Source organism: Rhinatrema bivittatum, chromosome 4 (genome assembly GCF_901001135.1).
Source record: "Rhinatrema bivittatum chromosome 4, aRhiBiv1.1, whole genome shotgun sequence".
Classification (NCBI taxonomy): Eukaryota; Metazoa; Chordata; class Amphibia; order Gymnophiona; family Rhinatrematidae; genus Rhinatrema; species Rhinatrema bivittatum.
Genome location: NC_042618.1, coordinates 463,056,256 through 463,118,121, shown reverse-complemented (window position 1 = coordinate 463,118,121; position 61,866 = coordinate 463,056,256). Strand labels below are relative to the sequence as shown.

Below are 61,866 nucleotides of genomic sequence, written 5' to 3'. Positions count from 1 at the left end.
TACTCTATTGGAATACCTAGTTCATTGTAATTGCTCTCTTCTGAAGCACTGTTACTGTTCAATGTAATTGCTCTCTTCTGAAGCACTGTTACTGTTCAATGTAAACCGAACTGATTTGTAACCTTATACAAGAATTTCGGTATATAAAACTCTTAAATAAAATAAATGTGAGGACTAGCATCCTGCTTGTCCTGGGATAAAGCAAAATTGCTTACCTTGTAATAGGTGTTATCCAAGGACAGGATGATGTAGTCCTCATGAAACCCACCCGCCACCCCGCAGAGTTGGGTCTCATACCTTTTATTATTTTATTTTTTGCTAAAGCTTATTGCTACAATACAAGACTAGAGTGAGACCCCTGTGGCAGAGAATATCATGGCATGCTGGGCCTGCTCAGTGGCCTCACAGTGCCAGTCACAAGTTTCTAGAAACTTTGACAAAAGTTTTCCCGCAATAGGGCTCCGTCAGTGACATCACCCATATGTGAGGACTACATCCTGCTGTCCTGGGATAACACCTATTACAAGGTAAGCAATTTTGCTTTTCTGCCAACTGGGTCAGTGAGTTACACACCTTGTTACATACTCATCCGACCCTGCGTTCCTCAGTGACCGAGTGGTTTTACGTATTCAACTTCATATCCTTCTTAAGGTAGATGTTGTATCTCACCTTACTCAGAATATACTCTGACCATTTTTCCCCAACACCTCTCACCAAAGCGAGATGGTTTTTCCACTTCTTGGACAGTAATAGTGCACTTGCATTCTATCTAGATCGCACTACATTCCATAGGAATTCCACCTCTTTCCTTCTGTGGCAAGAGTCAAGCTGCGAGTTGTAGTGAGCAAACAGACCTATTCCTCCTAATTGACGGTCTGTATCTCTTTTCCAACCAACAAGCAGGCATTTCACTACAACACTGTGTGTAACCACACTCTGTTGCGTCCGTCCCAGCCTTAATAGCTTCCCCTCGGCCGCTGCTGCTTGTATATATTTATCAGGCTGCAACCTGGAGTTCTCTCCATACCTTCACAGCCCATTATTGCTTAAATACGACTAGCCGGCATGATCCATGTTTGGCCAGTCCGTCTACTCTTATTCTTTTTGGTTTAACTACCCATCCTTCCACCAACCCGTTAAGGGTTTCAGGATGCCCTCCGTTCCAAATTCCACCCCCGTCATTGCGCCTTTCGCACATCTTGGGTGCATTTGGTGCACTCTCGGGCATCCTCAGCTCGGTACTCACCCATATGTGAGGACTACCATCCTGCTTGTGCTGTGAGAAAGCAAATGTTGCTTACCTGTAACAGGTGTTCTCACAGGACAGCAGGATGTTAGTCCTCATGAAACTCACCCACCACCCCGTGGAGTTGGGTCTGTATACGTTTTAACATTTATTTTAGTTTCGCTTGCACTTTTAGCTATAAGACGAGACTGAGGGCGACACCTGCGGCTCACAGGGATAATTGCAGGCTGAGCATGCTCAGTGCACTCAGTGTGCCAGTGTCAGTCAAAGCTTTGTAGAAACTTTGACAGAAAGGTCTTCTGTAACAGGGCTCCATCCTGTGATGTCACCTGTATGCGAGGAATAACATCCTGCGGTCCTGTGAGAACACCTGTTATATAAAGCAAAGCAAATGTTGCTTACTGTAAGGTGATTATTTTTCTTCTACCGATCTTGGTTTAAAGATGTGGGTCATATATCCAACACCAACATCACCTTTTCTATCAGTTGAAGTCATTACTTTGGACCAAGGCCTATGTTCCTCCTGGTGATTCCAGATCTGAATAGCACCTGCTCTATACAGTCAAGATGTGAACACCACCAGTGACACAAGATGCTGGAAAACCTACTTGTCGTATATGGATGCCTAGCATTATTTTTACATGTCTTGCTTTAATATTGTTTTTATAATGTTCTTTAACATTTACTGTAATCTTACAAATGATTACAACTGGTCTTTAGCTTTGTCCCTTCCTTCTAAATGTAGTTTAGAAATTTCTTGGAGTAAAAATACATATCTGAACCTCTCAATGACAGGAGCAAAAATCAGTAATGTTTCCAAAAGTATTGTAGGTAGTCTTTTCCCAACAGAAATGGATGAACCTATGTTTCATTGTTCTGTTTTTGCTTCCACTTTGAACAGTTTAATAAAATATTATGGTTCAGATCCTTCTCCTTTATGTGTACTTGGACATCCTAAATCCTAAAGTCCATTACCGCAACTCAAAGGAACTGTTGCCCAACCAATTGCACTATCTTATAATTTGCTTAATTTCATATTCTTTATGTAAATTTGTAAATATGCTTATTTTTGCACATATACTAGATAAAATCATACATAATTCTTATCCTGTAAGCACCCCCTCCTCCTTTTGCCCTTCCCTCCAGTTAGAATTTAACTTAACTTTTAAAAATTTGTTAGAATTTGTTTAACCTATTTTCTCTCTAACAGATCTAGTTCTACATTCCCTGTTATAATGTAACTTTTTGTTGTTGTTTGCTCTGTTAACTGGTTACCCCTTGTTTACTGTAAACCGGTATGATAAGACCTGGTCTTGAGCATCGGTATATTAAAAGAATTTAAATAAAAAATAAATAAATCCATACATTGTCTCCCCACCTCCTTGTCTTTTACAGCCTATTTCCCTCCTGGGAATATATCAACTCTAGTTAGTCACTTCCCTAAGTGGAATGTCTTACCTGTTTTTCACCCTCACAAGAATGTCTAGGCTCTCAAGGATTACATGGAGGGATTCCAGAAGACATAATTCATGCTGGGAGCACCTGTAACCTCATTTCATGTCATTCTTTCTTAATTAGCACATGGCACTGCCATCGCTCCCAGCTGCCCTTGGTCCAGTCTTTGAAATTTTACTGCACTCCCACAACTTGATATAACTAATAGTCCTTGATGTCATGGTAAGTTTCTTTCAGTTACAAGCCTACCACACTAGGGGAGGGGGGGAGGCATGTTAATTCCACCATACCTGTGGCCCTTGCTCTCTTCTATGTGATCTACAACTGATGACCTATACTACACTTCCAAATCTATTTTCAGGAACTTGTGTCATTGCATACATCTATTCCACACTGCCTCTATAGCCCCAGCTATCTTCGCTCAGGCATAAAAGGGAGGCAGACACCACCACTCCCGCATGTGCTGAACAGTATGCTCCTCTTACCCTGACTGAAAGTGACTCTTTCAGCGCAGCCGATGCCCCTGCTCACCTAGCACCTTCTATTTTAAGGGTGCAAGCTATAGCTATTTATTTAAAAAAAAAACAGGCAAGTGTAAATGTCTCCATTCTTATTCAGTTCTGCTGAAAAATCAGCTTAATTTTTTTTAAAAAATGGGAAAAAAGTAGAGCAGTCTGTTATAAAGCATGTTCATTTGTACAAAACAATCGAAAGTTCAAGAATGGAAAAAAATTAACTACACTAAAAATTTTAAACAGTAACATACAATATATTTCAGGAACAGAATAGAAGGTAAATGGGGGTTGCTGTTTTCAATAATTATTTTTATAAAACATCTTTTGTTTTACCTATAATTAAGTTTGTCAGCTTCACCGTCATTTTTAAGCTGCAACTTTTTTTGTTCTTTAAGTTACAATAAATAACTATAAAAAACTTAAGTGTACTACAATATTATATCCATAACTTACAAAATGCAAAACCTTTTCATTTAAAAGAGTTAACAGGGGCAGGGCAGAGTACAGAGATCCTAGTGTATAAAACACACACATGTTCTTGGCATGACATTACATTTACAGCACTCGCAGCAGGTAGTTTACCATACAGTGGGCAGAATGACAGTCCAAACAGTAATTCTCAAAATGTGAGCTTGAAGAATTTAAATGCATGCCTGTGCCTCAATGTTCAAGGATTGATATAAAGGATTGACGCGGAGCAAGCCAGCAGCCCTTCATTCCTGCCTCAGAGGTAAGCTTCAAGCTTAACATTTTTTCTTCTTTTTCTTAGCTGCAGCGATCTTTTGCTTCACTTCTTCTTCAGAAAATGATCCCAACTTTGCTTTCTTTACTTTTTCCTTCAAGGCTTTAATGTTTAGCTTTGTTTCACTTGAAACTACAAGAAAGAAAATATATCAACAATGGTCAGTGACAACTGGCTGAAGTTTTGAACAATCTGTATTTTCCACAACACAGGAAGTTCTAGAATATAAAGTCATTACTGCATTAAACGAGCTAAGAAAATGCAAAAAATTATGCTAACAGCTCATTTATATATACCAGTAGATGTGTATAATAGGGGCCTTTAATATAGTTGATAAATAGTTTAGGGGATTAGGCAATGATGCAGGAAAAGCACACATTTCCCTGGATTTGTTTACATAGCTATCTATAATCTGTTGTGTTATGGAGAGGGCATGTGCCCTAGGGTTTAAATCTTACTTCTACCACTGACACTCCTTGTGACCTTGCTCAAGTCACTTTATCACTCACTGCCTTAGAATGTAAGCTGCCTGGTACAGGGACTTATAGTACCTGTATGTGGCCTGGATTGGCTGTTGGAAACAGGATACCAGGCTTGATGGAGTTTTAGTCTGACCCACTACGGCAAGTCTTATGTTCTTAATTGTTGTACAGTATCCTAGGTTTTTAAATGTATTATTTTAGCATTTATGTATCATTAAACCAAGTGGAGTGCAGTTTCCTGCTTAAGATATAGTAGATTGGGTCAGATGTTAAGAAAAGATCTGCTTGAGCACTGCTGCTTGGCCAATGGTGAGGCATTCAGCCACTTTTTTTAAACGAGATGGCTCTACTAAAACACTGCCTAATGCCACACTCCTACTGCCTGTCAAGTAGCAAGGATACAGGGTGCAATTTTCCTGAGAGAGGGAAAAAAATTCTTTATTGATAAATTTAACAGTAGGTACAAGAGCAAAACAAATTTCTAAGGTAGCTGAAGATAAGGTAGATTCAGGAGTAATCTTAGGAAATATTTCTTTACAAAGAGGGTAGTGGATGTGTGGAACAGCCTCCCTGTAGAGGCAGTGGAAACAAAAACAGCATCTGAATTAAAGAAAGCATGGGATAAATACAGGGGATCTCTAAGGGAGTGATGAGAATTATAAAGCTAAATTAATTGGATGGATGGGCAGACTAGCATTCTCTGAAATGCTCGCTGTTCCACGTGCAGGTCCCCAGAGGCAGGCAGAGCTCTGGAGTCTCAATGCATGGATGAGACGATGGTGCAAGGAAGAGGGATTCAGTTTTGTTAGGAACTGGGGAACCTTTTGGGGAAGGGGGAGTCTCTTCCGAAGGGATGGGCTCCACCTTAACCAGGGTGGAATCAGACTGCTGGCGCTAACCTTTAAAAAGGAGATAGAGCAGCTTTTAAACTAGAACAAAGGGGAAAGCCGACAGTCACTCAGCAGCGCATGGTTCGGAGAGAGGTGTCTTCAAAGGATACTAATGATGCATCAGAATTAGGGCATCCAAACAATGAGGTTCCAATAATAAGAAAAGTAGTCCAAGTGCCTGTAACTAAAAACTCATCTGAGCTAAAAAATTCTAACTTATCCCTATCAATTAAAATACAAACAAAAAACAAACTTTGAAATGTTTGTATGCTAATGCCAGAAGTCTAAGAAGTAAGATGGGAGAATTAGAATGTATAGCAGTGAATGATGACATAGACTTAATTGGCATCTCAGAGACATGGTGGAAGGAGGACAACCAATGGGACAGTGCTATACCGGGGTATAAATTATATCACAATGACAGAGAGGAGCACCTGGGAGGCGGTGTGGTGCTTTATGTCCGGGATGGCATAGAGTCCAACAGGATAAACATCCTGCATAAGACTGAATGCACAATTGAATCTTTATGGGTAGAAATCCCTTGTGTGTCGGGGAAGACTATGGTGATAGTATACTACCATCCACCTGGTCAAGATGGTGAGACGGACAGTGAAATGCTAAGAGAAATTAGGGAAGCTAACCAAATTGGTAGTGCGGTAATAATGGGAGACTTCAATTACCCCAATATTGACTGGGTAAATGTATCATCGGTACATGCTAGAGATATAAAGTTCCTGGATGGAATAAATGATAGCTTTATGGAGCAATTGGTTCAGGAACTGACAAGAGAGGGAGCAATTTTAGATCTAATTCTTAGTGGAGCACAGGACTTGGTGAGAGAGGTAACGATGGTGGGGCCACTTGGCAATAGTGATCATAATATGATCAAATTTGAATTAATGACTGGAAGGGGGACAGTAAGCAAATCCATGGCTCTACTGCTAAACTTTCAAAAGGGAAACTTTGATAAAATAAGAAAAATAGTTAGAAAAAAACTGAAAGGAGCAGCTACAAAGGTAAAAAGTGTGCAAGAGGCGGGGGACACTGTTAAAAAATACCATCCTAGAAGCACAGTCCAGATGTATGCCACACATTAAGATGGAAGGAAGGCAAAACGATTACTGGCATGGTTAAAAGGTGAGGTGAAAGGCTATTTTAGCCTAAAGATCTTCATTCAAAAATTAGGATAAAGCATAAACATCGGCAAGTTAAATGTAAGACATTGATAAGACAGGCTAAGAGAGAATTTGAAAAGAAGTTGGCAGTAGAGGCAAAAACTCACAGTAAGAACTTTTTAAAATATATCCGAAGCAGAAAGCCTTCAAGGGAGTCAGCTGAACCGTTAGATGATCGAGGGGTTAAAGGGGCACTTAGAGAGGATAAGGCCATCATGGAAAGATTAAATGATTTCTTTGCTTCGGTGTATACTGAAGAGGATGTTAGGGAGATACCCGTTCTGGAGGTTTTTCATGGGTAATGATTCAGACAAACTGAACCAAATCACGGTGAACCTAGAAGATGTGGTAGGCCTGATTGACAAACTGAAGAGTAGTAAATCACCTGGACCGGATGGTATACACCCCAGGGTTCTGAAGGAACTAGAAAATGAACTTTCAGACCTATTAGTAAAAATTTGTAACCGATCATTAAAATCATCCATTGTACCTGAAGACTGGAGGGTGGCTAATGTAACCCCAATATTTAAAAAAGGGCTCCAGGGGCGATCCGGGAAACTGTTGACCAGTGAGCCTGACTTCAGTGCCAGGAAAAATAGTGGAAAGTGTTCTAAACATCAAAATCACAGAACATATAGAAAGACATGGTTTAATGGAACAAAGTCAGCATGGCTTTACCCAGGGCAAGTCTTGCCTCACAAATCTGCTTCACTTTTTTGAAGGGGATAATAAACATGTAGATATAGGTGAACTGGTGGATGTAGTGTATTTGGATTTTCAGAAGGTGTTTGACAAAGTTCCTCATGAGAGGCTTCTAACAAAAGTAAAAAAACTCATGGGATAGGTGGCCTTTCGTGGATTACAAACTGATTAAAAGACAGGAAACTGAGAAGAGGATTAAATGGACAATTTTCTCAGTGGAAAGCCTCAGGGATCTGTACTAGGACCCGTGCTTTTCAATATATTTATAAATGATCTTGAAAGGAATAAGACGAGTGAGATAATCAAATTTGCAGAGGATACAAAATTATTCAGAGTGGTTAAATCACAAGCGGATTGTGATAAATTGCAGGACCACCTTGTGAGACTGGAAAATTGGACATCCAAATGGCAGTTGAAATTTAAATGTAGATAAGTGCAAGGAGATGGATATAGGGAAAAATAACCCATGCTAGAGTTACACGATGTTAGGTTCCATATTAGGAGCTACTGCCCAGGAAAGAGATCTAGGCGTCAAAGTGGATAATACTTTGAAATAGTCGGCTCAGTGTGCTGTGGCAGTCAAAAAAAGCTAACAATGTTAGGTATTATTAGGAAGGGAATAGTGAATACAACAGAGGATGTCATAATGCCTCTGTATTGCTCCATGGTGAGACCACACCTTGAATAGTGTGTACAATTCTGGTCGCCGCATCTCAAGAAAGATATAGTTGCGATGGAGAAGGTACAGAGAAGGGCAACCAAAATGATAAAGGGGATGGAACAGCTCCCCTATGAGGAAAGGCTGAAGAGGTTAGGGCTGTTCAGCTTGGAGAAGAGAAGGCTGAGTGGGGATATGATAGAGGTCTTTAAAATCATGAGAGGCCTAGAACGGGTAAATGTGAATTGGTTATTTACTCTTTCAGATAATAGAAGGACTAGGGGGTACTCCATGAAGTTAGCAAGTAGCACATTTAAAACTAATCGGAGAAAGTTCTTTCACTTAACACACAAACTCTTGAATTTGTTGCCAGAGGATGTGGTTAGTGCAGTTAGTATAGCTGTGTTTAAAAAAGGTTTGGATAAGTTCTTGGAGAAGTCCACTACCTGCTATTAAGTTGACTCAGAAAATAGCCACTGCTATTACTAGCAACAGTAACATGGGGCAGACTTCGTTTTTGGGTACTTGTCAAGTACTTGTGACTTGGATTGGCTACTGTTGGAAACAGGATGCTGGGCTCGATGGACCCATGGTCTGACCAGTATGGCATGCTCTTATACAGTCTTTTTCTGCTGTCATGTTTCTGTGTAATGGACAAGTGTGCTTAATCTAAAAGCTATGCTGCATCACTAACTGCAACCATCAGAATGCACTACCTTTTTTAGGTTTCATTACTGGTTTTTCCTTTGGTGGAATGAAAGCTTTGTTTCTTTCTTGCTGCCTCCTACTAACTGCTTCTGCTTGCTTTGCCTACAAAGTGAAAATGAAATAGTTAGAAACTTTGAGATTTCAATTGATTAAACTTCTCACTCTGTAGGATAAACGAGATTTATCTTACCTTTATCTCTTGTAGTTTCTTCTGCCTCTTCTGGCTTTCTTTCAAAAAATATTCACCACTTGCCAATTCTTTATCGGTCTGTTAAAATGTTTATACAAGGACATAAGATTTAAGAGATTATATAACATTTTGAGTCTAAACATAACATAGTAGATGATGGCAAAACGTATCATTTGGCTCATCCGTTTTGCCTGGCTATTCTGTTCACACTGCTAAGAATATATCCCAGCTATCCCCCCACCCAGTGTGTGACCACCTGTAAGATTGATTCTTATCCAGGACAGTCTTTTCCTCTCTTTTGCTCTCTAGCTTGGGTGGAAAACCATATAAGCTCCCCATTTAGTTCCCTTCGGTACCCTCCGTTTCCCTTCCCTAACCAGAAGACACTATAATAATCGAAGTAGCAATACTAGCATGGTAATTGCTCAAAACATGTGGCCTGCCAGACAGACCCAGCTGCTAGTTTGATTCTGATTGAAATAGCCTCCATTACTAGTACACCTTCCTGGTACCCTGCATAGCCCATCAGACAAACCTAGCTACTTGAGCTAGATTTCCATTAGGACTTCTAGTTATTACAAAACTTGGAACCATTCCGTCACTGTAGCCTGCTCACACAACTCTTGCCATATGGTTACCTGTGTTTCTACTTATTGCTGAATCAAACCAGTATGGAAATATTAACATTTAAACATGTTAGTTTGCGCTTTCTTCTCGCTCCACTTTTAGCAACCAAAAAACCTCCATGTTTATTCCATGTCCTTTTAAACTCACTCACTGTTTTGTCCACAGCTACCCACTTCAGGAGGGTGTTCCACACTTCTTCCACACTTTCTGTGAAAATGTATTGTGCTACAACTTCCTTTCCCTTGAAATAGATTTATTTCTTGTGCATTATTAATACCTTTGTATCTTGCATCTCCTGTATTGCCTCTCCTCTAGGGTATACACTTTCAGCTTACTAAGCCTTGTTTCATAGGACCTCTGGAGCAGGTTCTGCACTATTTTGGTAGCCCTTATTTAGATCACCTCAATTCCATTTATATCCTTCCAGCTTTAAGGCCTCCAGAATTGGGGACACAGGTCTCCATGGACAAACAGAATGAGTCTAGCAATCCAAATGGATGATGTCATACCAAGACCACAATCCAGTGAACTGTGCCACATGTGACAGAATGTTACCCAGAGCTTTGTCTTATAGAGAGCTGAAATTGAAGTACTATTTTTCTTCTCCCGAGTAGACTATTTACTACTACTTAGTCCTATAGCATTATTCAACATATGCAGCGCTGTACAAAAAACACATGAGACACAAATCTCTGCTCAGAAGAGCTTACTATTTATTTATTTATTTAGGTTCTTTTAATATACCGATGCTCAAGACAGGTCTTATCGTACCGGTTTACAAATAACAAGGGGAAACCAATAAAAAAACATAGGAAGCGAAAAAGTTACATTAAAACAGGGAGGTCAAACCTGGCTTTAGAAGAAAGGGAGAGATTAACAATTTCTATTCTAAATGTAAAGAAGAGACTATCGGCAAGGGAGCCGTTGCTTTGCAGAAGAACTTAAATACATATATACATTGCAATGTTAATATACAGGGTGGTTCTAGAATAGTGGGTACTTAATGTAGATGTTGTAGGATATCTACTGCGGGGTAGAGTTCCTTACAGGTACCATGGATTTCTTCAGCGATAGGCTTGCGCGAAGAGCCAAGTTTTCAGTTTTTTTCTGAAAGTAAGATGGCAATGTTCCTGGCGTATGTCTGGTGGGAGAGAGTTCCAGTGGTATGGTCCTGCTGTGGATAGCGCTCTTTTATCGATGGAGTTATGTTTAGTTGAGCTGCAGGGAGGAGCTTGTAGGGCGCTTCTATATGCATATCTGGTAGGTCTTGAAGAAGAGTGTAATTTGAGAGGTAAGGTTAGTTGTAGCGAGGATTGATGATATATGGTTTTGTGAATGATGGTCAACGTCTTGAAGAGTATTCTGGCATGTATGGGTAGCCAATGGAGTATTTTTAGTATCGGGGTGATGTGGTCCATCTTGCGTGTGTTAGTGAGGATCCTAGCTGCTGCGTTTTGTAGCATCTGGAGGGGTTTGGTGGAGGAGGCTGGGAGACCAAGCAGTAGAGCGTTGCAGTAATCGATTTTTGAGAATATTATGGCTTGTAGGACCGATCTGTAGTCATGGAAGTGGAGTAGTGGTCTTAATTGTTTTAGGACCTGAAGTTTATAAAAGCCCTCTTTTGTGGTGTTATTAATGAATTTTTTGAGGTTCATTCTGGTGTCTAGGATGGTTCCAAGGTCTCTAACTTGATTTACTAATGGTATGTTAGTGATGTTGGCTGGTGGGTTGTTGTCGTTAGGGGCGATGACCAGAAGCTCGGTTTTGGACGTATTGAGGACCAGGCTGAGGCTCATGAGGAGGGTATTAATGGCGTGGAGGCAGCTGTTCCAGTAGTTTAGATGTCGGACATGGGGTCCTTGATGGGGATAATGATTTAATGAAGACAAACAGTGTAAGAGGGAATTTAATTTAAGAAAGTGGTTAAAAATTACTGTAATTGAGACAATCGGGGGTTAAGATTTAAAAGCAGCCTGAAAAAGGTAGGTTTTCAGACAAGATTTAAATAAGGAAAGAGGCGGCATGACACCAGATCAGGAAGTCTATTCCAAGCATATGGTACAGCCAGGTGGAAAGCACGAGTCAGGCATTAACAGTAAGGGAGAAGGGCACAGACAGGAGGGACTTATCTCATAAGCAAAATGCACAAGGGTGTGTAGAGAGATAGAGTAAAGGTGAAAAGAATAAGAGGAGCTTGAATTGTATGGGGGAAAAATATGGAGCCAATGTAATGACTTGTGAGGAGAGATTTATATGGGTGTAGCGACTTTGGTGAAACAAGTCAAACAGCTGAATTTTGGATGGATTGTAGTGGAGAGAGATGGCTCACTGGGAGACCTGTAAGGAGCAAGTTGTATTAATATAAATGGGAGGGGATAATGGGGGTAGATTTTCAAAGGGTTATGCGCGTAACCCCCGAAAACCTACCCCAAACCCGCCCTGCGCGCACCGAGCCTATTTTGCATAGGCTCGGCGGCGTGTGTAAGTCCCAGGGCTTTCCTGGGGGGGGGGGGGGGGGGGGGTGTCGGGGTCGGCGCGGTGTTCGTGTCGGGGTCGGCGCGGTGTTCGGGGCGTGGCCGGGGCATGGCCGAGGCCCGGCCGGGGCGTGGCCGAGGCCCAGGTCGTTTCGGGGGCGTGGCAGAGGCCTCCAAAACAGCTCCCAGGCCAGGGAATCGCAGGCGTAACTTTGCCAACAAAGGTGGGGGGGGGGGGGGGGGGGGGGGGGTTAGGTAGGGGAAGGTGGGGGGGAGGCGGAAGAAAAGTTCCGAAATCGGTGCAGCCTCGGAGGGAACGGGCAGCGCGTGCAGGGCTCGGCACGTGCAAGGTGCACAAAATACGCGCCGACCCCGGATTTTATAAGATACGCGTGTATCTTATAAAATCCTGCGTACTTTTGTTTGCGCCTGGTGCGCGAACAAAAGTACGCGCTCGCGCATTTTTATCTACCCCGAAGTGCGGAGCATGTGGATAAGGGTTCTGGGTGCATGTTCAGAAAGGAAGTGATGGATTTTGGTGATGTGTTAGAGAAAGAAACAGCGCATTTTAGCAGTGTAAAGAGAGGAGTTGAAAATGATGCCAAGGGAACTGGTAGGATTACAGTTATCCACAGAAATAAAGGATGAGAGAAAGTAGGTTTGGGGGAAAAGATAAGAAGCTCTATCTTGTCCATGTTGAGTTTAAAGGGGTGGTAGGATATCCAGGTAGGAATGTCAGACAAGCAGACTGAGATCTGGGACTGGATTCCTGAAGATATTTCTGGTGTTGAGAAGTAAATCTGAAAGTCATCAGGATAAAGATGGTATTGAAATCCATGAACGGAAATCAGAGCAGCAAGAGAATTAGTTTATAGAAACAAGAGAAGCAGGTCCAGGAGAGAACCCGTGAGGCATGCAAATTGGTAGTGGGATGGCAGAGTAGGATCTGCCAGAGGAAGAGGTGCGATGGGAATGGTAAGACGAGAACCAAGTGAGGTCAGAGTATTAAGGAATAGGTGGTGATCAAGCATCAAAGGCAGCAAATAGATCAACGAGGAAGAGAACTGAATAAAGGCCTTTGGTTTTACCCATAAAACGGGTCATTGGAGACTTTGGCAAGGGCTGTTTCTGTGGAATGAAGAAAACCAGACTAGAGTGGATCAAGAATGGCTTGAGATGAAAACATCAAGACAGCGGCAGTGAACAGCATGTTCAAGTAATTTGGAAGCAAAAGGGAGGAAGATGAAAAAATAGTTGGCAGGGCAGGTAAGGTCCAGTGAAGTTGTTTTGAGGAGTGCTGTGATCACAGCATGTTTCAAGGCAGCAGGAACAATTGCAGTGGAAAGTGATAGATTGAGGATGTGATAGATGGAAAGGAACACAGGAACAAGGAGTGAGTCTGGAGGAGGAGGAGAGAAGATGGGCAGTTTTGTCCATTGTGATTTCAGAAAAGGAGGACAGAATGGCAGAGATCAGGAAAGGGTAGAGGAATGAATTGGGGAAGAGGGAGATAAGGGTGACCTGGTTGAGAACGCAAGACTAATTTTGTGAATCTTGTCATGAAGTAATCAGCTGTTGTCTAGACAGAGTGCGAAGGTATGATGGGGGGTGGGGAGAGAAAGTGAGGTGAAAATTTTGAGGAGGGCATGGAGTATGGCAAAGACGGTGAATGGTGGATACAAGAGTTTATCAGATGGACATAGTAGTTTTGCTTGCAAGTGTAATAGCAGACTGGAAGGAGGAAAGCATGAATTTTAAATATATGAAGTGGGCATGGGATTTTAGGCAGAGACATTCTGCAGAGCAGGCACAAGAATGCAGGAAGCAAATTCTAGGGGTAAGCCATGGCTGGGGTGTGATGCACATTACAGGACAGGTAAGGAGAGAGCCAAAAGCATCTAAAGCAGGGCTTCCCAAACTTTGGATCGGGATCCCAAATGGAGTTACAAAACCTTCAACTGGGGTTTCAAGTGCCTCAAATGAGAGAGATCTTATTGGACTAAGTTTGCCATATTGTGGGTTCCCTCTGCAATATGCTTTCATTTAAGTAATGCTACTGGACCATGGTGGTAGTTTGCTGCTGTTATATATTTGATCTGCTAATTTTAATAAATAGTTTAAGAAAAAAATACCATCCTGGACACCCAATCAAAATGTATTCCATGCTTTTAAAAAAGTGGAAGGCAGTAACTGTGAAGATGGAGTCGATAGGGGAAGATAATGGGAAAAATTGTTTTCTGTATCACTGTTTTCATATGAGTATATTGTTTATTTGAATACATTTATTTTTAAAGTAAAAAGAATGCCAAACAATAGCTGGCATGGTTAAAAAGTGAGGTGAAAGCTTTTTTGGGCTAAAATAACCTTTTTTCAAAAATTGGAGTCATCTGAAGAAAATAGGAAAAACATAAGCGTTGGCAAGTTAGATATTAAACACTGATAAGGTGTGCTAAAAAAGAATTTGGAAAAAAAAAAAAAAAAAAAAAGTCAGCCGTAAAGGCAAAACCTCAAAAGCTTTTAGAAATATATCCAAAGCAGAATACCTGTCAGGGAGTTAGTTGGATCGTTATATGATCGAGGGATTAAAGGCGCATTTAAGGAAGAGAAGGTCATTGCGGAAAGACTAATTCTTTGCTGTGCATTTACTGAAGATGATGTTGGGAGATACCCATGCTGAAAACCGTATTCAATGGTGGTGATTCTGAACAACAAACAAATCATGGAAGCTGGAAGATGTAATCGGGCAGACCGATAAACTAAAGAGTAGCAAAATCGACTGGACCAGATGATTTACACATTAGAGTTCTCGAAAATGAAATTACAGATCTATTACCAGTAATTTGTAACCTATCATTAGAATTGTCCATTGTACCCGAAGAATGTAGAGGAGCAAATGTAACCCTGATCTTTAAAAAAGGCTCTAAAAAAGTTATCCAGGAAACTATAGACCAGTGAGTCCGATTTCAGTGCTGGGAAAAATTGTGGAAGCTATTCTAAAGAACAAAATCACAGAACTTATGGAAAGACCTGATTTAATGTGGCACAGCCAGCATGGATTTACACAAGGGAAATCTTGCCTCAATCTGCTACATTTTTTTTGAAGGGGTTAATAATGGTGATCGGGTTGATATAGTGTATATGGATTTTCAAAAAGCGTTTGACAATGTACCCCATTAGAGACTCCTGAGAAATTTAAAAATAGGATAGGAGGCAATGTCTTATGGATTGCAAACTGGTTAAGAAACAGAGAGTGGGACTAAATGATCAGTTTTCTCAGTGGAGAAGGCTAAATAGTGGAGTACCTCAGTGATCTCTATTGGAACCAGTGCTTTTTAATATACCGTATTTTTCGCTCCATAAGACGCACTTTTTTTCCCCCAAAGGTGGGGGGAAAATGTATGTGCGTCTTATGGAGCGAATATAAAAAAAAAACCAAACAAAAATCTAACAAACACCCCCCAGACTCCCCCAAGACCTGCCGACTTAATTTCGTACAACCCCCCCCGCCCCCCCCCAAGACCTGACAAATTAATTTCCTGCAACCCCCCACCCTCCTGACCCCCCAAGACCTGCCAAACGTCCCTGGTGGTCCAGCGGGGGTCCGGGAATGATCTCCTGGGCGTGGGCCGTCGGCTGCCAGTAAACAAAATGGCGCCGACGGCCCTATGCCCTCACTATGTCACTGAGACCGACCGCTGCTATTGGTCGGTCTCAGTGACATAGTTAGGGCATAGGGCCGTCGGCGCCATTTTGTTTACTGGCAGCCGACAGCCCTATGCCCTCACTATGTCACTGAGACCGATCGCTGCTATTGGTCGGTCTCAGTGACATAGTGAGGGCATAGGGCCGTCGGCTGCCAGTAAACAAAATGGCGCCGACGGCCCTATGCCCTCACTATGTCACTGAGACCGACCGCTGCTATTGGTCGGTCTCAGTGACATAGTGAGGGCATAGGGCCGTCGGCGCCATTTTGTTTACTGGCAGCCGACGGCTCACGCCCAGGAGATCGTTCCCGGACCCCTCCTGGACCCCCGCTGGACCACCAGGGACGTTTGGCAGGTCTTGGGGGGGTCAGGAGGGTGGGGGGTTGCAGGAAATTAATTCGGCAGGTCTTGGGGGGGTCAGGGGGGTGGAGGTTGTTAATTTAAAGGGTTGGGATGGGGGGGGGGGTTTGGGGGTTCTCACAGAAAGAAAAATTTTCTGATCTGGGGAGTGGACCGAAATGGCCCTCCCCAGACCCGAAAACAAAATGGGGAGAAAAAAAACAAAACTATGCACTCCCCTAATTTGCTCCATAAGACGCCCAGACGCAGAGCCGGTTTAGCACAATTTTTTTTTTTTAAATTTTCCCCCTCTGAATCCTAGGTGCGTCTTATGGTCAGGTGCGTCTTATGGAGCGAAAAATACGGTAAATAATCTGGAAAGGGGAACAACGCGTGAGGTGATCAAATTTGCAGACAGAAAATTGTTCAGAGTAGTTAAATCACAAGCAGATTGTGAAAAATTGCAGGAGGACCTTGCGAGACAGGAAGATTGGGCATCCAAATGGCAGATGAAATTTAATGTGGACAAGTGAAAGTGATGCACATAAGGAAAAGTAACATATTTACACAATTTTAAGTTCCATATTAGAAGTTACCACCCAGGAAAAGGATCTGGGCATCATAGTCGGCAATACTTTAAAATCCTTGGCTCAATGTGCAGCGGTGGTCAAAAGAGCAAACATTAGGAATTGTTAAGAAAAAAATGGAGAATAATTAATGCCTCTATCGCACCTGAACTACCATGTGCCGTTCTGGTCACCTCATCTCTAAACAGATATAGTTGCATTGGAAAAGATAACAGAGAAGGGTGGCCAAAATGATAAAGACGTTGGCATAGCTCCCCTATGACGAAAGGCTAAAGAGGTTAGGGCTGTTCAGCTTGGAGAAGAGACAGTTAAAGGGGGATATGGTTGAGGTCTATAAAATATGGAGTGGAATAGAACAAGTAAATATAAATTGGTTATTTATGAGATAAAGACTAGGGGACACTTCATGAAGTTATAGCACATTCAACTCAAATCAGAGAAAATCCTCAATGCACAATTAAGCTCTGGTATTGATTGCCATTGGATATGGTTAAGGCAGTTAGTATAACTGGGTTTAAAAAAAAAACTTTTGGACAAGTTCCTAGAGAAGTCCACAAACTATAAACCAAGTAGACTTAAGGCCTGATTTTCAAAAGCATTTGCATGCTTAAAAATGGGTTTTACACGTGTAAATGCACTTTATCTGCCTAAGTGGGCTTTTGATAATTGCTACAATATATGCCATTGAATTGTTCATAGAATTTACCCATATTAAGTGCGCTTAGTGCAGGTAAATGGCTTTTGAAAATTAATACACTATATAAAATTCATAAACTGCAAGTTACAAGTATATTGTTTTAAGTGGTGTACAAGCGCAGAAATTTCAATTTTTAATTTTTTTTACATCTGTAACTCCTTTGAAAATTCACCTGTTAGGGAATAGCCACTACTTATCACTACGTGACCGCAGCATGAGATCTAGTTAATGTTTGGGATCTTGCCTGGATTGTGATCTGGATTGGCCATTATGGGTAACAGGATACTGGGCTTGATGGACTGTCGGCAGGACCCAGTATGGCAATTCTTATGTTCTATAGTTTTAAATTGTTTTGTAATTGCTTACAAGCCATCACCTGTCTTTGTAAGAGCAACCTCAACTTCCACAGCTCACCCTCCAGGCCGCTTCAATAACATCTGTAAAGGAGCAACCTGGTCTTCCATTCACAACTTTACAATACATTATTTTCTAGCGGAAGAATCTAGAGAGACAGTATCTTTGGACAGGAATAATGCTTAACTCTCCCCTCCAGATTCTAATATCGAACTGCAATCACTTCTTATCCAGAACAACCTCAACAATTTCACTGCAATCCTGGGCTCGGGAGTCCCCATTTGTGTGGCTGGATTCATCCTGCTTGTCCGTGCAGAAAGTACACTTGCTTACCTATAACAAACCAGCCACACAATCCCACCCGCCTCATCTTACAGCCAGGTATAGTGCAGAAGGCTCCTATGCATGCTCAGAAAGATTTCAAGGTCTTTCTGTGCTCCGACAGCATACTCCGACTTAGCACCATGCAGTGATGTTACCCTCTTGGTGTGGCTGGTTTGTCCTACTGTCCACAAAGAAAAGCTGTTATTCCATCTTATCTCACACTAATAACCTGTACCATGGCACAATTGTCTAGCTTACGGAACTGAATGACTTAGCCACCATTCACCCACCACTGTACTGCTTAATGTCAATTTTGTGGTTGTCCCAGTAGTTAAGCTTTCTATATTACTGGCCTAGAATATGGAATTTTTCACACAATGAAGGAAATTTCTGAACACAGAGCAGTTATGATAAGAGTACACATCTTATTCAAGAAAGCACAGGCAACAGCCCAATCGAAAGGAATAAAGCCAAAACTAGGTTAGTTTATATTTTGCAAACTATATACAGTATTTCTATAGCAAAAGACTTCATTATCGAGATAAGGCAAAATCTATGCAAGTACTCCAGGGAACCTGAGGTGTCAAATTAGGTTTTCCTGATAGCAAAGATATTTGTAGGGAATCGTGCATACAAGTGATTTAAATGGAGTGCCCTAAAATTGCTTGTACTATCCAGTATCCGAAGACTGACGTGGCTTACACCTCTTAACAGACCTTGCCCCTCAACCGTCCTCAAATCATTTCCCCTAAAACAACCAATGGTTATTTAAATACTCTTGGGGTTAAGGTTTCACACCCATCATTCCTATTTTTTAAAAAGGAAGCACTGCAAGTAAAGGTGTGATATGGAGCAGGAGTTTAACAAAATAAGACAAGTCCAATGTATCCCTCCCTACTTTGTGGGGCAGGTGCTTGGGAGGGGAAAGGCATAACTGTAAATAACCGAAGATAACATGGTTTAAAAAACTGGAAACATTTAAAGCAATGATGCCAAGTAAGACTGCATAAGTAAGATTGACCGAGCATGGATTCAGCCCTCAAGAATCCTGCTCCCAAGCTTGCTAATGAGAAGAGCCTTAGCAGCTTTGCAGGCTGGATCCCCCAAGAAAGAGGCAGTTATAATTTCAGCAGGTAGCCTCCTTGCTGGTAGCAGGAGGCTACCAGCAAGGAGATCTGCTGGGGCAGCTTCCTGCCACAAACAGGAAGGAGAAGCAATAAAACAGAGCTAATGAGCAAAACAAACCATGGGGGCAGGAGAGGGATGCACGCTGGCACCTCATGCTAGTAAACTTTGAACTGTCACTAGCAGGTTTTTGGTGGAATTCTTCGGTAATCCAATCAATTCTATTTGCATGGCTGTCAAGGTGGTTTCACAGAAAAACACTTTATAAAATAATAGAGAAGGACCAGTTCTGTGGATTTTGCCATAGTGCTGCAGTGCAGTAGACCACAGCTCAAATATGTCGAACTGGATGATGTGCACAAGATCCAGAAATGAGGAGAGATTACTGCTACCACTGACAGCCAAAAAGCCATATTGCTAGGATAGTCAAGGAAGACTTCTGCAGCTCTAGAGGCTTGTATGCTGCATAATCATGTCATCCGGAGTGAGGCGGAGATAAACAGAAGAACTTATCTATAGCTGTGCCCTTCCTGTACTGTAGCACATGAAAGAGCCAAGACCTGAAAGATGGTGCGCATCAGAAATAGGAAACAAGCACGTCTGTCCCAAATCCAACTATAGAACAAAAGGTATCGCCACAACAATATCAAAATAGCTCTTCACCAACAGAAAATAAATATTAGGTAGAACGGAACAGCATCAGCAAGCCTTAGACGACGTGCTTAGTGATTAGCTAAGTCGTCCGGTCTTTTCAATCATTTGCAGCCAGAGGAGGATTTTTTTTAAATGTATACCGTCCGGTGCTGATGATGTCAATATAGTTTAAATATGCCCATCCAATACACCTTATGGTTGTTAAAAGTTCTTTTGTAACTCCAAGGTCTTAGACTCAAATCCAAAACAGGAAGTGGCTGTTGCATTTAGTGCAGCAAAAAAAGGTATCACCTACGACTTGTTCGTTGACAACTGCCACAATGAAAGCTCAAAGGCAAGAAAAACGAATTTGGTTTACTAAGGATGTTTTCCTTATGCTCCTGTATAATTATATGGTACTGCTGCTTTAAAATCTAAAGCATTCTAAATGTACAATGTGTAATCTGCTCCTATGTTTAAGGATTCAGCTTTCATATTTAATACATTATACCAGCAAAAGAACATACAAATTCAACTATGAATCCCTCCCCAAAAGGTGACATGGGATGTATGTGTGTGTTTTCTTTCAAGCTCAATATTTAACACAGACATAGCAAATGATGGCTGAAACAGACCACACGGCCCATCCAGTTTGTCCTACTGTACAATGTGACCAACTGTGAGATCCTTTTCCCAGATGGTTTTCTTCTTCATTTGTAATCACCAGTTTGGGCATGATATAGCATGGTTTTGCACAGTGCCTCATTCTCTGCTGTATTCTATGATGGATTACAAAATGCAAGCTGGAGCTTGTCTTTCTGAATACTGTAAGTGAATGTGTCCAGATTACTTACCTGGCTTTCTGGTTGAGGTGGTGGGAATGGTGTATATTCTTTTTTAATATTTTTCTTCTTGGGTTCCTTACGTTTGTTCAGGTTCTTGTGTTTAAACTTTGGTAAAAATCTCTCCCAGTTCTGCGATCTTAATTCAGGGTCTTTTGACAATTCACGCTTAATCATCAAAGTCTGAAAGCATACCAAAATAACAAAAGGAATAACAGAATAATGTGTGCTGAATCAGAATAAGCAATAAACTTGAAATGTTAAAAAAAACCAAACAAAGACTGGAACTGTGCACAGTTCCAGTCTAAGTATTCTTTACCTAGCCTGCTTAACTCCTTCAGAGACCATGTTTTGTTATAGGAATCTAAAAACTGGAAAAGATATTCTAGATCACTCACTGTACGCGACAAATCTATCACCAAATAAAGACAAAAGATTCATGTTAAACCCTTTCACACAGAAATAGTACAAGAACAGGAACGCATATTTAGGAAAGTAAGAACAGAGTTAATCTCAGTCAAGAGGACTTGCTGGGAAGAAGCATTTAAATGTTAAGACAAAAAAAATTCTTGAAGGGTTAAAACCTATTACTGGCTGTTTATATTGTCTGCTAGTTAGTATTTGTATTTCTTTGCCAGTGTTAGAATTAGGAGTTTGCAAAGGTCACTTACTTGATCTAAGAAGGTGAGTACTGGCTCCTAGACACCTAGTTACTAATTTGATTCCCACCCACCTGTCTCATTTTTTGATATATAAATGATCATCCCTACTAGGAGTCTTCAAAATTAGTCAATTGTCACTTAAAATAACATTAAAGTAACCAATTAAGTGATTAATTGTAGTCCTACTGCTGATCATTCACTAACATTAATCAGTTATCAAATTTAAAAGCCTAATAAAAGTAAAAGCCCTAATCACATTTAGCAATACTTGAGATATACTTACTCCTCACCAGCCTTTAAAACTTTTATCAACCAACAAATTAAGATGCAGACACTGAATGCTACATGTATGATTACCTACCCATTGTATGTGTGCACCTGGTACAAGGAGCTCCAAGCTCTCAGAGAACGAGTCTGATCTCTGGAGGCCAAAATGGCAGACCTGGAGGAGCTGAGGCAGACAGAGAGGTATAGAGAGGAGACCTTCAGGGACATAGAGCAGACCCTCAAGTCTCGCAACCTTTGTCTTGCTTTGCAAAATCAAGGTCACCTGGCAGGAGATTATCACCTTGGTGTGGCAGGAACTGATCCTGTAGCTAGGACCTGCCTTCTAAGTGATGCTTTATTTTCTTGCTCCAAGGATGTGTCTCCAAGGGTCCGTGACAAGGACGGAAGGGTTAGGACGGCCATTGTAGTGGGTGTTTCAATCATTAGGAATGGAGAGAGCGCCTCTGTAGAGGCTGACCTTTAAGTTTACTATTTATACCACTATAAGAGGGGGCACTAGTAACTCGGGGTGGGGTAGGTTTGATGGGCAGTTTTATCAGAGGTACAAACAGCTCAGTAGACCATGAAGATTTTCTGTTATTTGGAGTGATGAAAGGTAAAAGTTGATTTGTACAATGTACTCTACCTAGCTCTCTGTCTAGCCAGCAGCCCAAACCTCCAATTGCGATAAAAACCTTTTTGGCCGGAAATGCACGGCTAACGCAGGCACAATGCACAAAAAAAGGCGTAGTAATTTCCAGCATTAAAACCTGCGTTGCTGTGTGTTACTCTATCACATTTGACGTTAGGAGCTGCTCATTACCACTAACTCCTCCCACTTGCATAACAAATGTGACATTTGCATACTAACATGTGATACGGTAAATAATGCATGTGTTATGGCGTTTACCGCATGTGTTATAAGGCCCTAACGCAAAATGATAAATGACCCTCTTAGATAGGAAATTGCAACCAGAACCTCCAGGGTTGCATTCTTAGAAATACTTTCTGTTCCATGCACAGTACTTTAGAGGCAGGCTGAGCTCCAGAGCCTCAAATGCGAGGATAAGTGTGTAGAGAAGAGGGTTTTAGGTTTGTCAGGAACTGGGGAGCCTATTCAGACGGGAAGGGCTCCACAGAGGGGAGCCAGGCTGCTGGCTCTAACCTTTAAAAAGGAGATATAATAGCTTTCAAACTAGATGATTGAGAAAAGCCAGACAGTCACTCAGAAGCACATGGTTCAGAACGATGTATCTTTGAAGGATACTAAGAGAACAGGGAAGTTATGACATCCTGATAGTGAGGGTGCAATAAATGCTAAAGTAGCCCAGGTGCCTTTATGTACTACTGTCCACCTGGCAAGAGTGAACAGATGCTGAAATGCTAACAGAAATTAGGGAAGCTCACGAAATCAGCAGCACAGTAATAATGGGAGATTTCAATTACTCCAGTATAGACTGGGTAAATGTCATCAGGACTTGCCAAGGAGGTAAAGTTTCTAGAAGAAATAAATGACTACTTCAAGGAGCAACTGGTATAAAAACAGACAAGAGGGAGAGCTATGGGAGGGAGACAATGAGGAAAATGAGGAAAATAAAAAATCCAAAAGGAGCAACTGCAAAAGGTTAAGAGTTTACACTGGGTATGGACTTTGTTTAGAACTACCATCTTGGAAGCCCAGAGCAGACATATTCCACTTATTAAAAAAGGTGGAAGGAAGGCCAAATGACTGCCAGCATGGTTGAAAGGTGAGGTGAGAGGCTATTCCTAGCCAAAAAGACATCTTTCAAGAAATGGAAAAGGGATCCAAAAGAAGAAAACAAGAACTAGCATAAGCACTGGCAAGTCATATGCAAAGCACTGATGAAGGCAAAGACAGGATTTGAAAAGAAGCTTGCTGTAGAAGCAAAAACTCATAATAAAGCCATTTTAAGGTTCATGCAAAGCAAAATGCTTGTGAGGGAGTCAGTTGGACCATTAGACTGTTATAACTTCCTCCCTACCGACCCATATAAACATGTAGAACCAATCCAAAGCATGTAATTTAACCTGTACAGTTCAACAACCGATCTTATAACACCTACAATAAATATGTTAACAAGAACGTGAATTTTTATACACCCTGTTAAACATTGAAACTTTGTAAACCGTTGTGATGGCAAAACCGAACGACAGTATATAAAACTCGATAAATAAAATAGATAATCAAGGGGTAAAAGGGGCACTAAGGGACGACAAGGTTATGGTGGAGAGATTACATCTGAGGAAGATGTAAAGCAGATACCATGCCAGAAGTGATATTTAAAGGCGATTCAGAGGAACTGAAACAAATCTCAGAGAACGTGGAAGACGTAAATAGGGCAAATACTGACAGAGTAGCAAATTACCTGTACCAAATGGTAAACATCCCAGAGTTCTGAAAGAACAGAAAAATGAAGATGCAGGTCTACTTAGGGGAAATATTGCCAGCTTTGACGCATACCTCACGATGCTCCATTTTAAAGAAACCATTTAATAATCCTAAAGAATTCAACACTTACTGCCTATTTTATCCCTCTCATTCTCAGCAAAAGTGATAGAAAATGCATTTCTCATACCCTTTTCAGACTTCTTTTGAAGATCACTATATTCTCAATTAACAAATTTAGATTCTGAAAATACCACAGCACTGAAACACTCCTGTCCTGCCTTGCCACAATACATCGTGGCTCCGATTCTGGTAGAAAGTATATGGTATGTCATGCCTACTGAGGTTCCCCAGGGATCCATGCTCTCAGTGGCCTTGTTTAACTTGTGCAAACTACTTGCTGTCCTTTGCATGTCATACAAAATTATATGCAGATATCCACTTTTTTTCCCCAATCAAACATCCTGGTCTGCCACATTCCATTTTGCAATCAATCACTTGTTTCAGAGCCATATAGTGTGCCTATGGCCACTACCAAAAGGTGCGACAGCGCTGCCATCAAAAGCAGTGCCAGCCAGCGGGTCCTTAGCAAGAGAAAAAGCAATGCAGCGCGCGTTGAAAGACAGCATTGGTCAGTGTGACCTTACTAACTGAAAAAGCAGCACAGCTTTTCCACTTACTAAGGCCGAGCTTACCCCACAGTCTATTTTTGGTGAGGCTGCACTGCTTTGAATGAGGAGGAGCAAACCCTGCCTTGCTGGAAAGAGTCCAGTGTTAGAGCTGGGTCGGCCCTGTGGCCGAAAGTCGTTCCCTTGGCCAAGGGGACTAAAGAAGGAGACCGATGTTGCCTACTACTTAAAGGGGGAAATGAGAGAGAGCATGTGGTTGGGAGAGTGTAGGGGAGAGAGAGAGAGAGCGCACACGTGTGTGGGAGAGAGAGAACGCGCATGTGTGTGGGAGAGAGAGAACGCGCATGTGTGTGGGAGAGAGAGAACGCGCACGTGTGTGGGAGAGAGAGCACCATGGGAGTACTTAAAAGTGCTTTTATGGGTCGCTAAAGTAAGTAAACCGTGAGGGAAATATTTCCTGTGTAGAGACAGGAACTGCTGTCCATGTGAAAGCGAGGACAGGAGATTCTGAGGCAACTCCCGCACATGCATAGTACAGCTTAAAGGTCTAGTAGCTTAGAGAGACTGCTCTGTCCAGTGCCGCCCGATGTCACCCACAAGGCAAGGCTAACTCAGCCAGCCTTATTGGCGGAAAACTTATGGTTTTTTTCCTATTTTCTTCAGATGGATCCTTTTTCCAATTTTTGAAAGAGGTTCTTTTGGCTAAAATGCCTCTTTCACCTCTCCTTTTAACTATGCCAGCAGTTGACTGGCCTTCCCTTCCACCTTTTTTTTTTGTGTGAAATACATCTGGACTGGATTTCCAAGATGGTGTTTTTAAAAAGTGACCATGCCTGATGTAAACTTAATCTTTGTGGCTGCATTCTCAGTTTCTTTCCATTTCTCATTTTATCAAAGTCTTCCTTTGAAAGTTTAATGACAGAGTTGTAGATTACCTTAATGCCTTCCCTCCAGTCATTAAGTCAAATTGTGATCGCACTTTGATTGCTGTTGCCGAGCGGCTCCATCACCATTACCAGGTCTAAAACGGCTTCCCCTTTTGTCAGTTCCCGAAGCAGCTGCTCCGTAAAGCAGTCATTTGTTTCACCTGGAAACTTTACTTCCTTAGCATTTACCACAGCTGCCATAATCCAGCCATGAAACTTAAAGCATTTTCTTTTTTCTAATCCTGTTGCCCTGCTCTTTTTTTTCTGCTTTCAGTGTCTTATTCATTTTCCCTTTCCACAGTCTTCCTTCTGACTTCTTTCCCTACATCTGACGTAGATCTTTTCATATGACTCCTTTGCCTCTGTTCACTTTTAGCTACCAGTTCTTTCCCCTTCCAGTTTCTCATCTCCCTAACACTCCCTTTTCATTGCCCCCTCTCAGGTCATCTCCACCTCACCAATCCTCAGATTTCTAGCTCCATTAGTCCTTACCCCAACAACTGCTGCCTCCTTTCTAACTCCCTTACCCCCAACCATCCCATATCCATCTTGCCTTGGCATTTGTCCACATCTTTTGTTTTGCACCCTTCACCTCTTATCCCCATTGTTCTTCCCAATCTCAATTTTCATCTTTTGCCTACGTACTAGAATTGTATTGCCCAAACTCACCTCTTCCTTTCTCTTCCAGTTCTCACTCCTTCCCCAGTCTGTTTCCCCATCTTTCACCCACACTCTAGTCCCATTTAGTACACAAGTACATCAAATTTGCCATCCTGGGTCAGACCAAAGGTTCATCAAGCCCAGCATCCTGTTTCCAAAAGTGGCCAAGCCAGGTCACAAGTACCTGGCAGGATCCCTAGGAGTAGAGAGATCCCAAGCTGCTCACCCCAGGGATAAGAAGTGGATTAGTTGATGTAATTCCTAACCTAAATTTGCACAACCTACTTTAAGAAAATTAGAGGCTTCTTATTTTAAGTCACCCTTTTACTGTGCCTACAGGCAACAAAACTACTCAGGGCGCATGATTTCACGTAATGCATTCAGAATGACTGTGGTTACATAAAAACCAGGAGTCCATATTCAGCTGCTGGGTGGTTTTGCTAGTTAGCCAGATTAACTTATCCGCCTAACAAGTGCTGTATATTCAGCGGTGCAGCTGTGCCGATGAATATTTATTTAACAATTTTTATATACCGACATTAAAATACACATCATGTCGGTTTACATTATAACATTAAAGGAATGGATATGGAAAATTACAAAGAACAGGGGATGGGGAAACCGGGCAGCTAATAATATACCCGTATATCCTAATTAGCTAACTAACTTTAGGACAGGCATTTCTACCCTTTGTACTAACCCCATCCCCAGCCCTCATCTCGTCTTCTGCATCAACTCAAGCTCCTTCCTGTCACTCACCCCCTCCCCTGGCTCCAGTCCTCTCTCTCATCCTTGCATCCATAATCCCCTTTTCAGCTTCTCTGTACCCTTCATCCTCTCCAGTTTGGTCTACCCTCTCTCTGATCCCCCGGACATTCTCAATCTTCCCACCACCCAAGTGGGGCCCGCTCTCCCTCCCTCCTTCCCCATCCTATATCCCTCTAACCTGGATCCTCTCTCTCCCACTTCATATTCACATCTCAAGTTTTCCCTCTCTCCTTACCCTATGTTCTCCTTCTTCCTGTTCCGTCACCCCATATAGGGTTCCCTGCCCCTATGTAAAAAGTCTCCCTCTCCCCATCCCCATCCCACCATATCATGCAGGACTCTTGCTCTGTGCCCCTAATTCCTGGCAATTTCAATCTCACCCCCCACATCCTATGATTGCATCCCCAGCTTTTCTTTGGGAGCCCCCAAAGCCAGCAGAAGCAGCATATCATTTCCCTCTGCTGTATGGACCAGTCTCACTGGCTGAGCCACAAGATCCCATAATCTCTTGGTACATACTGCAAGACTGGCTCAGAGTGATAGAGGAAACTTGTGTGCTATTAAGCATCACTTCTACTGCCATGCAGACTAGAGGCAGACCAGGCCAACTAGGCTTTGGAGAGGCTTAGCCTCCTCAAACCTTATCTTATACTGGCTGCCTAGGACAACCGCTGCTGCCCGGCCCACTGGCTGGCAGTGCCCAAAGTGTCCATTTCTGGGCGACTGCCCAGCTCTCCCCACCCAAAGGCTGATCTTTAAGAGCTCTACCTTACCTGTGAAAGGGGAAATTGTTATGGAATTTGCAGGATTTTTAAACAATATTGCTGTAAAACTCTAGGCTGCAATTTTGAAAGCATTTTTTTTTTTTAGGTTTTTTAGTGCTTTTCAACCAACAGCAGAAAACTGCTTAGATGGTGATTCAATCCATCTATCAGTCCTTCTGTCCAGAGACATAACTATCCTCCAAATGAACCAATCAAGATTACGACTGGGTGAAGGTTTGAAATGTATCTTATTGAAAATGACTTGCGACAAGATGGTGGCTAACAAAAGCTGTGGGTGCCAGACCTCTCTTTTTTTTTTTTCCCTCTTTAATCACGCCTCATACAAAGTGAAAGGGTAAAATCAGGGAGATTTCCCCAGCTTCTCCCTTGGATGACCCCATGCAACAGAAGATCGATGGGTTCCTTACCTCAGCATCACAAACCTTCTCGGTGCTGGATTCAGTGCGGAGGACACCAGTGAGTGAGTGGCGCCATCGCTGGATACTGAGATCTCACTTAGCCCCGGAGTACAGAGACTCTGTTCCCTCTTATTACCACCACCAGTGGGAGAAGCTTTACTGCCATGTAGCCCTGTTGGTTGGCTGGATCAGGCAGCATCTGGGGAGGCCTTTTCTCCGGCTACTGCAAGACCTTTGCAGAGGAATTCAAAGGCTTTGTCTCTGCCCGAAGACTCCAATTCCTCATGGATGGAGAGTTGTGCTAGAAAGTCCCCTGTTTCAGGCCTGAACACCCATGGATGAAGGGGAAGCTGCTGGAATCGGGGCCATTGAGCAGGATCCTAGCAATGGAAATCTAGCGAGAGCAATCCAGCATGTAACTTTAGACAAACTTTCCGTTATTACTGTGGATTCTGTATGGACTGCTTTAGTTTCCTTAGAAATCTATTTCTTCTTTAATTATTACTTCAGATGTTAATTGGCATATTCAGACTACTGAGGTTTTGATTGCTTCTCACAAAGAAAAGTTGGAGGACTTGGACAAGTGAATTACTAAAATTCAGATTACTCAATTTAACTTAGTCCAAAGTAAAACTAGACATACTTAAAAATAGGAAAACATGGACAATTCTCTCAAATCTTTGGTTTCTAAACTTTCCTATTTTAGACTAACAGCTGTGGATTAAAAAATATATTTCTGAGATTCTGAAAAGTCCTGCTAAGATGATGCCTCCCCTACTGCAAAGGCTTACCTATCCTCCATCAGGAACTAGGAGAATCGCTGGAGATCAAGGGCAGAATGCCAGTGCCAATTTAACTGATTTTTTGAAACAGGAAAAGTTCATGTAGCTAATCGAAAAACACCCTTGATCTCTTATTTTCTCACAAGACTGTGACTGTTGTGTGACTTTTGTATAATAGATTTACTCTGTTACATGGTCAGAAAATTTGGAATTATCCTGATACTACTAGTTACCCAAGAACAGAGGAAAAGATTTCTGGCTATGCGTCCAGAAATTCTGACTCTAGGTGCACAATTTATTCTTAGTTATCCTCGTATTATGAAACATCTAAATGTGAAGTACTGGAGAAATTACTTACCTGATAATTTGTTTTCCTTAGTGTAGACAGACTCAGGACCAATGGGTTATGCTCCCCTGCCAGCAGATGGAGACTGCGTCAGATTTCAAAGCTGATGTCACCTTACATACACCCCTGCAGTGACCTCAGCCCTCTAAGTATTCTCTTCAAAAGCCACTGTGGACCTACTAGTGAAAAAGCTTGATTAAAAATAGATAACCGTAACTGTACTCAACCAACCGTAAACATAACTTCAGTAAGAATATAGGTGCCCTAATCTAGGTACTGGATGAACACTTACCCCTGATCTTTTGGATTTGAGGATCCATGGTGCAGTTCTTGGGCAGCTGAGGACAGGATGCTGAGTTTATCTGTCTACACTAAGGAAAACAAAATTATCAGGTAAGTAATTACTCCATTTCCTAGCATGTAGCCAGATGGACTCAGGACCAATGGGATGTACAAAAGCTAATCCCGATCGGGGTGGGAGGCTGCCCACGGTCCAGTCAACATCACCCATGCAAAAACTGCGTCCTCTCAGGCTTATATAGCCAGGTGATAAAACCTGGAGAAGGTGTGTAAGGAGGACCACGTTGCCACTCAGCAGATCTCAACTGCAGACAGCAGTCTAACTTCAGCCCATGAGCCTGCCTGAACCCTAGTGGAATGTCCTCTCATCTGAGAAGGTAATGGCTTTCCAGCCTTCACATAGGCTCCCATGACCACCTCCTTAATCCAGCTTGCTATGGTAGCTTGTGAAGCTGGTTTGCTCTGTTTCTTTCCGCCGTGAAGGACAAAAAGGCGGTCCGTCTTTCAGACTGGTTCTTCCAGCTACCGCACTAAAAGTCTCTTGACAACCAAATGACGGAGGAGACCATATTCCTCCGCGTCCTTGGGCTTATCTAAGGATGGCAACGAAATGGACTGATTAAAATGAAACTCCAAGACTACCTTGGGCAAGAAGGATGGAATGGTATGAAGCTGTAACGTTCCTGGAGTCATCTAAAAGAATGGTTCCCGGCACGACAATGCCTGCTGTTCAGAGATGCAATGCGCCAAGAATATAGCCACCAGGAACACCATTTAAGGAAAGACTGTGTAGCGGCCAAAAGGAGGGCCCTACCAAAAATTCCAATACTAGAATAGGATACCACAAGAGAACCGGCCACTGCAGGGGTGGCCGAAGGTGCTTCACTCCTTTCAGAAAATGGGCCACGTCCGGATAAGCCGCAGGGGGTTCCATTCACCTCACCCCTAAAACAGGAGAGAACTGCTACCTGCACCTTCAAGGAGTTAAGGGCCAAACTTTTATTCAAGCCGTCTTGCAAAAATTCCAGAATAAGTAGGGTTTTGACTGCCCGAGGGGGGACACTGCGTTCCTCGCACCAAGCCTCAAATACTCTCCAGACCCGCACATACGCTAGAGATGAAAAGAACTTCTTAGCGCGGAGTAAGGTGGCAATTACTGCTGCAGAATATTCTTGCTTCATCAGGCGAGCCCTCTCAAGGGCCAACCCATAAGACAGAATTGAGGCACGGGGGGGGTCTCCACCAGGAATCTCCACATGTCCACATACCACGGACACCTAAGCCAATCTGGAGCTACTAGTAAGACTAATCCCCTGAGTTGCTCAATTCTGCGAATGGCCCTGCCCAGCAGGGACCGCAGAGGAAAGGCATATAGGAACTCTTCTTCCAGCCAGGTCTGATTGAGAGCATCGAGACCAAGGACCACGGATCTCTTCTGCGACTGAAGAATCGGGGAACCTTCGCATTGTGAGATGCAGTCAGCAGGTCAATGGATGGGAGGCCCCAGCGATCTACTATCAGTTGAAAGGCTTTGGCTGACATCACCCACTCTCCTGGATCCAGACTCTCCCTGCTTAGAAAGTCTGCTCTAACCTAGTCTTTTCTTGCGATGTGGGAGGCTGAAATCATCTGTAGATATGTTTCTGCCCATTCCATAAGGAGGTCCATCTCCTGTGACACTTGCTGTCTCTTGATTCCACCCTGGCGGTTGATGTGGGCTACTGTTCTTGCATTGTACGACATCACAAGGACGGCGCGACCCTGTCGTCTGTGGCTTAATTATAGACATGCCAATCTGATTGCCCAGGCTTCCAGGTAGTTGATGTTCTAGAGGGCCTTTTTTCGGTCCAACGTTCCGGGCGGACAGTTCCTGACAGTGAGCTCCCCGGCACTGGAGACTTGAATCTGTCATGAGGACCAGCCAGTTCAGTGAGGTCAGGGGCACACCCCTGCTCAGATGAGCTTCCTGCAGCCACCACTGGAGCAGAGAGCAGACACCCATCGGCAAGTGGAGGAGAATCGAATAGTCCTGAGACTGCGGGTTCCAATGTGACAGCAGTAAGTATTGAAGTGGTTGCATGTGTGCCCTCGCCCACAGTAGCATTTCCAGGATTGCCACCATCAAGCCAAGAACTTGGAGATAGCTCCACACTGTCTGGCATATCGTACACATCAACTGACGCACCTGGGACATCAACTTCCTTATCCGCATGGTCGAAAGGAATACCTTGCCCTGCTTGGTGTTGAACCGGACTCCCAGATATTCCAAGGACTGGGAAGGTTTGACACTGCTCTTCTCCAGGTTTACTACCCAACCAAGTTCCTGAAGCAAGGATGTCACCCTGTTTGTCACCTGGAGACTCTCTTCCATGGATTTTGCCCGGATCAACCAGTCATCCAAATATGGGCGCATCAGGATTCCCTCTTTTCTCAATGCTACTGCTACGACCACTATAATCTTGGAAAATGTTCTGGGGGCGGTGGCTAGCCAAAGGGCAGTGCCCGGAACTGATAATGGCAACCCAGTACCGCAATACATAGGAAACACTGGTTTTCTTGACGGACTGTAATATGTAGGTAGGCCTCAGATAGGTCCAGGAAGGTTCAGAACTCTCACATTTGTATCGCCATTATCACGGAGTGTAATTTTTCCATGCAGAAATGATTCACTCGTAGATGTCTGTTGACACTCAAGGTCCAGGATGGGGCGAAAGGAACCTTCCTTCTTGGGTATGATGAAACAGATGGAATAATGCCCCATATTTTCCTGGGGTGCAGATACTGGGATTATAGCCCTCATCCTGAGGAGCCTTAAAAGAGTAATCTCCACTATCTGCTTCTTGTGCTGGGAGTGACAAGGAGACAAATACATTCAGAGGAGCGCTGTGAAATTCCAGCACATATCCTTCTCGTATAATTTCCAATACCCATTTGTCCGAAGTGATCGACTCACCACTGGTAGAAGAGGAACAGTCAACCTCCTATCTCCTCATTCCAAAGGGTGGATCGGCAAAATTTCATTGGGGGGTTCGGGACGAACTTGAACCCGAGCCTGCCCCTCTCTTGGGCTGTCAACTACAAAAGGACTGACACCTCCCAAAGGGAGATCAAAAAGGGATTCTTCTTTGGTTCAGTCATAGAATTGGTCCCAGGGTCTCCCAGCGTCTTCAAGGTCTGGGAAACCAAGGCCAGCAATTCGTCTCTATGAAAAATCCGCAACAGTTCAATAGGGTTCCAACCCAGGGGGAATTTCCCCTTCTTCCAAGGGGGTCCCAATTGTCCTCTTCGTCGAAAGCCATCTGGGTCCCTTACCAGGGATGCCCTTGGTAAGGCAAGGCATCCCTCGAGATCTGCAGATAGGACTGGGATGGGGAGGGCTTACTGGCTGAGATTCCACCTGGACAGGAGCAAGCAAGGTAGTAGACTGTGTCTGTAAAAAGGCTTGCAAACCCTGGAAAAATTCCACCCAAGAGGAGGCAGCCATGTCCATGCCAAGCCCAGAAGGCACTGGGGTAGGATCCACTGAATTTCCCTCTCCCATGGAAGACCCAGTCAAGGGACTACTCATATCCGGGGTACTTCCAGTTAAGGCTATGGCTAACCCATCCTCTGAATGGGAGGAACCGGGCTTAGCAAAGTCCGGAGAGGCCAGCTCTCCTTGGGCTTCCTCACAGTGTTGACATAAGTTGGAATCCAGGTCAGACTGTAAAGCCCTAATATGACAAGTAGCGGAGAGAGAAAGCTGCTTATGTTTTTTTGGCTGCCAGCGCCATTGGCAGTGGTAACTGTGTTCTATTGGCTTGACTTAAAATTTATGTGTACAGATTTTGAGCGCTTAGGTGGGGCCTGGCGAGGTGCACGCACAGCCCATGTGCCCGGCTGTTCCTGGTTCTGCGCTTAGAAGCTGCACGTGTATGTATGTGCGCGACATTCTGCGAGTGGCACGTGCGTGGAGCCAACGCACTGCGCGTACCGACATTCTATGTAGGCAATATGGCACGCACAAAGACGCGTGCAAGATGGCACCACCACAGCCTACCACACGGTGCGCTAACCAAGCCCACCAGGGGCCGCTGAACCCACCGAAAAGCCCACTTCCCCTTACTCCTATCGAAATGGCAACTACCTCGGTACGGAGCAAGGAGACTGGAGAAAGTCTTACCGAAACCCCTTCAAACGTCTTTGAATCATGAGGTAAAATGTATTTTTGTTGTTTTTCACTTACCTGGGCTCAGCACTTACTGGCTGAGTACAGAGACAGTCTCCGGCTGCAGAGGGAAAGGGCTTTGGCTGTCACCACCGTGCTCAGCTTCTTGAACCCGCTGCCTTTTAGCTGCTTAAGCAGCAAAGTCTACCCAGGAACCAGCTACCAGACCAAGGCTCACCTCTGAGGGATCTCAGAAATCGCCTCAGGAATTTTCAAATGGGGGAGGGACCTTTAGGTATCACTGCAGGAGGGCAGGGCTCAATATTCCTTCAGTTTAGAAAGTAGAATTTCCTCCTTCCAAAACGTACAGCAATCCCATAGGAAGAGGTACGTCCACCATCTGCTGGAGACAGAGAATACTGAAGGGCTGAGGTCGCGGCACGGGAGGGTGACGTCAGCTTTGAAATCTGACTGTCTCCATCTGCTGGCAGGGGACATAACCTATTGGTCCTGAGTCCATTTGGCTACACGCTAGGAAAGAATATTTTGAACCTTTTCAATTAAGATTCTGTTTAGATTCTCAGGTAAATAATGGTGAGCTCGCCCTTAGATACTGGCATTATAAATGTATAAGCAACACTCTTCCTCTCAGCTTTTTCTTTCCTTTGTTTTGTGTCTTGTACTCCCTTTTTTTTCCTGAATACAAGAAATGTACTTTTAAATTCTCTTTACTTTGTATGATCAGTTTTTTTTTTTAATTTTATACCCTCAGCTTTTCTGTAGCAAGGTTTGTGTTATAATATATAAAATTTCAATAAAAATGAAGTAAAAAAGACTTAACCGGTTGAGATCATTTTCAAGAGGGTCACATAATTTTCATGTCCTTTGTGTTATCTTTTTCAAAGTACTATTTCATGACCGTGGGACCTTGAATTTTTCAAGTTACTGCAGGCATAAATCAATTAATTATACAAGCATTCCCACAGTAGCAGCACAATCCCAGTACCAGCTGTCACAACAAGAAACAGATTTACTAGGTACTTGTGACCCAAGCTGCCAGGCTCAATGGACCTTGTTCTGACCCAGCATGGCATCTCCTATGTTCTTAGCACTGCTGGGATCAATTATAAGCAGCATGGTAAAACAGGAAGGATTCTTTTTTTAAAACGCGTGTTATTTCTAAAACTACTGCCCCTGTGGGACATGTTTAGAGAGTTCATTTACATAGTAGCTGCTTGAAAATTAAAGCTAAAATAAAAACACATAGTGGCCTCCCTTTGAAATGCTTGTTTAACCATCACACGCTGTATGATCTCAAATGTAATCCCCGTACTCACTTTAATGTTATATATAGGATGAATGTTTTTCATAGTATCCATAACTACTTTTCGAACCTGAAATGCACGAAAGAAAGTCTTAAACAAAATCTAGCTACAATTTCAACATGGTTTCTTCATCATAATCCAAAGAGTAAAGGATTCTGACCCAGATATATTAAGAATTTTCTCCAATTTTGTGTATTCTGTTATCCAAAAAATGGTATTTATGGAAAAAATGCTTTATACATATAATCCATACAGCGAATCAAAACTAGCCAAATGAAGTATCTTATGCTTTCTGTGAAAACTCCTGCCTAATATTTCACTGAAGCTTTCTAGATATTTAAATATTCCTCTCCTACCTTCTCTGTCCCAGAGAGAAAGCTTTACCTTAAGCCTCTCCATGTAAGGCCTCATTGTAATGTTTATCCTTTGCACTGCCCATTTATCAATGTCTCTTTCTAGATGTGCTCTCTGTGCTTTGCCACCCTGACTGGCTACTTTGAGATGATAAAAACCCCAGGTCTCCTGTTTGGCAACTGCTACTTTTTTCCTTTCAAAATGGTATTTGGTCCTAGATTTCCACATCCCAAATGATTTTACAATTTTTTTGGATTAAATTGTAGTTGTCAAACCATTGTCTTACTCTTTCAACATTTTTTTTTTTTTAGTTACCTTCCCCTCAAAAAAAGTGACCTATGTGATCTTGTAAGCTCATGTGCTAAAACATCCTTTAGCTTCATACATAGTTTAAAAAAAGCAAAAGACATTAGCAGCAATAATTCAGGATGTGTGTCACTAGCGGAATATAAATCTAAATAAATAAATTAATAAATCATGGCTGCTAGACAGCATCCCCGCCAGCAGAGCTCTTCACAGAGCCACCCTCTCTCCTGTGCTAGCCACCTCCTTGATACTCCCATGATGCAGTAGGGCCAGCCCTGCCTCTCCCACAACTCGGTGCCTCTGAGTCACCTTGGCTCTTTGCATTGGCCCACTTTGCCTTGCTACTGTGTGGCCCCCTTGATTCAACTTGCTTGTAAGCCTCCCTACCCTGTCCTGCAGCCTCACTGCCTTGCGGCCTTTAGGTCCCCTAGTCTCGCTCTGCCTTGCTTTGTAGCCTGTTTAGTTCTCCTTGACTGTTTTTCATTCATCTTGTCTTGTATGCACCTTGCTTTGCATTAGTTCCCTGTCAGCTTGTGTTTATTCTTTGTGCTGTTCTCATGGCCCTGTACAGTCCTTGTCTTCTTCCTGGTCCTCCTTATGGCCCCTCGGTTCCAGCCATTGCTCCCATCATGCCAGTCCCCTGTTCCCACCTGGTTCCCCTGTCAGTATCCCTTGGACTGATCTTGTTGCTGTTTCGGACTGATTCTGGCCTTGACTTCATCTGAACACACTGCCTGCCCAGACCTCTGCCAGCCATGTACTGCTCCCAGAAAGCCCTGATGGCCACCAGAACCTGTGGGCTCAACCAAAGGGAGAGATGGCTGGTCAGCGAAAGATCCTCTTTGGCTCTGCCCAAGTGTCTGGCCCTTCTCCTATTGGGGGAAACCCCATCCAGCTGATTCCCCCCTCTGTAGCAGTACATTATTGCAAGTCATAGAAAATCCAGACACACTAAACTAAAATGACCCAGGCTGAAGGCCCCTTACAGATTAATAGATTTCTTAAGGCATAAGATTTCAAGGACAAGAGCCCAGTTTGTCAGATGCACACATACTACAACCAAAACGTAAAAAGAATTGTTTTGTATTTTCCTTGCTGTTCTTGTTAGTCAGTTTTGAAACTGAATTTCTAATTAGAACTGTAGCTATGTCATAAGGGCAGAGAGCATAAGAAAACTTCAAACAGGTCTCTAAACTAATTTAAATGTCAATTTAAACAAATAGCTTCAAAACATCGACTATAGTATAGACTATTTATAGAAATTTATTTTCTGCCTAATTACCAATAATCATGTTTTAATTTAATAATTCATTTCTAAGACTGAGTTCTGTAGTTATAAGGGTTGCCTCTACAATATAAACAAAATTCAGTTTTATTGTGAGCCAGTAATTTACATTTCAAGTACTACAAGACTGCTGAACTTTATTTTGCTTAAAATGCATCTTCTTACCTCCTTTAGGCCATTGAAAGGTCCCACAGCTGAAACTGTGTTCCCCTGAACCATGATGTAACAATCTGTTAAAAGTTCCAGAGCCTAAAACACAAAAGATTATTTTGGGCTTGGCCTGAATTTATGCAGCAAAACTTGGGTAAAATCTTAACGATTGCTACATTAGGGCATTTACCTTCAGAGTAGAGCCTTTAGGGCCAAGAAGCCTCTGTCTTCTTTTTATAAATCTCTCTCGGTTTCTCACCAAAGTTCCTATTTTAATAATATCGCATGCCTTGTCATCTTGAAGAATTCGCACTGCCTAACAAAATCAGAAACATGAAACTATGAAGGCTAAAAAGAAAACCTTTGGAGGCAAAAAGCTGGACTACGGTCAGTAGGACCAGATGTACTAAAAGGTTTGTCCTCATTTGGGTCTACAGGGAAAATAGCCCCGAGGACATCATCTCTGCAGGACTAACCACTTTAATGCTACTAATTGGAAGGAAATTTTTGTCAGAGGATATGGTCAAGGCATCTAACATAGCTGGGTTTAAAAGATGTTTGGACAAGTTCCTGGAGGAAAAAAAAAGTCAACAATTTTTAACCAGGGTGGACTTGGGTAAAGCCACAAAGAATAGCATCTGCTGGGTACCTCCTAATGACCAGGACTGACTATCGGAGACAGATGTTGGACCTTTCTCTGATCCAGTCTGGCACATCTTATGTTAGGGAGAAATAATTGTACCTTTTTCTGATTCTACCAAATATTTCAGTATAGAACTATACCATGTCTCAGCAACATTTAATTTCATAGTAATTTGTATGGATAATTTCTGTAGTCTGTCAGTACTGGGCCTTTTCTGGCTCTTATCTCTCCACTATCATGCTTCTAACATTTATGGGTCACAGATATAAATTTGGTGTTCTGTATGTTTGCAGTTACAATTGGATAGAAAAATACCACTTTACCTTGGCCCTCCCTCGCTGCTTCACCTTGATTCTTATTTTTCGAAGAACTTCAAAAGAAAAGCTGATTTCAGGTTTAAAAGATCTGTTCAAATGCAATAAAAAGTCCCAACAAGGATAGAAAGTGTACTCCCATGAAGAACAGAAGTGTGGGAATTGTATTCTTGTATCCGCTTTCACTTTTCCAGCACATTAACATGTTTTATTTACAAACATTTGATATTCTGCCTTTTTCCAAGAATGACTTCAAAGCAGATTACATCAAATTAAATAAGGGTCATGTGCAGTAATCATTGAATCAATGTCCAGACACAGTAGACGTTAATTCTTTACTAATGATCAGGCTGGGGGAAGGCCTGGTTGAACAGCTATGCATTTGCGTTTTGCCAGAATGTGCAATAGCACAGTTCAAGGCAAAGGGGTAGTGGTACCTCATTCCACATTTTGGGTCCATAGCAGATGAAAGCCCACAGGACAGTCTTATGAAGTCAGATGGGAAGGAGAGGAGGGCCTTTTGGGAGGATTGGAGTTCTCTAGCGGGGGTGGACTGGAGGCTTGCTAATGTAATGTCTATCTTTAAAAAGGGCTCAATGGGTGATCCAGGAAACGTCTGACATCTGTGCCAGGCAAAATGGTAGAAACTATCATAAAGAACAAAACTGCTGAACATATAGATAGGCAGAGTTTAATGGGACAAAGTCAGCATGGCTTTACCCAAGGCAAGTCTTGACTCACATCTGCTTCACTTTTTTGAAGGAGTTAATAAACATGTGGATAAAGGTGAACCGGTAGATGTAGTGTACTTGGATTTTCAGAAGGCATCTGACAAAGTTCCTCATGAGAGGCTTCTATGAAAAGTAAAAGGTCATGGGATAGGAGGTGATGTCCTTTCGTGGATTACAAACTGGCTAAAAGACAGGAAACAAGAGAGTAGGATTAAATGGACAATTTTCTCAGTGGAAGGGAGTGGACAGTGGAGTGCCTCAGGGATCTGGATTGGGACCCCTACTTTTCAATATATTTATAAATGATCTGGAAAGAAATACGGCGAGTGAGGTAATCAAATTTGCAGATAATACAAAATTGTTCAGAGTAGTTAAATCACAAGCAGATTGTGATAAATTGCAGGAAGACCTTGTGAGACTGGAAAATCGGGCATCGAAATAGCAGATGAAATTTAATGTAGACAAGTGCAAGGTGTTGTATATAGGGAAAAATAACCCATGCTATAATTACACAGTGTTGGGTTCCATATTAGGTGCTACAACCCAAGAAAGAGATCTAGGCGTCATAGTGGATAACACATTGAAATCGTCAGTTCAGTGTGCTGCAGCAGTCAAAAAAGCTAACAGAATGTTGGGAATTATTAGAAAAGGAATGATGAATAAAACGGAAAATGTCATAATGCCTCTGTATCGCTCCATGGTGAGACCGCACCTTGAATACTGTGTACAATTCTGGTCGCCACATCTCAAAAGACGTGGTTGTTTAAACAAGCCTTTCCAGACCCTAATTAAATCTCATTTCAATGACATCCAGTCAGACATTTTTAGAACATTGTAAATAATTGATCTGTTAAATTCCTTTAGACTTTCCTCCACCCAGTTTGAACATCCTTGTTTTATTGTAACTTCAGATTTCTCTTTTCACAGTTTTTATTTTTATTTTCCTTTACACCCCCCTGTTAAATGTAAACCAGCATGATGTGATTATCTTGAATGCCAGTATAGAAAAAAGCTAAATAAAATAACTAAATAAAAAAAGATATAGTTGCGATGGAGAAGGTACAGAGAAGGGCGACCAAAATGATAAGGGGAATGGAACAGCTCCCCTATGAGGAAAGGCTGAAGAGGTTAGGGCTGTTCAGCTTGGAGAAGAGACGGCTGAGGGGGGATGTGATAGAGGTCTTTAAGATCATAAGAGGTCTAGAATGGGTAGATGTTAATCGGTTATTTACTCTTTTGGATAATAGAAAGACTAGGGGGCACTCCATGAAGTTAGCATGGGGCACATTTAAAACTAATCGGAGAAAGTTCTTTTTCACTCAATGCACAATTAAACTCTGGAATTTGTTGCCAGAGGATGTGGTTAGTGCAGTTAATATAGCTGTGTTTAAAAAAGGATTGAATAAGTTCTTGGAGGAGAAGTCCATTACCTACTATTAAGTTGTCTTAGAAAATAGTCACTGCTATTACTAGCAACGGTAACATGGAATAGACTTAGTTTTTGGGTACTTGCCAGGTTCTTATGGCCTGGATTGGCCACTGTTGGAAACAGGATGCTGGGCTTGATGGACCCTTGGTCTGACCCAGTATGGCATGTTCTTATGTGGATAAAGGTGAACCAGCTGATATAGTGTATCTGGATTTCCAGAAAGCCACTGACAAAGTTCCTCATGAGAGACTTCTTAGGAAATTAAAATGTCATGGGATAGGGGGCAGTGTCCTATTATGGATGGTCAACTGGTTAAAAGATAGAAAACAGAGAGTAGGGCTAAATGGTAAATTTTCCCAATGGAGAAAGCTGAATAATGCAGTACCCCAGGGATCTATTCTGGGACCACTGCTTTTCAATATATGTATAAATGATATGGAAATGTAGTAGACAAGTGGGATGATGAAATTTGCTAAGGACACCAAATTATTCAAAGTTGTTAAATCACAAGAGGATTGTGAGAAATTGCTAGAGGACCTTGCAAAACTGGGAGACTGGGCATGCAAATGTGGACAAGTGCAAAGTGAGGCACTTTGGGAAGAGTAAAGGAAAATTGGTTGGGGGCAGGGACCGGCCCACCGGTATTCTCCCCCGCCAGGCGCCCTGCAGGGCCACCAACCCCAGCTCCTTAAGCCTGCTACCAGGGAGGATAGTCCTACTAGGACCTGCCAACCCCCTGGGAGGATATGTTTAATTCTGCTTGATCCTCAGCTGTTTGTTTCCTAATAATTTTTTTTTTTTTTGTGAAGAGATTCCTTAACCCCAATAAAAGGGCAAGACCACAGGAGACATAGAAATACTGAACAGATGCAGGTGGCACTCCAGGTTAAGAGGGGGTGCTCTTCAAGTTTTTCTCTGTCTCCATCTGCTGGAAGTGAGGCATAACCCACAATCTGGACTGATCCGGGTACGTACAAGGAACCCAGATTTATAGCTTCACAATGCAAGGTTCCACATTAGGAGTCACCATTCAGGAAAAGGACATATGCATCATCAATTATATGTTGAAATCTTCTGCTGCTGCAGCAGCCAAGAAAGCAAATATAGAATGATAGGAATTATTAGGAAAGGAATGGAGAATAAAACAGAATATCAATTGCCTCTGTATCACTCCATGGTACAGCTCGTCTTGAGCATTGTGTGCAGTTCTGGTTTCCACATCTCAAGAAAGATATAGCAGAATTAGAAAAGGTATCGAGAAGGGTGACCATGATGATAAAGGGGATGAAACAATTCCCCTATGAGGAAAGGCTAAAGAAGTTAGGACTCTTTGGCTTGAGAAGAGATGGCTGAGGGGCAATATGTTAGAGGTCTATAATACGATGGCTGGAGTGGAACAAATAAACCTTAAATCAGTTTACTCTTTCAAAGAGTACAAAGATTAGGGGGCATATAATGAAGTTACTAGGAGATGCATTTAAAACGAATAAGAGAAAATACTTTTTTACTCAACGCGTAATGCAGCTCTGAATTCACTGCCAGAGGATGTCGTGAAAGCTATTAGAGTAACTGCGTTTAATAAACATTTTAGACAAGTTCCTGCAGAAAAAGTGCACAAATAATTAAGGTAGACGGGGAAATCACTGCTTATCACTAGGATAAGCAGCTTGGAATCTATCTACCCCTTGGGATCCTGCCAGGAATTTGTGACCTGGATTGGCTATGGTTGGAAACAGGATACTGGGTTTGATGGCTCTTTGGTCTGATCCAGTATGACAAGTCTTATGTTCTTATAACTGATCTAAATAGCTTATGTATGTTAACTCACCTGTTCAAATGGAACACTTCTTGCTAACAGCTTTATTAAGTCTCTGGCCCGGATGATCACATATGGATCAAAAGTCTTCCTGGTTGTAGTAACTGTCATGCTGCCCTCAATGAGGTCCAATGTTGCACGGATATGCTGTACCATAGAAAATGTGAAATTAAACATCCCACAAGCAAATAATGAAGAAAGACTAATTTATTAATAATATTTAGTACTTATTTCAAAATGCATTGTAATGCTAATCAGATTATTATTATGGTTAAAAACTTAAGCTCTATTTTGATAATTCTGTTGATAAATTTAAAGGATTCTGAAGCAGAAAAAAAAACAAAACAAAAATAGCCCAGAATGAAACCTGAATAAAAGCATTCATCCTTCAACAAATTCAAAGATTATTTGATACTGAAAAGCCCAAAAAAAACCAAACCAGAATCACTTTTGAGCAATGCTTGCCGCTTCATATTTTTATTTTAATTCCCATGAATCAGGCATATATTTTTATAATATAAAACCTGTACACATACAAAATATTTTAAGCTTCCTGTTTAAATTAATGATTTAACACAAAACCTATTTTATTCACAAATAAATAAATGCAGTGGAAGAACTGTGTAGCTAAACAATGCTAACACCTAGAAAATATAAGCTCTTACATGCTCATCTAGGACTTTCTGCAACAATGGCCAACATTCTTTCAAGTAAGCTTCCCTATATTTGGGAAACAAAGTTGCAAAGCTGCTTTCTTCGAGCAAGCCATTAGGATTATCTTCTTTCGTAAAGGCTGCTTCTTTCCATCCATCGGGAACAGTGAGAAGTTCAGTTTCATTTGCTGATACGAAATAAATGCAGTTTATTTAGCTAGTTGTACAGGCTGAAACTTGCGTCTCAACACAATGTCACATGTGCTTAATGTCTAACGGTGGTGGTGGAAATCAGAAGGGGGCAAATTATTTGATAACAGTTAAAGAACTAATCATAAGACAGAAAACATAATCCAAGTACAGTCTGTGCGCATAATGTGGTACATGGAACAAGTATAGCTGCTTTTTATAGTCACCCTTAAGGATTTTATAGTATGGTACGATTAATACAGCAATACTACATAAAAATAAACATATATTGCATGATTCAGATGGCAAGGCAAGATCAATACGCGCTTTTCTCATTATTTCCGTTTCCATAAAATATAAACAGCCAAGACATTTCTTTTTTTTTTTTTTTTCTTCACGCCCGCACATGGGAGGCATAGACCCTAAGAAGCTTAATAAAAGTTTCTCGGCCACTGCTACCTGGGAGTCTCCGCTTTCTTACCCTGCTTGCTCCCGATCCTGAAGCGCGCACCCCCCACCCGCGCCTCGGAGGAAGACGCCGCCATGCTATTCTTCCGCTAGGCGTCACGTGTCTCCTGTGACGTAACACGCCGGCTTGTGCATCAGTACGTAGTTGTCTGCCCGGAAACGCAGCTGCCGCGTTTTCGAGTCCTACTTAGGCCCTGGAATAAGAGCTGCATCTAACTGTCCAGTATGTTTAAGTCTCCCTCAGCTTTGGGAGATATTTACTGGAGCCTGTCTAAAGTCTGCCTTTGGGAGCCTGTAAATGGAGGAGGACATGTACTGGTGCTGAAAGCATTTAGGAGGAAGATGATGAGACAATAGTAACTTTTTTTTGGCGTTGAGCGTGAGCCTTCATCCAGTTTGTAGGGCAGGGGTCAGGAACCTTTTTGGCTGAGAGAGCCATAAATGCCACATATTTTAAAATGTAATTCCATGAGAGCCATACAATATGTTTAAAACTAAATACAAGTAAATGTGTGCATTTTATGTAAGATCCCACTTTTAATGTACAATAAGTCTCTGAAAATATTACACCAGGCCTTAAGACACCAATACATCTCCTATTAGGAAAACGGACCAAGTCAGGCTGCTATAGAGTCCTACACAGAAACAACACGCCAGCAGAAAACCTCACCTGAATCACGTGCTGTCCCTCACCTAACATAGAATAAAGAGACCAAAACGCATAACAAGAAGCATGCAGAAAAAACTGAATTGGAAACTGCAACAAGCCAGAGTCTCTGTATGCAGTGTAACAAAGGAAAAAAGAAACATCACCCATCCTTATAAAACAAATCAAGAAATATAAAATCATCAGCAGTAAAACTGTACTAACAAAAAGAACATATTTCAAAACAGCTGATGAGAGGAATATCCAATAATTAAAACTCATATAAAACATTTCCAGATACCAACAAAATATTTCAAAATAGCAGACACAAAGATCCAGTAATGAAAAATAATAAGGATACAAACATTTTTTTGCTCTGCATACCTGGGAACGTTTGATATCCAGGTGTCCTGAGATTGTTCTGAATTAGCAGGAGGTGGGGTGGTTTGCTTGGAACTTTCTCCTCTCTCAGTCACATACCAGCGCTCTCTCTCACACTGGCTCTCAATGACACACCTATACACACATGCTCTCAGTACTCACATATACACATGTTTTTTCTCACTCACTTATATAGGCTCTTAATTACACATTTACACACATGCTGTCTATCTTTTCACGCTTACACACACACACAGGCTTTCAATCACATAAATACATGCTGTCTTTTTCTCTCACACACAGACTCTCATTCACATGCTTACAAACATGTCCTCTCTTTCTCTCATTTACACACAGGCTCTCAATCACATACTCACATGCTCCCTCACCTAAATCAGCTCTCAATCACACACAGACACACATGATCTCTCTCTTACTTATACACACAGGCTCTTAATCATACATACACATGATTTCTCTCACACACAAAGGATCTCAATCATACACACATACTCTTTCACACAAACAGGTTTTCAATCACAAACTTACACATACAGGTTCCCAATGGTAAACTTACATTCATGCTCTCTCTCTCACAGGCAGGCTCTCAATCACAGACATACTCTCTTTCACATACACAGGCTCTCAATCATTCACATACATGCAATCTCACTCACACACACAGGATCTCAAACACACACGCTTGCTCGCTCATTCACTCTCTCTCTCCCCCACCCCCACCCCAGGAACTCGCGCAGCAGCAGCCTCCTCCCAACACTAACCTTCATTTTCAGCCCTCGCGGAGGCGGAGTCCCATCGGCCGCGGTTGAAACTCTTCATTTTCCTCCGAGCCGCGCTGCAGTCTTCTTCCCACAAGCGTGGCCTCTTCTTTTCGCGCAGGCACCCGATGCTCACCACTTCCTCTTCCGGGCCGCGGGAAGAAGAGAGCACGCCGGTGCTGCGGCACCGGCGTGCTCTCTTCTTCCCGCGGCCCGGAAGAGGAAGTGGTGAGCATCGGGTGCCTGCGCGGGAAGACTCCCGCGCAGGCACCCGATGACTCCAGCGCTGGCACCCGGCTGACTCCAGTCGTGCCGCTGCCGGCGTGCTCTCTCCTCCTCCTCCCCCCCCCCCCCCCCGCGGCCCGGAAGAGGAAGTGGTGAGTATCGGGTGCCTGCGCGGAAGAAGAGACCACGCTAGTGTGGTCTCTTCTTCCCGCGCAGGCACCCGATGCTCTCCACTTCCTCTTCCGGGCCGCGGGGGGGGGGGGAGGAGGAGAAGAGAGCACACCGGTGCCGCTGACTCCAGCTGTCCCGCCGCGTTCCGCCCGGGCTGACAGCATTTTAAGCCCGGGCGGCGGAGGACCGGGGAGCAGCTGGGTCAGCGGGGAACCGCGAAGTGTGGCGACACTTGTCTGCGAGCCAGATGCAGCCCTCAAAAGAGCCATATCTGGCTCGCGAGCCATGGGTTCCCGACCCCTGTTGTAGGGGATATGCTGGGTGTAAACAAAGACTGGAGACTGAATGTCATAATGCCTCTTTATCGCTCAATGTTGAGACCGCACCTTGAGTATTGTGTTCGGTTCTCAGAAAAGATTTAAATATGTACTGGTCAAGGTACAGAGAAGGGTGACCAAAATGATAAAGAGGATGGAACGGCTCCCCTATGAAGAAAGGGAGGAGAAATGGCTGAGGGGGGTGGGGGGATATGATGGAGGGCTCTAACTCGTGAGACTAGAATGGGTAAATGTGAATCGGTTATTTACTCTTTTCAGATGGACTAGGCAACTCCATGAAGTTAGCAAGTAGCACTAAAACAAATCGGAGAAAATTCTTTGTCACTTGACACACAAGCTCTGGAATTTGTTGCCAGAGGATGTGGTTAAAGGAGTTTAGTTTTAAAAGATTTGGACAAGTTCCTGGAGGAGAAGTCCATAAACTGCTATCTTTCTGCTCTCAGTCAGGCTAATCCACACCAGTGGGTTATGCACCTCTACCAGTAGATGGAGACAGCAAAAGGTAACATCAGGGACATATAGCTCTGCCCCAACATCAGCCCACCAGTGTTTTCCATCTCCAGCAAATGGTGGACATGCATTTCCCTTCTGGGACTTGCTCGTGGTAAAAAAATAATAAAGGAGAAGATAGAAGAAATTTCGATCACCACTTGATCTGAGGTGACACCAGTGGGTCCCTCCCTCTGTTGAGCATTTTGAGTCCAGGATCCTGCCCCAGGCCTGGGCTTAAAAAGATAAATGGTTGGAGCCAGAGGGAGGCTCAGCAGTGACGACTTGTACCCTCTACCCCCATAGCTGGAGACTCATTCCTGTTCTCAGTCAGGAGGGCTGAGTTCAGGTACGCAAAAAAGGGGAAAGAGAAGAAAGTTTAGGGCAATTTTTCCCTTCCACCCTTTCCGGGTCTCCTTCCCTCAAACTCGGGTATTCAGTGTCCTTTTCCCCCCTTTTCCCTCTCACTTTCCTCAGAGTTTAGTGAGAGTGGGCGGCGTGGGTTCATCAGGTTGAGCAGTCATTGGCTAGGCCCCGCTTGTAAGGCTCATTTTTTTTTCAGCTGCATGGTGGGCCGTGATGGCGTGTTTTCCCACACCAGCATGTGTGCTTGCTATGCGGCGGTGCACTGAAGGGATCGCACAGTTGCACGTGTACTTGTGTGCTTAAGCCCGCAGCCTATATAGAGCATGGGTGGGGGGGGGGGGGGGGTATGGTTTGCGCACATACTGAGTGCCCACCATTGAGCGCATACTGTCTGAGCACATATTAAACGCACATTATTGGAGCATGTACTGAGCGCACATTATAGGAGCGCATGCTGTCTAAGCTCTACCTGTCTGAGCATCTACAGTCTGGGCACATGATATCTGGGTGCATACCAATTTTCTGGGTGAATTACCAATTTTCGCACAATGAACTAATCGCCAACTGCTTGGACGCCCTCTTAGCACTCATTTATCAACCTCTACATCCTATTTTAAAATTATCTCTTGCTATGATACTTTGCCTTTTCCTCCTGATTAATTATCTCTCTCAACTAACTGACTATTTTGCTATTTCTCCCAGCTAACTGACTAAGTTTTCTTAACCTCCTTTGATTACTTGTATTTTAATATCCTTAATTACTATAACTATCCTACCCTTGGATTAACACATTATTAGTTTATTTAATACCCTTGAGTACCTTAATTGCTAATTTGTTTAATAGCATCTTGTATTCTCTACAATTGCTCTTGTAAAGCACCATTGCTACCTTTCTTGTTGAATGTAAACCGATGTGATGTTTTTCACTAAATGAATGTCGGTATAGAAAAATCCACTAATAAATAAATAATACTAGCTGAGCACATAGCAGCTGAACGTATATTAGCTGAGCACATAATGTTTGGGCATTTAATGTTTAAGTACAACCTGTTTAGGTGCATGCTGGCTGGGCGCATACTATTTGAGCGCATGCTGTATGGGAGTAGACTTCCGTAGACCTTTGCAGGCTTACATTTTCATATGTTCTTCCAGAACATTTACGGTGCCAGGAATGTAGAGATTTCAGCATCTAAACCGGCTAGTCTAGAGGTTAAGATTCCATTCCTCAACCTTGCAGCTGATACCAGTTCAGGCCCCTTTGGGAATCCCTTCCAGACAAGCTTTTTTTTGCATGAGTATGCACGTGCACCTGCTTTAATGAAGTCATATAAAGACAGCACTGTGTGATGGTGTAATTATATTTATGCGGCTTGTCATATAAGGGCAATTGTCTGTCAGCGCTGGTTGGACAAAATGACTTGCCTACTATGGTTTTATTGACGTTGGACCATCCCCTCAAACTGAGGGTAGTGGGGCGGAAGGCGCTACAACTCTTGATTTTCCATGTCCTAGACATCTGCGAGAGATGTGGGTCAGTCCGACAATCTAAAGTCTTGGACCTGTGAGCTCCCAGATGGACCCATCACCCTTTTTTTGGCTGCAATCCTTGGGTCTTCAGGCTTTTTCTGCAGAGTCACTCAGCAGAGACTCTAGGTTTCCATTTTTCTGTCACTGAGTGCCTACACCATGGTGAAGTGGTTTTCGGTGATGTTGAGGAATATGTGTTTGACGATACATCGGAGGGCTCCGACGGGGATTTAGGTTTTTCTCTTCTGGACGAAGGGGAGATTCCTCTGGATTTGGAGCCACATTACACTCTGATCTGAGTTTTTCAGAGAGATGAGTTACCAGGTCTTGTTTCAGACTCTGAAGACGTTCCGAGTAGCTGGGGGTGACTGCTGGTGTGCAGAAGAAGGACCCCTTACTGGCCATCCTACGCAAGGCGTCGTGTTTTCTTTCCCCTCTTGGGTGCGGTTTAAGAGCTCATTGTGGTTGAATGGAGTGCCTTTGAATCTAAATTCATTGGAGGGCGTACTTTAGCGGGATTGTGACCCTTGGTAAACAGGGAGGGTGCAGTTGTGATTTTCAAAGATGGATACCAAGCAATCCACCATTCCGGGGTACGGAGGGGCAGCTCTATATGATGCTCAGGATAGCTTTGAGACTATTCTTAGGCAGGTCTTGCGACCATGGCGATGCATTTACATCTTGTTCCCTGGTAGTCAGTATGGAACCAAAGAGGACCCTCATTCCTAGCCAATGCGAGCTGTGATTTGATGCGGACAGCCGCTAGACAGGGAGCTTCCGTGATTGTGGCTTCATGCCAGCTGTGCCTTCGATCTTCAGGTTCAATCTCTCAAGGTTATTCTTTTAGGGTACATCTATGACACACACTCTGGTAACGGAGCTCCTCCTTTTTCACAGTAAAGTCTGAAGACTCACCTACTGGCTCAGAGGCAGGTCTGGACTATACGGACCGCTGGATCCTAGGCATAAGGGATGACTATGCTGTGGAATTCCTCTGGATGCTTCTATGATCTCTCCATGCAACTGTCTACTGAACAGAATGGCGATAGATACTACCCTAACCAGGCTGTTGGTCTTGAAGGCCATCATACTTATTCCCAGACGGTTTAAAAAAAATTTGTGGACTGCTATTCCCCTTCTGTTGTTGTTAAGAAAGTTTAGCGTCCTTTAGGTTTGACTCCTTTTGAAAAAGAACCTCTCTACATTACAGGATTTTCTCATCTGCATTTCTGACAGAGGTGTATCTACACATTTGCCAGGAACATTAGTGTTTCCTGAGCTTTGCTGGTCTGGGACAACTATCGTTTTCAGACATTATCCCTCGGCCTGGTGGTTGCACTCATGAACTTTCTACAAAGTCATTGTGCTAGTATTGGTGCCTCTGCGCAAAGGAGGCACATATCTTGATAATTTACATTCATCGCTTGTGCTGGAGTATTTTGGCATGTGGTCAGTGTGGCGCTGGGTGGAATAAATCTGCCTGAGAGTCACAGTCAGAGGTTAATTGTTTAATTTCTGGAGTCGATGGCAGCTACTTTGGACATTGTCCCCTGTGAGAAGACACACTTCCATCCTCTTCATTGCATGTTGCTCCCCCAGTGGCATCCGTGGTCACAGGAATGCATACTGTGGTTTCTCTTGCCCCTGAGGGTGAGAGTCCAGGTACAATGGTGACTACAAGCAGATCATCTCAGGGAGAGATTTCCGTGGAGGCACCGGGTTGCTTGGTTCCCATATGTGATGCAAACTGAGTTATAGGACTCACTGTCAGGAGTTGGAGGCATGTGCAGGCCGTCTGGCATATTTGTGCTTTTCCGAGCAGCTGAAAGCTCTTCTGGTCATAGTACTGTCAGACAATGTATAGACAGTGGTCTACATAAATCAAATAGGTGGCTCAGAAACCTTTCAATGACTGTTAGTGCATCGGAGTTGTCTGATATTGCGAAAGTACCTTGATTCTTCAGTTGGCTGTCCGAGAATACAAAATAATGGTGCTTTTGTTCAGGTGTGGCTGCCGAGTAGGATATTATAAACTTTTCCACCAGGAATATATATACGCATCATTTATCTCAAGATTGCTAGTCAGGCTGAAGCTGGTCACTATAGATTGGTCCTGGAGGCCGTGTTTGTTGATCTGCAGTGGCTGCTAGTGGGCAGTTCTCAGCCTGTCGATCATTAACTATTTGGTTGCTTCAGGGACCTGTGCTCATCCAGGTTCTGGGTTGAATGTTTTTTATAGTTTAGCCCTTGAGAGAGTTTGGTTGCTGAAGTGTAGTATTCTTCTACGGTGCTTTCCACTTTGCTCCAGGCCACAAAGTGTTTAAGCTCTCTGGCTTCTTTTAGAGTCAGAGATTTTCCAAGCCTGGTGTGAGGAGCGAGGTTCTCAACCTCTCAAGAAGAAATTCCTTACTCTTGGAATATTTGCTGGAAGATTTGCTTACAGGCTTGGTCTTTACCACTCTGAAGGTTCAGGTAGCAATGCTCGCTTGTTATAGCAGGCGTGTCTTTGGTGGACCATTATCTTCTTATCCAGAGGTGTCCCAGTTCTTGACGGGAGTAAAGCGTTTTTGGCCTTCCATGCAGCTGCCGGTGCTACTGTAGGACTTTCATCACATCTTGATTGATTGTTTTTGGCGAGTTCCACCTTTTGTGTAAGTGCATTTTGAAAGTAAGTGAACCATTTGTAAAAGATGCTGTAAGAAGACCTGTGCATGAAGCTGACCTATCCTAAGGTTAAAACATGTAATGTCAGGGTGCAATTCTGATTAATAAAAGATCCTGTAATTTCTGCTTATCAGGACGTATTGGCAGCTCCACCACTTGCCTTGAATAATGTGAGAATGAAAAAGATTTTGCTTTGTCCTATCACAAATACTCCTATGTTGTTCTTATCAGTAAAGAAGCTGAGCTGTGTATAGTACTTTCCCTCGTATTGCCTCTTACAATGTACTCCTGTTGCCCTTTTGCTTACTCCCAATTTAAATCGCTCTTCCCTCTCCTCTCTCCCGCAGCTGCACGCCCCATCAATGCTACCGGCTCATCAAAGCAAGGAACGACTTCCATCTGAATCGCATCCGATGCTCCGACCCGCCTCAGGGAGCATCCACGCACCTAAAGTACATCAACGCACTCACACACGGAGGAGAGTGCGTCGCAACTGCGTCAAGTCGACGCACCATCGACGCATTCGATGCATGTTGACGCAGGATCTCAGAAACCAAAACAGCCGATGCACCCGAAGCAGCAGGGGCCAAAGAAACATATATCTGGCCATAAGAGACCTAGGGAGCCTTCTCCACTCTTTGTGGTCGATTCTGACCAAGACGTATCTCCACCTCATCTCTCGGACAGCCAATCATCCTCTCCCGGATGGAGGTCGGATCCATCGCCTGGCCAACAACATCATAGGATTGTGTCGCCTCCACCAACGACGGTACAACCAAAATGTCCGTTGACCACGGCAGCTCCTACTGCCCCATCGCCGGTAGAGACCCTGCCTTCTAAACCCTCAACCTCTGAGCTAGCTTTGTAAGCGGCTGGACCTGCTGCCGTCTTCGAGGCCTGCTTCTCAGGCCAGCCCCTGCTTCCTCACAATGTCAACGCTATGCAGGCCGCTGTCCACGGTCCTGCACAGCCCTGCTTCCTGCCTCTAGGCGCGCGGCTGCGCCTCTCTCTAAGATTTAAAGGGCCAAACACAGGAAGTGTGCTGGCCCAACCTAAGGACTGATTTCCTGCTCCAGCCCTATAAAAGGGCTGCTCCGTCATTTCAGTTTCACCTTGCATCGGAGTTACCCCTACTGGTTTTGCTGGTTTTTGTTTGCCCGCCCTGGGTTCCCTCCCCCAGGTCTTCTTGGTGCTTCTTGTCTTGTTCTTGCTTGTTGCTTGTTTATGCTTTTCGTCTTTATTGTTGCTTGTTTGTCTTGTTTTTCGTTTGTTTTGTTTTCCGCTTGTTATTTCCCGGTTATGTGTTTCCCGTCCTCCTCGTTCCCGTGTTTTGTTCCCTCGTTTTTCCCTTTCCTCGCTCTTCACTCTCTCGCCCTTCGCTCTTTCGCTTTCCGCTCTCTCGCTCCTTGTGCTCTCGCTCTCCACTCCCTTGCTCTCCGTTCCCTTGCTCCCTCTTTTGTGTTTTTTGTATTGTTGGTCGCGCGGTCGCCGTTCGCGTGGTCACCACTCGCTCGGTCTTGTGTTCCCTCGGTCTCGTGCTTTTCGTCTCTCGTCGTTGTCTTTTTGTGTGTTGTAGTTTCCTGCTGCTTTGCTCTGTTTCATGCTGTCCCCGGCTATACCAGCTTCCATTTTTGGACCCCCGAATACCTCCATCTGTTATGGACTGATACCCTTTTCCTCGGACTGTTGACAGGAGGTTTGAGGAGGAGGTCTTTGAGGAGGGGGTTCTGTCATGGACCCTGCCTGCTGGTCCCCCTGCAAGCAGGCTCTGCTTACCTTTCTTCACCCAACGCGGCATGGACGCTGCCGACATCGGGCCTTCCAGCGCGGCCGGAGCCGTGGACTTTGTTTCCCTGCGCGGCCTGGAGGCCGCCCGTATTGCCTGTCTTCACCGCAGTGAGCCACGGACTTTTACCTTCTTTCTGGGAGCTGCCGCCGGCGTCATCATGATCTTCGCGGCCTGGAGGCCGCACCCCCAGGCTGGAGTAGCAGCTGAAGCCGCACTCGGGGCCTCCTGCAGCGGCTAGAGCCGCTGCCATCTTCGAGGCCTGCTTCTCAGGCCAGCCCCTGCTTCCTCGCGATGTCAACGCTGTGCAGGCCGCTGTCCACGGTCCTGCACAGCCCTGCTTCCTGCCTCTAGGTGTGCGGCCGCGCCTCTCTGTAGGATTTAAAGGGCCAGACACAGGAAGTGTGCTGGCCCCACCTAAGGACTGATTTCCTGCTCCAGCCCTATAAAAGGGCTGCTCCGTCACTTCAGTTTCGCCTTGCATCGGAGTTACTTCACTCTGGAGGCTCCTGCCTGCCAGAGCTCCGTCAGGTCTTCTTCGTGGAGCTCCTCTTCGCCTCGTCTTCATGTTACGTCAAGTCAAGTCTTCGTGCCTGAGGTCCTCATCCAGGTGTCTTGTCTTGATCCTCCGCTTCCTGATGTTCCAGGTTCCTTGGTGTCCTGCCCTTCTTGGTGTTCACGTCTGCGCTCCTGAGCCTTCTGGTCCTGTCGGCCCGGCTCCCTCGGACGACATCTTTCCCGAGTTGGAGTGGCCTGCAGGAGGACTGGTGACCTGTGCTCCTGAGCCGTCGTGTCCTGCCAGCCTTCGTGGTGCCTCGGATGACTCATGGCTCCGTCGTCGAAGTTCTGCCTCGGCTGGATTCTTCCCTGTGCTCGTCCCGTTCTCAACGTGGTCTGTGACCAGCCTTCTCGGGCTGTGTAGGGCACGCAGTGGGACAGGGTGGTCCGCGACCAGCCCATTGGGTCCGCCCGTGAAAGTGGGCTGAGTAGGGCGCCCTGAGAGACAGTGCCAATGTCCTCCTTCCCTACTTCACGTCTCGTCTGTTCAAATTCAGCGTTTTGCCTCTGGTGCCGTTTGCATCAGCCCCGGTGTCATATCTTCAATAGTCCTGGTGTCATGTCTTCAAGAACCCTCATCTGTGATGCCATTGCATCAACCTTGGTGTCATGTCTTCATGTCAAGGCCCGTCTGCCCTCATCCTCAGGCTAGGCCTGCTGCTCCATGATGCCGTTCCAAGCGGCAAGTCCGAATGGGCTCGGAATGGTCGGAGGACCATTCACATTCCAACATCATCTTGTTGTTGGCCTTGGGAGCTTGCAGGCCTGGCAGAGGGTAAGACTGTCAGCCATGCCAGAACACGCCGTCAACCCTCGGTTCGGTCCTGGATCCGTCTGGGATCGGGCTGAGGCCCAAGGGCACACTAAACACCCCACTTCTAACACATTGGACCTGAAATTCATGCTTATGTGCCCTCGTCAGGCTCTCCCAAGTGCATTGCTCCAAGACCAGTTAATAGCGCCGATTAGACAGGCGTGGCGGTTTCTGACTAAGCAGCTTGGCATTCCCATATTTTGCACATATTTATCACCCATAACGGGTAACCCTGATTTCACACCGGACTCTCAATTCCTTACTTTTCGAGACCGGCGACAGAAGGGCATTACCATGTTAGGTCATGTGTTAGATGCCATGGGCACGATGATCTCATTTGAAGAGCTCCGGGGTTTTTATGGGCTAACCAGGGGTCACCTATTTAGTTATTTACAAGCCAGACATTACATAAACTCTTTGTCACCCTCCACTAGGTTGCCCTCCCACTTTCAGGCCCTTGAAAGTTTTTTTCAGCTTGAACGCCAGCGCGCGCCCTCTTTATCAGCATATCACCAGGGGCTACTTCGTGGTCTTGGTAATGACTCCTATCTTGACTCAGTGGAGCGCTGGGGTCAGGATGGGGTGTTTACAGTGCTGATAGCGGTTTTTGCTGCATGTATGAAGAATCTGCCCAAGGTTACTGGCAATATATACTTTAGAGAAATGCAATTCAAATTCCTAAGGAGAGCGTATGTTACATCGCAAATGGCCTTCCATGCTAAATTGACATAGACTGTGACATATCCACGCTGTCATTTGTCCATAGGGACCCTGTCCCACGCTTTTTGGGCTTGCCCTTGTATTCAGTTTAACTGGGGTAAAATTGTGGGATATTTGTGGCGACTTTTGGATATCCATCTCCCAGTTTCACCATATATGCTCTTATTTGATTGCCTTCCCCAACCGCTGTCTTGGCCCACGTTGGTTTCTTAAAAAAAAGCATTTGCGGTAGGGAAGAAGGTAATTGGCGGGAGTCGGACCGCCCCCCCCCCCCTTTTTGGTCGTGGCGCATTCATCTACACCGCATGATTCATTTGCATCATTTGGCTTTGAAAGCGTGCCCGCAACACCGCCGTCAATTTGTACAAATCTGGGATGCATATATACAGGCATTGCCACACCGTTCAAGAATCATGGATTCATGGAACTTCTGCTCGTGGATAGTTTGCTGGCTTGTTTGAAAGACAGTATACAGATGATGACTTTGGGGTGGGTGAGGGGGGGTTATACTATGGGTGGGTGGGGTAGGACAGGGGGGAGGGGTTCGCCTATACTAGTGAAAGGGCTTGGGAGATGGTGCTTTATCCTGAATCCTGTCTAGGTGACCGGGGATGTATAAGAAACAATATGTGTCTGATTTATTTTTTGTCTAGTTGTTTCGGTTTAATAAAAACGTTTTACACTAAATTCAAAACCATCAGTTTTTTATCACCCAGTACCTGTTCGAGAACTTACAGGCTCTGAAACCGTATCTGACGCAGGGATCCTCAGACTCCACCCTGCCTATGGAATACCAGAACATGGAAGAAGGTCTCGGACATCTTCTGCGTTCTATGTATGAAGGCTTCGAGATCTCTTCCAAAACTTCAGCAAACTCTATAGCAGCAAGACGATTGGCATGGCTATGGTCAAGTGCCACCAGGGACGATGTCCATGACAAGCTGGCTAATCTTCCATGCCGACTGGACAACCTATTTGGTGACAAGTTCACCGAAACAGTCACAAAGCTAAAGGAACAAAAAACAGCTGTGTTGTCCTTGACATCCCCACATCAGCCTGTATCATTCAGGCGACAATATCAGTCTTATAAGAAGCCCACTTACCAAAGGACCTACCGGTCATATTCTTATTATAGGTCTCAACCTTATCAGCCGACTCGACAACAACCTTACCAACCACAAGGTTCGCGACCTAGGACAAGCGCCCCTCAATAGGCCCGTCCCCCAGCAGAACCCCAACCATCCAAAACCCAGCAAGGTTTTTGAGGATAATTCAGCCACCGGCTCAGACATTGGCAGTGGGAGGAAGATAATCCGGATTCCTCCCAGCATGGTCCAACATCACATCCAATCAATGGGTCCTCACAATAATAAAAGAAGATTGTTCCTTCCACTTTACATCTGTTCCAACCATACCACACTTAGTTCCTCATAAACTTCGAGCAGCACACAGGGGCCCCCTCCTTCGGGAAGTCAAGATACTCCTCCAGCAAAATTGTATTCGGGAACTACCTTCCTTGACACCTCACTCCGGTTTCTATTCACAATACTTCCTCATTGTCAAGAAATCGGGAGGCCTACGTCCAATCCTGGACTTACATGTGCCCAACAAATACATCCACAAGGAGAAATTCAAGATGACTTCTCTCAAGTCCATTCTTCCCTTCCTTCAGCCCAACGATTGGATGTGTTCACTGGATTTGAAGGATGCATATGCCCATATACCAATGCATCCCAATTCCTGGTGTTACCTCTGTTTCCAGATGGACAACAGGCATTTCCAATACAAAGTACTACCATTTGGCCTCTCCTCTGTCCCCAGAGTCTTCACCAAATGTCTAGCAGTAGTGGTGGCACACCTCCGTCATCAGGAGGTGAAAATATTTCCTTACCTGGACGACTGGCTTCTAGTAGCACCCAACCAGTCTCTCCTTCACAATAATTTACTTCACACCATTTCTTGCCTCGCCAATCTGGGTCTCCTGAACAACTATGAGAAGTCAAACCTTCAGCCAACACAAAACTTGCAGTTCATCGGGGCCTATATAGACACCATTCAAGACAAAACATTCCTACCGCACCCGTGAGCACTTGCTATTCGCACACTGTCTTCAGTCCTTCTGCACACCAAGACTGTCCCAGCCCGACAAATCATGACCATCCTAGGACAAATGGCAGCATCTATCTATGTGATCCCGCACACACATCTACATATGTGTCACCTCCAATGGGGCTTCAAACATCAATGGACTCAGTTCCTACATCCACTATTGACCCCTATCCACTTAACGTTCAGTATGAAGAAAGACTTACAATGGTGGCTACTTCCATCCACACTAATGACAGGATCACCTCTGCGACTTCCCCCCCCCCCCCCCCCCCCGGCATCAGATAATACTCACCACAGATGTCTCTCCCACGGGATGGGGAGCTCACCTACACCATCTTCAGACTCGGGGATTATGGTCCGTGAAGGAACGCAACCAACACATAAACCTGCTGGAACTCCGAGCGGTATTTATTTATTTTATTTATTTAAGGGTTTTTATATACTGCGGCTCGTAAGGAAACATCACCTCGGTTTACAATGAACATTAAATTAGCAACAAGCTTTACAATCCAACATAATTAAAATAATGATACATCACTCAAAACATTGAAATTATAATAATAATTATAATAATAATTGAAATATAATTTATATAATTAAAATAAACTAAACTAGATTTAGCAGGTATGAAATGCCCTTCGAGCCTTCGAACAATCCTTGTAAGGGAGAACCGTAATGATTTCACACAGACAACCAGGTCACAATGTTTTACATTAACAAAGAAGGAGGGTCAGGTTCTTGGAACCTCTGCAGGGAAACAATCCAGATCCTGGAATGGGCTCAAAGCAGGTCCATCTGCCTACAAGCAACTTACATACCGGGAGTCAACAATTCCAGAGCAGACAAATTGAGCAGAATATTTCACCCCCACGAATGGGAACTACGTCAGGAGACAGCACATCGCATAATCTCCACTTGGGGTCTTCCTTGCATCGATCTGTTCGCAATGGAATGCAACAGAAAAGTCGACACGTTTTGCTCAGTGTACCCAAGCCCGCTCCGGCTACCTCAGGACGCTTTCCTCATAAACTGGTCTCGGGGTCTATTGTATGCATTCCCTCCTATACCACTCATTTCTCACACAGTCCAAAGATGCATCGAAGACCAAGTGGATTTGATTCTCATAGCGCCAGCTTGGCCAAGACAACCCTGGTAAAGCTATCTCATACAACTATCAATACGCGACCCTGTTCCTCTGGGCAACAGCCCTTAGCTACTTACCCAGGAGAATGGATCACTCCTTCATCCTCTACATTCCTCTCTGCACCTCATGGCATGGAGATTGAAAGGCTCGCTTTCCAAAATATAAACATTGCTCCTCCACTCCAAGACATCTTAGTCTCCTCTAGAAAACCGTCCACTAAACTCAACTACCAAAGAAAGTGGTCACGCTATACTTCCGGGTGCTCAGCTACAGGTATGAATCCACTCATCTGCCCATTAAGAACGCCTTCTCTCCTACCTTCATCTACTCTACACAGAAGGCCTAGCGACGACCTCGCTACAAGTACATTTAAGTGCCATAGCAGCTTATCATACTTCCCTAAACAGAGAACCCATATCGTGTCACTGTCTTGTCTTCAGATTCATGACAGGGGTTTTGAGCTTATGTCCCCTGACAAGAAAACCGCCAGTGCCCTGGGACATCAACATAGTCCTCGAGCAACTCATGCTACCGCCCTTCAAACCACTGAACACTTGTCACCTAAGATACCTTTTCCTGGAAAGTACTCTTCTTGACTGCCCTAACATCAGCTAGACGGGTTAGTGAACTTCAAGCCTTAGTTCACTACCCTCCCTACTTACAATTTTACCATGACAAAATGACATTACGCACACGCCCAACTTTTCTACTAAAGATGGTTTCCAGTTTTCATATAAACCAAACCATCACTTTACCCACTTTTTATCCAAAACCTCACACCAATGACAAAAACAGTGCACACACTTGCCTAACAGACCCTCACAACTCTTCCTCTCCTTTAACCCAAATGCGCCAGGATGTCCAGTGACAAGAGAACTTTATCTTCCTGAATATCCAACTGCATACAATTCTGCTATCAAAAACATTCAGAACATCTATCCACAACCCCTAAGGTGCATCAAGTTCGTGCAATGGCCACATAGATTGCCCACCTCCATAAAGTATCTGTAAAGCAGCGTAGTCATCTTTGCATATTTTCACATCCCATTACTGTTTAGACAAACAAGCTGCGGATGATGGGCAGACTATACTACAAAAGAGTACATGTTCTACACATAAAACGCCTTCATAAGAACTGTCCGCCTATAATTCACGTATTGAGCAAAATAATAAACAAACTACACTCACTTCAAATTGCTCAATACAACAGCTGGGGACTCCCAGACAGTATGGCTAATTCAGCTGCTATCTACGGAAAACACTGCTTACGGTAAGCAAACTTGCTTTTCCCCATTGCAGCTGGAGATGAATGTGGAGGCCATTGCGGGCCCTGGCTGTAGCACAGTGTGCGCCAATGGTGCTGAATGAGTAATATCCTCTTAGAACATAGAATGGCCCGGGAAAGCAATGAAGCAGCATTTCATGATGAACAGTAGATGGCAGAAAAGTACTGTGAATATATGGGACACATGGTATCTCATAAAAACTTACTAGCAGTATAATCATTGCTAAGGCTTCAGCTATTGTGACTGACCATTCATGTACATCTCACAAGTAGCCAATCTCTACAGCCAGACTAGATGGCACACAACAGCTATAAAGAAACTGCTAGGTGAAAATGTGGCAGTAGAGAGGTCCAGAGGACATGGGGTTCAAATCTACAATCGGAACTGTCTTTTCATGCTCTGAAATGCAACAAAACTATCTTTTATTTGATTTATTAACAAGTTTTCATGTAAGCATGGTTTCTGTGAAGGACTAATATTAAAAGCCTTTATGGCAGGGCTTCCCCAGTCTGTCCTGGTGACCCCCACGGCCAGTCAGATTTTCTGGGTCTGCACATTGAATAGGCATGTACAGTGTCTCAAAGTAACATGTATGGCTTTTCAATCTTGAAAAACCAACTGGCTGTGGGATCATGGGACAGGCTTGGGAAACCCTGTTGTAAGCATCACTGACTCTAAAGAGTAAGAATGTTCTGTACAAATCATTACTGGATGAAGTTACAAAGGCTCCTCCATACAAAAACAAAAAAAAAAAGAATGGTCATTGGGTTAAAAAAACAAAACAAAAAAACCCAGAGTGCAGAGTTCTAGGAGCTGTATTGCTGCTGGAGAGTACTGGGATCCTTGCAAATGGTAATACTATTCCAAAGATGATGTACATGCATTTTCAAGGCCACATGAGTTCCTACTTCAGATGTCATAGATGACATTCAGCTTTCTCCACTACCAAGAGAGTTATCAGTACTCTGCAGTTTAAAATCCTATAATTCAATTTGCCTTCAAACCCAAAAATCTGCTAAATGCAGCTCACAGTTGCCAATCTGTTTTTTTTTTTCCTACGCATAGCAATATGATGAGAGGTAGGGATATGCAGTCATTGGTTTGTGTTGTTTCCAATCCAAACAAAAAAAAGAACTGAATTTTGTTCATTCTGCACTAAAATGAAAAAAGAAAACAACCTATGGAAGAAAACCAAATGAAAAACCAGAAATAAATGCACACCCAAATGAAAAAAGTGAAAGGAAAGCACATTTTTTTCCATGCAGCTCCCTAATAAGAGGGTGTTTGTTAGACTTGCAGCAGAGCCAGACTGGAAAGAATGAGCAGGCCACGTGCTTGACCACTAACTTTCTTCAATGCTTTAAGCATGATGGAACTTTTATCAAGGCTGCAGGCTACTTTCAGGTAATGTGCTGGATCTGTGTTAGTCTGGTTCCCAAAGTAATGACACACAGAATCTCCAGCATAGTCCTGCAAATGATTGAACAGTAAATCTGTTTATGCATTTGCTAGAGACTGAGGAACAGTACATAAGCAGGGCTTTAGGTCAAAAATGTGACATGCAGCGGCACTTAACTGTCGCACTGCAAGAGGCATCCTCAAGAAGAATATCCAGACAATTCCATGATCTGAATGACTGAGCATCAGAAAGCTTTAGGGTACCCTAACATCACCAACTAAAGAGCATTCCTCTCAGGCTACTTAAATGCTTCATCAAGAGGATGGGTCACCATTGATTCAGCTGCTTTCATATGCACTTGCATGTCCTTATAAAACAGATTGCCCTCAAATTCTTAGGAAGCCGCATCTGCTGAGTTTTGCATTCTGCAAATTGTAAAATTGTATCAGGAACATTTTTCATCAGTGCAAAGGGGCACTGCAATACACCTATAAATGTTCGCAGGATTGTAAATATGCGTTAGGTTTCCGATGCTGGATACTCCTGTTGGAGGAGGAGTTAGCAATCGGTTATGGATCTCCTCCTGTTGGAGGAGTTAGCAATCTTGTTATGAATCTTCTCCTGTGGAAGGAGGAGTTAGCAATTTGATATGGAACTCCAGGAGGAGTTAGTATTCTGTTATGCTCCATAGGTGGAATTAGCAATCTAATATGCTCAGCTCCTGTAGAGGGAGTAGATAACAATATGTTAGGGTTTAGACTGTGAAGTAGCAATCTGTTATGAATCTGTTGCTGAGGACTCCTGATGAGGAAGGAGTAGCAATCTGTACCAGCGGAGTGCTTGGAGAGGACACTCAGCTGTAGAGGAATGTAGATAGGTGAATCCTTGGGCCGATGGCAGATGACAGCGCCCCCAGGAGGATATCCTGAGAGGGACCACCGACTAGACTGGGTATGGAGATAGACACAGATAGTTCTTTTATTAGACAGGTTAGTAGAACCGCGATCCCAGGGTTGATGAGCTGTAGAAAAACTATAGATAGTGAGTAGACAGGGTATGCTGTGTTCATAGCCAGAACTAGATGACAAATCTCACATAAGGTCTTAAAGAAGCTCAGTAGTTGGAAAGGGTTAGGCCCTCGAGGAGCGAGTACCTGGTTCCAGGGAAAGCTCTGAGAGAGCGATGGTAACTCACAAATGTCTATATCTGCGATAGCTTCCAAGCAGTAGAGAATCTTCAGAGTGTCCAGGAACAT

At 43.7% G+C, this 61,866-nt stretch overlaps 1 protein-coding gene across 2 annotated transcripts; it reads right to left on the bottom strand.

Annotated features, from left to right (window-relative positions):
- Positions 1-3,308: 3,308 nt before the first annotated feature.
- Positions 3,309-43,392, bottom strand: KRR1 (KRR1 small subunit processome component homolog). 2 transcript variants are annotated; one of them, XM_029597150.1, is made up of 10 exons: positions 43,223-43,390; positions 42,565-42,740; positions 41,912-42,046; positions 37,157-37,282; positions 36,982-37,065; positions 34,884-34,940; positions 20,482-20,652; positions 8,764-8,841; positions 8,582-8,675; positions 3,309-4,090 (listed from the first exon to the last, which is right to left on the bottom strand). In XM_029597150.1, the coding sequence occupies exons 1-10, from the start codon at positions 43,284-43,286 to the stop codon at positions 3,960-3,962; spliced, it is 1,116 nt and encodes a 371-aa protein (XP_029453010.1). In that variant the 5' UTR covers positions 43,287-43,390; the 3' UTR covers positions 3,309-3,959. The 2 variants fall into 2 exon arrangements, with proteins under 2 accessions (XP_029453010.1, XP_029453011.1); XM_029597151.1 differs by lacking the exon at positions 34,884-34,940 and having other exon boundaries at positions 43,223-43,392.
- Between the last annotated feature and the right edge of the window lie 18,474 nt (positions 43,393-61,866).

Bases quoted from the DNA above. Each gene is read 5' to 3' on its own strand.
- KRR1 (XM_029597150.1), bottom strand. From the start codon at position 43,286: ATGGCGGCGTCTTCCTCCGAGGCGCGGGTGGGGGGTGCGCGCTTCAGG. The intron at 20,653-34,883 runs GTGAGTACGGGG...GTATGCTTTCAG, and splicing joins ATCCTATATATAACATTAAA to ACTTTGATGATTAAGCGTGA. The intron at 8,676-8,763 runs GTAAGATAAATC...TTCACTTTGTAG, and splicing joins AGAAACTACAAGAGATAAAG to GCAAAGCAAGCAGAAGCAGT.